The sequence below is a fragment of the Suncus etruscus genome, chromosome 2 (genome assembly GCF_024139225.1).
Source record: "Suncus etruscus isolate mSunEtr1 chromosome 2, mSunEtr1.pri.cur, whole genome shotgun sequence".
Lineage (NCBI taxonomy): Eukaryota > Metazoa > Chordata > Mammalia > Eulipotyphla > Soricidae > Suncus > Suncus etruscus.
This window is the reverse complement of record NC_064849.1, coordinates 85,554,951-85,625,880: the sequence shown is the minus strand read 5'-3', so window position 1 is coordinate 85,625,880 and position 70,930 is coordinate 85,554,951. Positions and strand designations below refer to the sequence as shown.

At 48.8% G+C, this 70,930-nt stretch overlaps 2 protein-coding genes across 2 annotated transcripts in view; both read left to right on the top strand.

The window, feature by feature from the left end:
* The window catches only part of TRIO (trio Rho guanine nucleotide exchange factor), a 203,553-nt gene extending 191,036 nt beyond the window's left edge, over positions 1-12,517 (top strand). The window contains 9 exon segments of the mRNA XM_049768364.1: positions 1,570-1,814; positions 4,169-4,307; positions 4,918-4,945; positions 5,061-5,223; positions 5,667-5,788; positions 6,990-7,068; positions 8,038-8,238; positions 10,670-10,808; positions 11,119-12,517. Of these exon segments, the coding sequence (XP_049624321.1) occupies positions 1,570-1,814; positions 4,169-4,307; positions 4,918-4,945; positions 5,061-5,223; positions 5,667-5,788; positions 6,990-7,068; positions 8,038-8,238; positions 10,670-10,808; positions 11,119-11,661 (1,659 nt within the window). The 3' untranslated portion in view covers positions 11,662-12,517.
* A 24,904-nt stretch (positions 12,518-37,421) lies between these two features.
* Positions 37,422-68,189, top strand: OTULINL (OTU deubiquitinase with linear linkage specificity like). Its single transcript, XM_049768398.1, has 8 exons — positions 37,422-37,581; positions 57,330-57,489; positions 57,688-57,719; positions 57,939-58,030; positions 59,433-59,582; positions 63,165-63,293; positions 65,261-65,530; positions 67,709-68,189. The coding sequence occupies exons 1-8, from the start codon at positions 37,521-37,523 to the stop codon at positions 67,880-67,882; spliced, it is 1,068 nt and encodes a 355-aa protein (XP_049624355.1). The 5' UTR covers positions 37,422-37,520; the 3' UTR covers positions 67,883-68,189.
* The last annotated feature ends 2,741 nt before the right edge of the window (positions 68,190-70,930 follow it).

Sequence of the window (70,930 nt, the reverse complement as noted above, 5' to 3'; positions counted from 1 at the left end):
CACATACACTCAAACACACAGACTAACACACACACTCATTCACTCACACATGCACTGGCATGCATATACAGTGACCTGCACACACATACATTTACACATATACTCACGTACATATAGAGACAAGTGCATGCGCGCGCGCACACACACACACACACACACACACACACACACACACACACCTCTGGCCCCCACAGCTGTGTCACCCTCCTCCCCAGCCCCTCTCCCTCCTACCATGGACACCATCCACAGAGGTTTTGCCAGTGCAGCGTCTCTTGTCTCGAGAGTGGCCACATGAACCCCTTGCTCCCTCCTGTGCTTCCTCCTGGGAGGCTAAGATGCCGGGACCCCTGTTGGGTGGGCTGGTGTGAGGTGCACTTGGAATGCCTGGCCACAAGTGGGGCAAGTCCAGAGCCAGGAGCCCTGTTGCTGTGATTGCTTTGGTAATAAAGCCCAAGGTGCGGCCAGCTGGGCTCTGCCCCCTTAAGGCCAGTTTGTGGCCTGTGGGCAGGTGTCACATCATGTGCCGGTGCTGAAGTTACCCTGGGATGAGGGGGAGAGGGTAGAGACCAGCCCGCCCCACCCAGGGCCTCTACTGCTGGTCTCCACCACTTCTCGGCGCAAAAGGAAAACTCGAGTCAGTGCCCCCAGAAACTTGCCTTCTTGAAGCAAAGAGACAGTGACTCCCCATTGCACCTAAGACAGCTCTGGCCCTGCCTGCCCTCCATGGGGGAGTTCACTAGTCCCCACTTTGGGAAAGGCTGCCTCACGGCTTCGTGTCCACAGAGCACTGCTTGCCACGGGTGCACTAGGCCTGTCCATGAGCCGAGCTGCACCAGCCTCTCATCCAGCCCTGGCGTGGCTCCCCTGAGCATCGGCCTGGCCGCAGCACATCTCTGAGTTAGAGCTGCTACCTGCCACCACTGCCTGCCAGCCACCACCTGCAGAGGGCAAAGGGGACCCACCCGTCCACTCGTCTACCTCCTTCGCCCCGGCACAAGTGACAGCTTGGGACAGAAAAAATAAACACCAAGGTTGCCGCTAGCATTAATGTCTTCTGCCAAAGGGAGCTGGCCTTCAGAAAGCATCTCAGTTTGGGTTTGGAAATGGAATGGACTGAATTCCAGGAGACTGAGAACCAGAAGCAGGCCAGAGGCCCAGGTGGGCGACCATCCCTGTTACATCCAGACCTGGGGATGCCTGCACTGGGCCACCCACCCAGAGACCTTCAGGGGCGGCAGAGGGACTGTCAGGCACCTTACACTCTCCTGTCAAAGGACAAAGAGGAGGAGCTGAATGGTGGGACACACACACACCGACAGATACTGGACCCAGAGCTGGCCCATGCCAGGGGGCTTCGCATGACAGAGCCTTTCCCCTCAGAGCAGCACAATCAAGGCCACAATGTCATCAGCTCTGGCCCAAGCCAGCCAAAGGGAGGCCCTCAGGGGGCTGCGGCCTTGCCAGGCATCCAGCATCTCCTCTCTGTAAAGCTGGTGGGCACCGACGGGCACGGGACTCAGCAACGGGGTGGCGGGCTGGGCTCACACGCCCGCCTTGTGTCGCCCGCAGAGTGAAAGCAGCAGCAACGGCATCTCCGCCATGTTGGTGACGCACGATTACACGGCAGTGAAGGAGGATGAGATTAACGTCTGCCAGGGAGAGGTCGTTCAAGTTCTGGCCAGCAACCAGCAGAACATGTTCCTGGTGTTCCGCGCCGCCACTGACCAGTGCCCCGCCGCCGAGGGCTGGATCCCGGGCATGGTCCTGGGCCACACCAGCGCCGGCAGCATGGAGAACCCCGATGGGACCCTCAAGTGAGTGTGGCCTTATGGGAGCTGCAGCATTTTGGTGGTGTGGGGGGTGTGTGTGTGAAGGGCCGCCAGCCCCCAGACTCGTCCAGACCTGGACTTCCCTCGGCTGCCTGGTGGGCACCAGCACAGGGCATGTTAGGAAAAGGGGGCGTGGCCAGAGATCACGGGTCATGTCACATGTCAGGACAGAGCCCAGAAGCTGTAGGTCAGGACCGCAGGCAGGTTTTCGATGTAAAATAAATCATATAAGTTGTGAGATTACCCCATATACGTAATTCCACCCTCATTGCATGGGTCTGAAGAAGCTGGGTAGTATCAGAGGATTAATAAACGAAGCCACTGAGGAGAGAATTATGGAGCCAGTAGCTTCCCCCCACCCCTTCCTGGTCCCTCTGCCTAGACAGCAGCCATAGCTGCCTCTTCGTTAAACCAATACACATCCAACCAGGGTGAGAGAGCAGGGTGGGGTAAGAGCCAGGTGTGCTTTTACATTTCTAAGGAAAGGTTTAAAGAAAAGAGGAAGATGGGAGACCACCTTTGTTTTGGGGGTTAATAGCCGCGTGTCACCTTATATTGCAAAGTTAAGAAGAGTCCACAGTGCCATGACCTGGGTGACTCCAGCCCTGTCACTTAGGATGAAGGTCTCTCTGTAATGAGCTTGAGACTTCTCTCTGCCTTTCAGGACTGAGTCGGCTCCAGTGAGGAGGAAGGTGTCCAGCCCTCCAGAAGCCTCAACACCAACAGTTCCCACATCTTGGGGTCTTGCCCTAGGCTGGGAGGGAACTGGGGTGTAGGCCTCACTCATTTTCTGTCCCCAGCCAAACCCATCTGCTGCTCCCTCTGTAGACTTGACTCCCAGACCTTGAAGTTCCAGGGTCTCTCTTTGATTCCAAAAGTCAAACATCCTTAGGGCCTGTGTATGTTAGAGTGAAGGGCACACGCTCTATGCATGCATGGACATGTGAGAGCATGTATGAGTATGTTCATAGAACATGTTTGAGCCCACGTTTGAACACTTAGTGTGTGAGAGTACCCATGTGTCTATAAACGCATGCATACACGTGTGTTCCTGTATGAAAGAAACCATGTGGGTGATTGCACCTGTTGAAACATGTAGATGCCATACACATATGTCTGGTGTATTCGTGTGGATGTTTGCATGTGTGTCTGTATGAAGGAAAGTGCAGGTCATGAGTCCAAAAGTCTGGGTGTGTGTACATGTGTGTTTGTGTGTGAAAGTGCCCGCTTACATTTTAGGTGCTCTCATGAGACCTGTGGTGTAGTCATGGAGGAGGACTGGACACAGTCCCGATCATCCACTGCTCCCCATTCTCTGCCAGCCACCCCGACCACCCACTGAGGGTGTTGGCTTTCTGCAATTCAGATGTCTGGGGACGTTGTGGCCAGCCCATTAAATTCCCATTATTGGCACCTTTATTTGAGGGGAATTGGTTTTGGGCCACACCTGGCAGAGTTAAGGGGTTTGTCCTGGCTAAATTCTCAACAGTCATCCCTGACATTGCTTGGGGGACCCTGCTGTGCAGGGGATCAAACTCAGGGCTCCTGCAGGCAAGCATGCACTCTAGCCTCTTGTGTTCTCTGGGCCCAACTCTTGTTTGCTTGTTTTGGAGATTTTTTTGTTTTTGTTTTTCATTTTGGGGGAGACATACCTGTCAGAGCTTGGTGCTGACACCTGGTTTTGTGCTTAGGGCTAACTCCTGAAGGGGCTCAGGATACCATGTGCAGTGCCGGGCGTCTAACTTACTGTAGGATAGATAGCTCAGGCCCAGACCTCATCCTTTATAGCCAAATCTAGCACATCTGGAGTTTTTTCTTTGGGCCACACCTGGCTCTTCTCAGGGCTTCCTTCTGGCTTAAAGGCCCACATGCAATGCTGGGGATTGAAACCCAGGTCAGCCATGTTACAAAGTAAGCACCCATTTGCTGTGCTTTGTCTGTTTAGAAACTAGCAAGTTGCTGTCCTGATGGGGGAATCCCAGGAAAGAACTGGCCAGAGGTGGCTGTTCCTGAGACCATCTAAGTTAACCTCTGCAGGCCAGTTAGTGAGACAACGAGGAATTTTAGCAGATTCAACCCCCATGCCACTGCCTAGCCGCACTGTTGCTGTCCGAAGTGTGAATCAACCACAGGCCCCCCAAAAATCAGCCCGGCTGCTTGTGCTTGTGGAGCCAGAAGCCATGTCCCCATGACTACTAGTCATTCTGACCATCCCGTATCATCCACTCCATCCTCGTGGTCTTGTGGGAAAAGCCTCCCATGCGGGCCAGGTTAAAGGTTAACCTGGGGTGGGGAGGAAAGGGGTGTCACTAGGACTAATACCGTTTCCTCCTACCTAGGAAGTCAACATCTTGGCACACAGCACTCCGTTTAAGGAAAAAATCTGAGAAAAAAGATAAAGACGGCAAACGGGAAGGCAAGTTAGAGAACGGATATCGGAAATCCCGGGAAGGACTCAGTAACAAGGTATCGGTGAAGGTGAGTCTCTGGGGAGGCCAGGCTGAGAGGAGGCAGCCTGGGACCTGCCTTCTGTGGCAGTGCCAAGCTCCAGGCTCAGAGACTGAACCCCACAGTAGCCAGAGCCCAAGGTTCTGAGACTCCAATTTATCTGTCACCTCAGCCACAACAGAAGCACCCAATATCCAGATTCCTGCTTCTAGCTAATTCCCCTATCCATTGGGTCTTCAAACTGTGGGCCAGGGGTGGCTGAAGAATAAGGAAGTGTCTCCCACAGAGTGCAAGGAGATGGTCCCCCAGCCCTGATCCAGGACTGATGCCTGAGTACCCAGCAGGTGTCAGCACAGTGACCCAGGGAAGTTGGGGGGTCTGGGTATTCTACCAGAACTGGTAGCGCTGGCCTTACCCACCTCTAACTGGAAACTGAGAAATATATGCCCCTTGAGTTGGAGTCAGGGAAGGAAAAAATGGGTGGGTGAGAAGGCCATGGGGGGGGGGGGCGGGGATGGGGGGGCGGGGATGGGGGGGGCGGGGAACAGCTTCACAAATGCCCTGAGAGTTGGGGATAAGTGTCCCCTTTCTGGACTGGGACAGCTGCACGCAGTAATGCCTGCCCTCCCTTCCCTTTCAGCTTCTCAACCCCAGCTACATTTATGACGGTAAGTTCCAGTCTGTCATGCCCATCAGGATGGGGGTGTCTGGCCATATTGCGGGGAGGGGGGTGGGGAATGGGCAGCCTATGCACCCACTCACCTCCACCCTCTGCACACACAGTTCCCCCAGATTTCGTCGTTCCCTTGAGTGAGGTCACGTGTGAGACAGGAGAGACCGCTGTTCTTCGATGTCGTGTTTGCGGCCGCCCCACAGCCTCGATCACCTGGAAGGGCCCCGAACACAATACCTTGAACAGCGACGGCCACTACAGCATCTCCTACAGGTGAGGGCCTGGGCTAAGCACCACCTCCTCTCACCACCCTCGGCAGCTTTGGGCCTCTGTTCTGGGGGGATAGTTGAGACCTGGGTGTACAGCTTATATTAACATTTCACATACATTACCTTGTCGCCCTAATGCTAGAGTCCCTCTCTTCCTACAGTTCTCCTGCTAAAAAGCCCCTCACCTTGTGTGGCACTCATACTAGAGCCTCTCACCTTCTGGGCACTTATCTGGAGCTCCTCACATCCTGTGGACCTCATGCTAGAGCCCCTCACTTTCTATAACCTTATGCTCAAGCCCCTCACTTCCTGCGACCCTCATGCTCAGCCCCTCACTTCCTGTGACCCGTGCTGGAGCTCCTCACTTCCAGGGGTGAGAGGTTGGGACCAGGCTAGGCATGATTGGTCCCCAGAAGTGTTCCTGACATGGTGTTTCTGCTGTGGCAGTGACTTCGGAGAGGCCGCTCTGAAGATCGTGGGAGTGACCACGGACGATGACGGCATCTACACGTGCATTGCGGTGAACGACATGGGCTCCGCCTCGTCCTCGGCCAGTCTTAGGGTGCTAGGTAAGTAGGGACCCCAAGTCAAGAGTTTACCCCCCATGGGGCCAGAGAGATAGCATGGAGGGTAAGGCGTTTGTCTTTCATGCAGAAGGTCATCGGTTCGAATCCCGGCGTCCCATATGGTCCCCCCGAGCCTGCCAGGAGCGATTTCTGAGCATAGAGCCAGGAGTAACCCCTGAGCGATGCCGGGTGTGACCCAAAAACCAAAAAAAAAAAAAAAAGTTCACCCCCTCACTCACCCTTGACACAGTCTGACCGAGGTGGCTCCTCTTGGGAGTTCAGGTGCCTTCACGGTCTCTGGGTCAGTTGGTCCCCTGGAGGTGCACAGGGAAGGGACCCCAGACAGTTGCCACATTTTCTGCTCTCAGTGCTAAAAACCTCATTCCAGCACCCACTGTAACTCACTCAGGAGGGGAGTGTGACCTAGGTTGGTCATACCTGTCCACCCAGCTCTTCTCAGGGCAAGCTGCATCCTTGCCAGCTCTAGTAACCAACAAGGCCAGTGTTCTCACTTCCACTGAGCTGATTGCTGCCAGGTGCAGAGCCCCATCCCAGGCCCCTTCAAATGTCTTATATTTGCACATAACCCAAGTGAGCTGCTTGGAGAGTGACAGGGCTTAGGGCGGCAGTGTAGCTTTTATTGGTCCTGTCCTGCAGATCAGACCAGGCCACTGACATCTTCCCTTGGGCCTGCAACCACTCCAAATGGGGGTTTCTAAAAGCAAGAAGAAAATGTGGGTGGAAAAGTGAATTATACAGGGATGGGACAGGGATCCCTGGCACTGCCAAAGGCAAAAATAACAAAGATCAGCAGAGTGAGCACCCAGGAACTGTTCCAACCTGGGGCGGTCACAGTGCCAGAAAGGTGAGGGAAAAGAAGCTCAGAAATGGCGCGGGCACGAGGCAGGTTGGGTCCTTTGAGCGCTCAGGTCAAGGGAATATTTGGGGAAAGGGCAGGGGTGGCGAACTGACTCTCTCTCTCCCCCCTCCCTCTATCTCCCTCTCTCTTTCTCCCTCTCCCTCTCTCTCTCTCCCTCTCTCTCTCCCCCCTCCCCTCCCTCTCCACACACATACCAAAGCTCCTGTCTCCTTTGAGTGACAACACAACACACATCTACTTATGCTAATACTTAAACACACATTCACACAAACACACACACACATATACCTCAAGCTCAAGAGAGACCCCACTCTCTTCCCACAGGTCCAGGGCGTGATGGCATCGTGGTGACCTGGAAGGACAACTTTGACGCCTTATACAGCGAAGTGGCCGAGCTTGGCAGGTCTGAATTACACCAGCGCCAGGGCTGGGGCTGGGGGCAGATGGGCCAGTCCCCACTCAGATTCCAGGAACTGACTGACCATGGCGTGATGCTCACATGCCACCGCTGCCATCAGACAGCCACTACTGTGCTCGGGACAGTCCCTGAGAATGTGCTTTCTTTTAGCCACTCAGGAAAGTGGGGTGGGGTCTCAGGCTTATGAATAGGACAGGGAGAGGAGCAGCCAGATGGGGTCAATCCCTTTAGCCCCCAGTTCCCCTGAGCCTACATGGCACTCGGCCAGCTCAGCCCTCATGTCCTTGGTGGCTCAAAGTCTGAGGTGAGCAGCAGTGTCACTGCTGCCCAGGGCAGCCTTGCTGCTCGGGCTGTCCTGGGCCGCGTCTCCATGGCTGCACACGGACCTGCCCAGACCTGCCTGCACCACCCCACCCACCCCAGCCCAGCTCATCCTTCAGCTGCAGGGCGAGGCCGTGAGCTCTGCTTCCTGGGGCACCAGTGGCCAGGCGCTTGGTGTGTGGCTGATGGGACAGCATCCCCAGGGCAGAGTCTTTCACAGCTGTCAGCTGGCTCTACTACACCCTCATATCTGCCCCCAATTGCATGAGACACGAGCCCCTCCCCACGCAAACAGACCAGCTCCCAACCACACTAACTACTCGGCTGCTGTGGGCAGGGCGTAGTATCAAGTAGTGAGGTATCGAGGTGGGACCTGGTCTGCCCAGGCATTGCCATCCCCCACCCAGGTCGTCCTCTGAGGCCATGCCAAGGTGAGGTGCAGCCTCAGAGACCTGGGATGACTCGTGCTGTCCCTCCATTCTCCAAGAGCGAGGAGCTTTCCAGGGTTGCAGGGCACAGGCATCAAGAGGGTCTGCCCAGGAGAGAGGCTGGGGCCCCGGGGGAGAGGGGTTGTCCTGATGCCGGCCCCTTCCCTCAGCCTCTGAAAATTCCCTTTTCTCATCTGACTCCCAGGGGCAGGTTCTCTGTCGTCAAGAAATGTGATCAGAAGGGAACCAAGCGAGCAGTGGCCACCAAGTTTGTGAACAAGAAGTTGATGAAACGCGACCAGGTCACCCACGAGCTGGGAATCCTGCAGAACCTCCAGCACCCGCTGCTGGTGGGCCTCCTGGATACCTTCGAGACATCCACCAGTTATGTCCTAGTGTTGGAAATGTAAGTAGGCCCTGCCCTGTTTGGCCACACCCATTTGCCCCAGTGTTTCTCTCCTGGCTACACCCACCAGACCACGCCCATTTATTTGTCCCTGTTTCTCTGCAAGTCACACCTGCCCAGGCTATGCCCATTTCTCATGTTTCTGCGGGTTACGCTCATTTTCCCATGTTTCTTTGCAAGCCACACCTGCCCAGGCCACACCCATTTGCCCCATGTTTCTCTGTAGATCATGCCCAGTCTCACCTAGCCACGCCCATTGCCCTGCCTAGCTTTTCTGCAGGCCACACCCAAGTCTCTTTTTTTTGTTTTGTTTTGTTTTGTTTTGTTTTGTTTTGTGGTTTTTGGGTCACACCTGGCAGTGCTCAGGGGTTATTTCTGGCTCCAGGCTCAGAAATTGCTCCTGGCAGGCACAGGGGACCATATGGGGCGCCAGGATTCGAATTGATGACCTCCTGCATGAAAGGCAAACGCCTTACCTCCATGCTATCTCTCCGGCCCCACACCCAAGTCTCTTGAGCCATGCCTATCGCCATGCCCAGTCTCACCCAGCCACACCCACCAGCCCTGGCGTCTCCTGCACTGAGATTGAGCCCAGTGTCCTGAGCTGCTCAGAAGGTCTCAGAGCTAGATTTCTGTGACCCTCAGTTTAGAGCTTCTCAGGAAGACAGCCCCGAGCGTGGTTCCCACCACTATGAAAGAATTATCTGGTCCCCAGGTGCCACGTAGGGGCCACAAGGCTCCGGCTGGGCATTTCAAGCCTACGTGTCCTCAAGGCTCGCCCTTAGACGTTTGGAGATGTGGCTGCACAGGCAGCCCCTCCCTCCCCCTGCTGGGGCAGCAAGTGGAAGGAAGGGGTCTCCCAAAGACCCAGCACAAGGCCTGATCCCCGGGGTGCACAGAAATGCCCCCGGGTCTCCTGGGAAGAGTGCCCTGATGCAGCTCCGAAGGCGTCGACTCTCCTGGGCTTTCCCCAGAGGCTCTCGAGCCAACTCAGAAACCCTCAAGTCTCCAGATTTTGCTGTTGTCACTGGCTCGCCATGGCTGCTGTTGTCCCCAATACCACTGGATTTATTTTTGTCGAGGTGCAGGTTTTTTCCTCCTACTCCTAATGAATGTTCCCTGAGCTCACTGGGGTAGAACGTGGTCTTTCCAAACAGCTCCATTTTGCAAGTAAGGGCAGTATTAGCATACACTCCATGGGTTACCTGGTGACTCCAGCCTTGTAGTTATATACTATGTGACCTAGGTTGCCTGCTCTGAGCCTTACCTGTTCACTAGGCCAGGCATTTGTCTTGCATGTGGCCAACCCAGGTATGGTCCAGCATCCCCCACAAAATAATTTTTGTTTGTTTTTGTTTGGGGCCACACTCAGTGGTGCTCAAGGGTTACTCCTGGCTCTGTGCTCAGAAATAACTCCTGGCAAGCTCAGGAAACCATATGAGATGCCAGAGGTCGAACTCAGGTCAGCCAGATCAGCTGCATGCAAGAAAACCTCCTTGCTATGCTATCTTTCCAGACCCCCCCAAATTTGGGGGGGTGTCATATCCGGCAACGCTTAAGGGTTAGTCCTGGCTCTGCAGTCAGAAATTGCTCCTGGCAGGCGCAGGGGACCATAAAGGATGCCGGGAATTGAATCAGGGTCTGTCCAGAGTTGGCCACGTGCAAGGCAAACCCCCATTTCTCTGGCCCCCCAAAATAATTTTTATAGAATTTTGCAGCCATGAAACTAGCAGATTCGACCCGAAGACTCCCTTCTACCCTGCACCTGCCTCTCCATCAGCTGGTCCTCACAGGGCACTGCTGTGTGCCAGGCCCCTGTGCCAGCTCACATGCCCAGGGTCCCTGCTCACATCCAAAAGGCTGGGTCTCAGTGTAGACTGTCCAAGTGCCACGCCTGCCCACCCCATCTCCTAGGGAGCTGAAAATGCTTCCGTAAGGTGGGGCTATCACTTAGAGGATGGAGCATATGCTGTGCCTCCCCTCTATATGAACTATATACACACACAAACACTCTCTCTCTCTCTCTCTCTCTCTCTCTCTCTCTCTCTCTCTCTATATATATATATATATATATATATATATATATATATATATATATATATATATATATATGAGCACTATAGAGGTTGGGCCCACACTCTCTCTCTCTCTCTCTCTCTCTCTCTCTCTCTCTCTATATATATATATATATATATATATATATATATATATATATATATTTTGTGAGCACTATTGGGGTTGGGCCCCAAAAGATGGGCCTAAGCATGTCCTAAGGCCATCAGATAACCCTAGGAGTGTCCAGCTTCAGGGGGATAGAGTGCAGCCCTGGGACATCCACCCACCCCCTAAGCCATTCTGCCCCATGCATAGCTCATGCAGAACCCAGAGACCCCCAGACTGATGAGCCCCCACATCCCTCTCCCTTGTGCAGGGCGGACCAGGGGCGTCTCCTGGACTGTGTGGTGCGCTGGGGGAACCTCACGGAAGGGAAGATCAGGGCGTACCTGGGGGAAGTGCTGGAAGCCGTGAGATACCTTCACAACTGCAGGATCGCGCACCTGGACCTGAAGGTCAGTGGGGGTGCAGAGGAGGGAGTGCTCCCAACTGTGTGCAAGCATGAGCCCAGGCTGAGGGTGGGAATGTCGGCTTCTGACCTGCCTTAATTGAGAAGACTGGGTTCATCAGACCCTAAAAAGACATTAGAAGCCATAAAGGTCCCACTGGGCTGGCCCAGCACTGGCTCACTGAGAGCATAAGGGAGGTAGGTGAGCACTAAAGCAGGGTTCCTTCATCTATCTCCCCATAAGAGCCACTTCATAATGGGGCCACCCCCAAAAGGGGCCCAGAATAACCCCACGCACCCTCCTCCTCCTGCCACAGCCCGAAAACATCCTGGTGGATCAGAGTGCAGCCAAGCCCACCGTCAAGCTGGCCGACTTCGGCGACGCCGTGCAGCTCGGCACCACCTACCACATCCACCAGCTGCTGGGGAGCCCCGAGTTCGCCGCCCCCGAGATCATCCTGGGCAACCCCGTCTCACTGACCTCGGACACGTGGAGCGTGGGGGTGCTCACCTATGTGCTGCTGAGCGGCGTGTCCCCCTTCCTGGACGACAGCACGGAAGAGACGTGCCTAAACATTTGCCGGCTGGACTTCAGCTTCCCAGATGATTACTTCCACGGCGTGAGCCACAAGGCCAAGGAGTTCGTGTGTCTCCTCCTGCAGGAGGACCCGGCCCTACGGCCCTCGGCGGCGTTGGCCCTGCAGGAGCCGTGGCTGCAAGCGGGCCACGGCCATGGCACGGGGGTCCTGGACACGGCCAGGCTGACTTCGTTCATTGAGCGGCGCAAACACCAGAACGACGTTCGACCCATCCGGAGCATGAAAAACTTCCTACAGAGCAGGCTCGGGCCTCGAGTCTGAGCGGAGCTTGCAGTTTTGTCTCTCATTCTCTTTCACCTGCCAAAAAAATCAGCTGTTAATCTGAACTCTGAGGAGAAAACCACCAACCATCCGACTGAGAACTGCCGTCTATTGATCGTGTGACAGGGCTGATCCCAGAGAGCCCGGGAGGGGCTCGGCCACCCCGCTGCGGGGTGGACAGGCCTCCTCCTCTCTCGCTGTGTCAGTCTTTGATTCAGGTTTCTGCAAAAAAAATAAATAAATAAATAAGATTTTAAAAAATTAAAAAAAAAAACTTTTTTAAAGGAACACAAATAGGATTTTGCAAATTTACCATTTTTTTTCCAAGATGAATTCAAGGAAACGCAATGCCTATGTTCAACCACTGATGTTCACGAAGTGAACCAAGGGCCCTCTGTCTCTGGGATGGACCCACCCTCCAAAGGGCCCAGAGCAAAGGGGTGGGGGGGCCAGGAGAAGCTTCTGGAACGTGCATCCAACCTCAGACTTCTGCATAGGAACAGAATGAATGGTTTTTGCTCTGATGAAATGTAGGCCTTACTTGTAAATAGACTGGCCCTGCCTTCCATCTTTTATCACCCCTTCTAGCCTCCCTCCCCACCGCGGTGGGGGGGAAGGGGTGACCTGGGAGGGAGGAGGTGCCGGGCTCAGAGGGCCCCACCTCCCCCCTCCCTCCAAGCCGTCAATCAGATTTTTTTTGTGCAGTACCGTCAAACGGAAGTACTGTAAACGCACTCCTTGGGGAGTTTTTTGGGGGGTTTTATTTCCTATCATGTGCAATGTTGTGGCTTTAACATTTTATGCAACTATTTATGAAGACCTCTGTTGTACCTGTAATAAATACATAGAAAAAGCACATTCTTCGTCCGGTGAGCTTTATGGTTTTGTGTGTGTGTGTGAGTGTGTGTATGTTGGGGGGTAGGGAGGAGGTGGGGGTGGCTTTGTACGAGCGTGTGCTGGGTGGGGGGGTGGCCATCTGCTCCGGGAGAGTTACCTCTTCATAAAATGGGTCAGTTTTGAGGACTGTTAAGAAAATAAATAAAAACTATTTCATACTTGGAATATAAAACTGGATAATAGGGTAATGTTTTCCAGTCGATTATGCTATTATTCCAAATGCCAAAGTATTATTACTTTCCCCCTCCCCCAAAATCAGTCTGGAGATCTACTACTTTTTAGACCTTTTTGATGCTCAACTTTCTGTATACAAAAGTTGGTTGGGTTTTGAGCTTTTGGTAAGAAATAATAAAAACCAATTAATTAAGCCACAGCCATCTGTAGGCTGGTTTGGGGGTTCTGTTGGCCAGGCACAGGGCATTGCCCCGGAGCTTCGGGTCTTTGGGGGGATACCCGGCTTTCCGGGGCGTCTTTGTCCTTGTGGGAAAGACACTCAGGAAACCAATAGTTCTTCCCCCCCACTCCTGCCCCAGAAACCCACACTCCTGGGTCATGATCTGGCATTGCTCTGCTTCGCAGCTTCTGAGGCATTTTATTTATTCTTTACTTGGGCTTTTCCTTTGATTCTTGTAAAATTGTACAGAAACTTTATTAAAAAAAAAAGAAAGAAAAAGAAACTGGATTCAGAACTGGATGTGTATCCCTAACCTCACACTTGTTTGTGTATCGTTTTTTTATGATTTCACTTTGACTTTCCCATTATTTTGCATGTACAGTTCTTTGTATAGAGACCCGACATGTTTACACAGTATGACGTGATGTAAATATTTTATTTTGCCATCAGTTATTTTTTAAAAATTAAACATAATTTGCCTGATGTTTGCGTGAGACCTTCTTTTTCGTTGGTTGCAGTAAGCAACAAAAACAAGATGTTGGGGATATTTGGTGTCCAGGGATGTATTTGGGGTTTGGGACCTGCCACACACAGCCAGGCTGCTGAGATTGGACTCCGAGGCACAGGCTTCTGACCCCGTTGTTTACACCACTTGTTCCCCAGTTAGAATCATAGTGAACATGGAAATAAGCCAAAGTGCCAATGCTAATGAATAGGCCAAGAAGTTGTGGTCTTTGTGCATGGAGGAAGACTATGCAGCTCTAAGGAAGGCCAGAAGGGTGCACGTTGCCACTAGATGGATGGAAGTGAGGATACCTCTCTATGCAGAGTGAAGTCGGAAAGGGGATGCCACAGAATGATCTTGTGTATGGGACGTGGAGATACGCAGCAAGGTAGCCAACAAGGAACAAAGTCACAGTCGCAAAGTTTAAAAAACATAATAAAGTGGTTATTTCTGGGGTGGAGGCCCACCGGTCTCTACACTTAAGCAGGGCTGAGAGAAGAGCTGGAGCTGGCCTGATGCAGAAAGCGGTTGTGGTAGGGACAGATGTCAGGTCCCACTGCAAAGCTCCAGGGGTCTGAGTGCAGAACCAGGAGCGATCCCTGAGTGCCACCGGGTTGGCTGAACGCAAAGTAAATACCCACTACTGTGCTATCTCATTCTGGCCCCAAGGTGGTGACTTTTACATCTTGGCCCCTTCCTGCAGAAGCAGAACAGCAGATGCAGAGGAGAGGGAGAGGCTAGAAGAGTGAAGTCCTGAGAGCCAGTCAGTCCAATTTGGGCTCAGTCCAATGTAGGCAGGCATGGTGGGGACGAGGAGGTAAGTTCTTGAAGAGGAGAGGGAGCAGGCCACATAGCACTCAGGTGTTTTGGCTGAACTGGAGGTGGTGATCTGCAGTATCAGGTTGGCTGGCTGGGGCTCATTTCCCAGGCAAAATCCCTAGGCTCATCTTTCCCGGAACTACTCCTCCTCTCACCCACCCCCAGCCCTAGTTGGGGGGCTGAGCAACGCCTTTCACCACTTCCTTCTCATGAGAAGGCCTTTTCAAGGCTCTTCAGGGCCCAGTCTCCTAGACTATGAAAGCACAGTATGTGCCTGCAGTACTCAGGAGCTTGGTCCAAGGACTGATGAGAAGAGCTGTCTCTTTGGTTCTTATTCTGGGTGTTTCAGTGCAGTGTTGCTGCCCCACCCCAAAGTACCCAGGGGCTTCTAGGCTTCTACCTTGGTGTGAGACCCTGGATTTGGTGTAGATACCTAAGACCCACCCATTTCTGGGAGGGGTCTTGGGAACCGGATATTAGGTGTGACCTTACCTGCAAGACCCGGCCCATTCCTGGGAGGGGTCTTGGAAAAGTTAGATAAGCCTTGGACCGAGGGAATTCGGCCCTTTTGACCCTGCTGAGCTCGCTGGCTTTGGGGTCTCTGTTTCTGGTCTTGGACCAGGATGGAGGCCAAAGGGAAGATGGCTGAAAGGGTTAAGACGCAGGGTAGCCTAGAATGGCTGAATGCTTAAAAGGTTATGAGATAGGCCACACACATGTGGTGAATAGGGCATGAATAAAGTTAATGCTTCCTGAAGCCCGCCAGTGAGTGAGTGATTTCGCCTTTCACCTGGGCCTGGGACTCGCGGCTGGATGGGGTTGTGGAGCCACGTGGTCTGGGATGGCAAAGAGAAATCCACCTCCATCCATCTCCATCCAGCCCCATCCTTAATTATCTAATACAACACTACCTAACCATGCCAGGTTACCCTGCAGTTCTGGGCCTCAAAGCTGTATCAGGGCCTCTGTCTTGTCCCCCTCGTTCTCTCTGTCTCCATCCCATCCTCACTCATCCCATCCTCTCCCTTTCTCTTTTTCTCTCCTTTCCACTCTTTTTCTCTTTTGTTTTTTTGTTGTTGTTTTTTGTTTTTGGGGCACACCTGGTGATGCTCAGGGGTTACTCCTGGCTATGTGCTCAGAAGTCACTCCTGGCTTAGGGGACCATATGGGACGCCGGGGATTGAACCGCGGTCCATCCTAGGCTAGCACAGGCAAGCTAGAGATGTGGAGCTTCTGATTCCTGGGTGTGTGAATGGGACTGAGAGAGAAGGAAGGTTTTCAGGACAGGGAGCATCATCTGAAGGGTGCCATGGGCTAGTCTAAAGGTCACTGTGTCTCCTTACAAGGAGAAGGGGAGGTGGCAAAAGTCTTGGCTCTTTTTCTCTATCCTTCTCCCTCTCTTTTTATTCCTGCCTCTCTCCCTCTTTCCCTCTCTGTCTCTCTTTTTCTCTCTTTCTCCTCTCTCCCTCTCTCTCCACCCTTATTGTTTCCTCTGTCTCCACCCCTGTCCTCTCCATCCTTGAATTTGGGCTGTCAGTCAGAACAGGAGACCAGGAAGCAGAGGCTGTACACCCCACACTGGAACTTGGAGAGCTGGGAAGCATGGCTCTGGGCCTGTTTCCATAGGGATTTAAACCCTGGCGCTGCAGGAGCAGGGAAGCATAGCGCTATTGGTGCCAGCACAAAGATCACCACTGGGCCAACTGATTCCACAGCCTTGCCTGAGACAGGCCAGATGTCTATATGGCTTCTCTCCCTTCCCTGCTGTGTGACTCCCGTTGCCAGTGAGACCTCAAGACCGAAGCTGACATTGATATTCACTCTCTGGAGCACCCTTGTCTCCCCAGGACCTGCCTCTTCCTCCTCTTCCTGGACTTTTTCAGATGCCCAGTGGGAACCTCCTCTAAGGCTCTACTGAGGTCACTGCTCTGCACCCCATTACTTGAGCCCACTCTGATTCCTGCTTGAGCACTTCGGGATCAGGGCCTTGCTTGGGGCACATATTCCCCAACTCTCCCCAAAGGCTGGAAACTGGAGAAAAGTCCATCTTTCCTCACCAGGTGCCATGAGCCCTGAACCAACAACCAGGAACATGGAGGCTGAAGATGCACGCAGAGCCCCTCCCAGTTCTGGAGGCCCTGAAAATTCGTACTTTGGGGTTCAGATTTGAAGGGAGTCAGGTCTTTCACACGCCCAGGAAAACCTTTGCTATCCTCCAGAGCACTAATTTCTGGCCTTCCTTGGTTTGGGATGCATCCATCCCATCTCCAAAGCCAAGACTTTTGCCACCTCCCCTTCTCTGGGGTGCGTGCCCCCCCCCAACCCGCTTGTAAGGAGACACAGTGACCTTTAGACTAGCCCATGTGCACCCTTCAAGAGATGATGCTCCCTGTCCTGAAAACCTTCCTTCTCTCTCAGTCCCATTTACACACCCAGGAATCGGGACCTCCATATCTCTAGAGTGTATGTCATTTATGTATTTATTTATTTTATTTTAATCATCATTAGATAGAGGTGTTTTTTGTTTGGTTGGTTGGGGTTTTGTTTTGTTTTTGCTTTTTGGGTCACAAAGGTGGCACTCAGGTTACCCTTGGCACTGAGTTCAGAAATCTCTCCTGGCAGTCTCCAGTCAGTCCATATGGGATGCCAGGATTCAAACCACCATCCATTCTGAATTGGCTGCATGCAAGGGAGATGCCCTACAACTGCACTATCTCTCCCACCACAGCCCATTAGATAGAGTTAAGAAGCTGTTGTTGGTTGAGTTTCAGACATACACTTTTCTAACACCCAACCCTTCACCACTGCTCATTTCCTGTCACCAATATCCCCAATTTCCCTCCTGTCATCCAACCCCCAGCCACACTCCAGCCTTCCTCTGGCAGATACTTTTCTTCTCTCTTCTTTTTTAGACACAATGATTTGCATTGTTGTTACTGAAGAGGCATCCTGCATATCACTTTATTCCTTTCAGCACAAAGTTCTTGTCCAGAGTGATCATTTCCAACTAATACTGTCATAGTACTCCCTTCTCTGTCTTACCTGGCCTTGCCACCCATTATTTCAATTATCTTGGATTATTATATCAGACTTAGGGTTTATTTTCTAATGTTCTGCAGGTGAATGCCATCACTCTATATGTATCCCTCTCCCTTTGACTCATTTCTCTCAGCATAATACAAGTAACTTTCATAACTTCGTTTTTCCTTTATTTTTTCCTCATGCAATTTAATAAATTTTTTTGTATTTTTTACTTTATTTAAGCACCATGATGGCAAACATTTGTTGGGTTTCAGTTATTAAAAAAGAAACACGGGGGGTGGGGGTGGGGGGTGAAGAACACCCCTCTTCACCAGTGCAGTATTCCCATCACTAATGCCCTCCATCTCTTTCCTCCCACACCCCCCATGTTCAAGACAGGCCTTCTATTTCTCTCATTCACTACCATTGTCATATAGTAGTTAGTGTAGTTATTTCTCTAGCTACACTTACCATTCTTTGTGGTAAGCTTCATATCATGATTGGTCCTTCCATCCTCATCTCTTGTCTCTGGATGTTATTACAATAATGTCTTTTATTTTTCTTAAATTCCAAAAATGAGTGAAACTATATTGTGTGTGTCTCTCTCCCTCTGACTTATTTCATTTAGCATAATAGTTTCCATGTCCATTTATGTATAGGAAAATTTCATGAATTCATTTTTCCTGACAGATGTATAGTATTCCATTGTGTATGTGTACCACAGTTTCTTTAGCCACTCACCTATTGTTGGGCATCTGGGTTCTTCCATTGTGCAGATGGGCCACAATTTCTTTTTTTTTTTTTTTTTTGGTTTTTGGGCCACACCCTGTGATGCTCAGGGGTTACTTCTGGCTATGCGCTCAGAAGTTGCTCCTGGCTTCTTGGGGGACCATATGGGACGCCGGGGGATCGAACCGCGGTCCGTCCTAGGCTAGCGCAGGCAAGGCAGGCACCTTACCTCCAGCGCCACCGCCCGGCCCCCACAATTTCTTTAGCCACTTTATCATTCTTGGTGAGCCACAGTTTCTAACTCTGTCTCCAGCAGTTTCTGACTTTGCCCTGAGAGGGCAGTGTACCACTCCCAGACCCTTTAGGTATCCCCTTTGTCATAAATTGGGCCAAAGGTCCTCCCAGCCTGGCTTCCATGAAAGCAATCCTTTCCAAAGACCTTCCTTCCTTCCCTCTCTCCAGGAAAGAGACACATTCATCACCTGGAGCAACTTCTCTGGAGTCTGTACCAGAAGAATCTATAGGAACTTGTACTACATAGCTTTGACCTTGGCTCTTGGGTCTCTACAGCCATCCTCTTCCCCCATTCACAGACATACTGTCTTTGTGGCAGTATGTGGCAAGCCTGAGCTCTAAATTTTTGGTCCCTTGATTCTCCAGGCTCAGCCCTGCCTGGAGCCAGAATCAGCTCAGGCTTCAGAACCTTGAATTCTGCTCCCAATGCCACATTGGCAGGTTCACAGGAGCACCTAACTCACCCTGACACTGGGGGGAATCCCAGGGCTTTGATGGCTTTGGGCAGCCATGGGCTGCCCTGGAATGAGCTGAATATGCCCCTCTATACCAGACTTTTGCTCCCGACCTACTTCCTTTCTGGACACAGCCCAGGCCTACCGTTGGGATGGACCACGTTGGATTGAGATAGAAAATCCAGTTGTGCTGACCCTTATGAACCCCAGGAGCTGATCTCTCACCGACTCTGCCAAGGTCCGCAGCCACATGTTGATTCTCTGGGCCGGGGGCTCCATGGGCAGTGTTTCCTGAGCCACATTCATCTTCCTATTTGTACTTGCCAGGCAGCATATGTCTATAGATCATCTAAAATTCTGACCAGATACTGAAAAACTTAACTGTTAGGAAAACAAAAGTCCAGCACACCCAAGCACAAACCCAAGCCAGTCATCAGTTTTCAGGAAAGTAGGACATGGGCTGGGCCAGAGCCATAGCAGAGCAGGGAGGGCACTTGCCTTCCATGTGACCAACCCAGATTTCATCCTGGGCATCCCATATGATGCCAGAGCCTGCCAGGAGTGACCTGAGTGCAGAGCCCAGGAGTAAGCCCTGAGCATCGCCAAGTGTGACCCAAAAACAAAACCCAAATGGAAAAAAGGGGGGCATAGGTTTATTCATTTGAAACCAAGAAGATCTGTGAGAGCCCATGGAGGGAAGGACTGTGGGTGCAAAGCTGGGATGCATGTGGATCCTCCTGGCCAGCTAATGACTTGCTAAAGGCGGGTCTACGCTGGCAATAGAGGACTCCTGCCTGTGCCCAGGTGACTGAGGATGCCCATAGTCCCTGGAGAAAAGAAAATCCAGGTAGCAGTCTGGCTCTCAGAAGGCCTTGCTGCAGGCTGGGACTCCTCGGAGAGACTCACACAGAGGAAGGTAGAGGGAGCAGAGGCCCCCAGTCCCCCACACAAAGAGAGTCTGCTCTACAGATCTTCTAGCCAGGTGCACCCCAAACCCCAAATCAGCTGCAGCCACCTGCTTCGAGCTGCACCTATGGATGGTAAGTGGAGGCCAAGGAACTATTTCAACTTGAAAAAAGTCATAAGGAAAGAAATGCCAATACCAGGACACATCAAATGCAAAGCCAGAAGCCACCTTTTAGTGGCCATTCTCCTTGTCCCACCTCTCCCCATCTCATCCATCAGGGCAGGTCCCCTGAGGGGACTGAGATGTTTGATGCTCTGTGGCATCAGAATACAGGGCAGGTTGTGTTCATGGAAAGCACACAGAGAATGAAAGCAAACTCTGGGAGACAATGAGGAGCAGGGTGGGGTGTCATCTGGAGCACACAATCAGCCTGGGTGTCAGTATTGTAAGATCAATAGTTGGGTACTGGGTGAGCAGGCTGAGGCGTGGAACAAAGTCAGAGCAGAGTAGCCCCAAGTCTGGCCCCCTTTGTCCAGGCACAGGTCCCACTGAAATAAACATGCCGGGCTCTGTCCAGCTTGCAAAATAAACAACAATGAGCACTTGTGTGTGGCACAGCAGACAGTGTCCTACAGGGGAAGAATGTTTTATCCATAAATTACTGCAACAGCTTGGAAGGAGACCAAGGTCTTTGGCCAGGGATAAGAAATATGTCAGCAGAATATATAGCCAGAAAGGAACCAGGGAGTTGTAAAATGCGTCCATCGCTCCAAAGCCTACAAACCTCAGTATGAAACGCTCAGGCTGGACTAATCTGCCTGTCTTTTTTTGAGAATCAAAAGCATTTTAGAGGCCTTAGCCACCCACTCTCCCCTGGCAGTCTGGTCCAGGCTGATTACTCTGGGCTCTTCTTGGAATCGGGATGGGCCCGAACCACAGCAAACTGCAGCCACACCCTACACCCTCCGAGGTAGAAATGACCCAGCTCTGCGACAACGGAACCTTATCAAACTGCCAAGCCACCAAACTGGTTCCAGAACTATAGAGTCTGGACCGCACAGCCTCAAGTAGTGGCTCAACACCTCAAAATGTCACAGTTGTGTCAGCCCAGTAGGATCTCAGCTAATGTGATAGGAAAGATGCATAGAAGACCACCAAGCTCAGGGAGCCCAAACAGTGACACAGAAGCTCAATGGGCACCAACCACAGCCCAGTGATTCCTTAGACACTAGCTTCAGCAACACCATGGAGAGACAGAACAATCATTTCAAACTGACCCTTGTGAATCTAAGTTTTGGTGGTTCCATTTGCCTTTGCATTGTGTTCCAGTAGAGTTGGGGTACATGATCTTCCTGGTGCCAAAGTGGACACCCACCTGGAAGCTTCTTGAACCCCCCACTTTTATAGATGTTATAGAAGCTTCCTCTGTGTACACAGTGACCGACACTGCTTTCTCTGGAGAATGGGGGACTGAAAGTTCCACGTTTCCCATCCTGGTTTGGTCTTTCTGTTGACTGACCATCCTAGCTTCCAAAGATTCCAGACATCCACCAATTATAGAGAAATGCCACCTGCCAATTCTAAAAAAGTGCCACCCACCAATCATAGACATGCCACCCACTAATCCCAGACAACTGCCACCCACCAACGCCAGATAAGCAAGAGTGGTCACAAACTCTAAAGCCAGGCTCAGAGAAGGGGTCGAGGGCATCTGGCTTTGTGCAGGATGGTCAGGATAACATGACATGAACTTAGGCGTTTGTACGGAAAACTGGCATCTTTGTGGGCAAGAATTCCAGGCTAGGATCGGGAGTGATAGCACAGTAGGAAGGGCACCTCGCCTTGCATGCCACATCCATCTGGTTTGATCCCCAGTATCCTATGGACCTATATGGTCCCACAAGTCCACCAGCAGTGATCTCTGAATACCACTGAGGTATGTCCCAAAATAAAATAAAATAAAATGCAAAGAAGAACTGTGGCAGGCACAGTTAAGGAGCCTGCAGTGAGCAAAAGTATGTGCACAGAAGGTGGCAGGACAGCGCTGGGTGAGGGATAAGGAGCAAGAAGGGACTGCCAGGCAGCGCTGCTTAGACAGGTGTCTATGCCTTATCACACAGAGCTCTGCCCCTGCAGTCAGCGCTGGAAGGTCATGGCAGGGCAGTTCCCTGGAAATCCTTGTCACATTTTCCAAGCCATAAATCTTTGGCCAGTTTTGTTTGGCTTCCTTAATCCTGGAGAATCCAGCTCTCAGCGAGGGGGAGGAAAGAGAGCAGAGCCCGTGCTGGGAGCAAAGGTTGGAGCGTCAGGGGACACACCCAGAGTCTCCTCTGGAACAGGACACCCTTGCCTCAGACAGTTCCCAGGGGAAGAGCACCCTCGGCTGGATCCAAGAAAAGGTCAAGACCAGAGTGATAGCACAGCAGTAGGGTGTTTGCCTCTCATGTGGCCAACCCAGGACAGATCTGGGTTCAATCCCCGGCATCCTATATGGTCCCCGAGCCTGCCAGGAGTAATTTCTGAGCACAGAGCCAGGAGTAACCTCTGAATGCAGCCACTGGGTGTGGCCCAAAAACCAAAAAAAGGAAAAAAAAAAAAAAAGACCAAATGGTAGATCAGCAGCAGAAAGACTGTCCCAAGTCCTAGAGGGTTCCACTGTGACTCAGCCAGGAACCTCTAAGACCTGCATCCTAGGAGTTTCTCAGCACCCAAGTTAGGAACCTCAAGATCTCCTCTATGAATTTGCACTCCCGTGCCCCCGGGAGCCCGTGTTTCCTCACTGTGTTGTATTTGCTGCTCAGTGACAACATCCAATTCAGCAACCTCTGGAGTCTGAATGGTTCTGTTCAGAGAGTGCCAGGTAAGTTTTCATAGGACATTTCTCAGTAGGTTCTTTAGGAGCAAAATGCAGAAGTGTAACACATGCACACCCACACGGCATGCTCAAACACGCACGTATGCTCACACACATGCCTGAGCACGTAAGCATGCACACACATACACCCATTCACGCACATGCAAGCATGTGTACACACAAGTATACATGCAATTCATATATATGCACACAACATGAATACATATATGCATATGCAGACACTCCCACATGCACACACAAACATGCACACGCTCAAGCACACAAATCCTCACACATGCAGTTGGTTAAGAGCGTGGAACTTTTTCTGTCTATAGGGGAGGACAGTGCCCCCACTGCTAGCAGGACTTGGAGGACCCTCAGAGGTGCCAAGGATCCAACCAGGGTGGGCCGCATGCAAAACTCGCACCTTCCTGTTGGCCTCTCTCTGGCCTCTCCTGGAATCTCCAGCAGGTGCTCCTAGGGCCCATGTCTCTCTTCTCCACACCCTTCTCCACAGGAAAGATGCTGCTCTCTGACGAGGGGAGGGAGCCGGAGAGCCAAGCGTGAGTGGAAGCTCAGAGTTAGCAGGGCTTTGGTCTTTTGGGGCCCTGAAAGACCCCTTCAGGAAGGGCAGAGGAGGCCCAGACTCTAGCTGTTTCTATCTCTGCGCAGCCACAGGCTCTGAGGAGGGTCCCAGTCCTTGTTCCCGCAGGAAGACCCTTGGCAGGTGGGCTGGGAATGCCTTGAAATTACTGGAGGGACCATTTGTGGGAAATGAGGCAGCCAGGTGTGTTTGAATGTGAGTGTATGTGGATGGATATGTGCTTGAATGTGTCGTGTGAGTGTGTGTGCATATCTGTGTGAGTGTATGTGTGTATGATTGTGAATGTGTGTGCGATGTATGTATGTGAGAGCATGCTTAGATGAGTATCTGTGTATGTGAGAGTTTGTGAGCGTGTTTGTGTGTGTGCGTATGTGTGTGTAATCCTGAGAAGGAGCACATCCAAGTAATAATTCTTGACTCTGTGAAAGTTTCCACCAAAATCTCCTTTTGCCCCCAGCCTGGGGGATAAGATCAGGATCAAGCCTCCCCTTCCTCCTCACACACAACGTTGCGTGTTCTGTTTGAATTCACTTCTCCTTTCCAGACTCAGCTGACTTGGTGGGGATGGCATGGTGTGGATGGGGAGAGGGTGTTGCCCTGTGGTATGGAGTGAAGGGAGATGGGCAGTCAAGTGTTCAGAGCCAGCCAAGCCCTGTGGGGTGCAGGAGAGGCCAAGGCTCTCCCCAAATTTCCCGATTCCTCTGGAAATTTCAGTCCTGGTCCTGGAAGGCAAAGCTGCTCCTTGGACGCTGCAAATCTTTCCTGTCTTCTACTTCTCTTTCATTCTCCTCCATCCTTGCAGAAACAGAGACTATTTGTGTGGGTAGGTCTGTATCTGAACCCCCATTTTAATCATATAAAATTTTTTGTTTGTTTATTTGTTTGGGGGCCATACCTGGTGGTGCTCAGGGTTACTCCTGGCTCTGCACTCAGGAATCACTCCTGGCAGGCTTCGGGGACAATATAGGAATTGAACTCAGGGATTGAACTCAGGTCAGCCGCATGCAAGGCAAGCATACAATCCTACCTCCTGTGCTATCATTCCAGCCCTCAAGTACAATGTTTTTGCCCTTGTGATTCAATATTATGCTGTATTACCTAATAATTTTATATGTGTAAAGGACTTCAAGTTGAGTACACGATGTAGACCCAGGAAAGTGGAAATTAGACACAAAATCCATCTCCAAAGTTAACTTGTCGGGTGTAACCTCCTGTCCACTTTCACTAAAGTTCTGTAGTGTTATCATCATCACCTTGCTTGTCATTTTCATTCATGTAACTTACTTTAAAACTAGATGCTGGGACCTCAAAATAATGTGGAAATTTAAATAATTGATTCTTAGCAAGCAAAAATAGCTTCTTTTCTAAAGAAATCCTGATGGGAAATCTAGAAAAATAATACAGTATGGAAGGCGTTTTGCCTTACACGCAGATGACCCAGTTCCATCCTCAGCATCCAATATGATGTCCCATGTAATTCCTGAGTACAGGAATAAACCCTAAGCACTGCTGGGTGTGACCTAAACAAAGAAACACAAAAAGAAAAAGAAAACAAAAGAAACAAAAACAAAACACAAAAAGAATGAACAGTCTGAATGTGTGTACTGAACACCCAGACCAAAGCCAGATCTAACTTTATTTGCTTTGGAGCCACTCCTGGCAGTGCTCAGTGGTTATTCCTGACTCTACACTCAGGAGTAACACCCAGGGCTACTGAGGAAACAACAGGAGGGGTTGGGGCCAAACCCAGATCGGCAGCAGACAAGACATATACTTATCTCCTTTGACCAGTTCTCAGGCTCCTAAACCAAATTTTAGTTGGTGGACAATGAGAAAGAAGAAATGTGGATGGTCGAGAAGAAATAAGGCCAAGGTTAGCAGTAACTGAGCGGGGTGGTGCAGGAGAGGCAGATGGGGTGTAGACCCCATACTTAAGAACTGATGAGGCCAAAGTGATAATATAATAGGGAGGGCACTTGTCTTGCACACGACTGACCCAGGTTTGATCCCAGCATCCCATAGGGTCATCAAGCACCACCAGGAGTGATTCAAGTGCAGAGCCAGGAGTAAGCCTTGAGTGCAGCTAGGTGTGGTCCCAAAAGGAATAAACAAGAATCACAAGAGTGATTCTGGGTGTGTGTGGAGAGGGCATGAGGGACTCCATGGAGTGTGAGATGGTCCTTGGGTGGTGGATCTGAAAAAGAGAAATGAGAGATATGAAGAGCGAATGATAGTCCAAATGCTGGACCTCAGGTCTTGTGGAGTCAGATAGGTCTCAACTTCCAAGAGACAATGAAGGAATTTCTTCAGGGACTGCAGGCCAAGTGACTTGGCCTCTCTGCCAACAGCAGGCCCTGCCCTGCAACATCCCTGGATAACACCGACCCACATTTCTCTGCCAGGCCGTTGCCTTATTCCTCCCTTGGTAGGGAGTGAGGAAGGGAGCCCCAGGGAGGTCAGAGGAGGTGACCCAAATGGGGATTGTCTAGAAATCAGAGCTGGAGGCCCATGAAGTTCAGCAGAGAAGAAAGAACTGTACCAGCCACCGCATCATATAATGGGGTGTTCTCCTGGATTTTGGAAGAATCTGAGAGCATCTCAAAAACCCTGTGTGAAGAGCAGGAATTTGTGAGGGTTTTTTGTTTTGTTCTTTTGTTTGGGGGTCCATACCCAGTGGTGCTCAAGGCTTATTATAAGCTTATATTACTCCTGGCAGTGCTCTGGGGACCATCAAGGGTACTGGGATTGAACCTGAGCTTGTCATGAGTAAAGCAGACCCCACTATGTGAGGCTTTTTTTGAGGGGTGGGGCCATACCCGGTGATGCTCTGCATTCAGAAATTGCTCCTGGCTTGGGGGGACCACATGGAACGCCGGGAGATGGAACTGCTGTTCGTCCTAGGCACAGTCATGTGCAAGGCAAACGCCCTAGTGCTTCACCACTGCTCTGGCCCCGAGGTGGAACTTTTTGATAGATGTTATTTCAGGGAAACCAAAGGGTCACAGTTCCTCTGAATTCTAGCAAGGCAGCTGGAGAAAACCAAGTTCCTGGGAAATGAACAGCTGGTTCACCGCCCTCAGGCTTGGAATGCTGTACATATTGTTAGCCAGGGGTTCCAGATGTTGCAGCAGGTGCTCAGAGCTCTGTGGGGATCCCCTCTCCTGGCATCATTTCATTCTTATGAGGTTGCTTTTTGGGGTTTTGTTTTGGGGCCACATCTGACAGCACTCAGAGTTTATTCCTAGCTCTATGCTCAGAAATTACTCCTGGCAGGCTCAGGATTACCCTGGTTGGTAAACCCTGGAGGGCAGATGCCCTCCCTGCTGTGCTATCTCTCCAGACTCCAGAGGTTGCTTTTAATCTACACTCTTCTTTCCCATATTTTCTTCCCTCTTCATCATCATGATCTTTCACTGCATTTGCAGACACTGGTATGTGAAGAAGCAGTAAGTTGCGTTTCATTTCTTGGTTTCCCGACAGTCATTCTAAATGGAATAACGTAAGTGATTTATTTATTCAGGGGATGGGGTTGAGGCACACCCATTGGTGCTTAGGGGCTACTCCGGGCTCTGCACTCAAGAATCACTCCTGGTAGTGCTTGAGGGACCATATGGGATTCCAGGGACCAAACCCATGCAAATGTTTTTCCTGCTATACTCCTGCCCCAAGATAAGTGATTTTTTTAATACATTTTTTTCCTTTTTTTTTTTTTTGGGGGGTGTTTGGGCCACACCCAGCGGTGCTCAAGGGTTACTCCTGGCTGTCTGCTCAGAAATAGCTCCTGGCAGGCACGGGGGACCATATGGGACACCGGGATTCGAACCAACCACCTTTGGTCCTGGATCGGCTGCTTGCAAGGCAAACGCCGCTGTGCTATCTCTCTGGGCCCAATTTTTTTGGCCACCTTCAGCGATGCTCACGGCTTACTCCTGACTCTTCACTTGGGAATTATTCCTGGCAGTGCGTGGGGGACCATATGGGTGGGTTAGTGGGGATCAAATCTTGGTCGGCCTTATGCAAGGCAAACACCCTCCCTGCTCTACTATATCACTCTGGCCCCAAGTGATTTATTTTTCAGGTCATGACAAGGGCTCTATTGGAAATCCCAGGGGGATTGGGAAGCATGAGTCTGGAAGCAACAGTGACACAGCAATTAATCCACACAAGGTTGAAGAAACTTCCACCACAAGCTTTCCGCTCACTAGCAAAAGATAGCAGCAGGCAGATAGACTAGCTGTGGAACTGAAACCGCAAGCAGCTTCTCCCAGAGACCCAAAGTCTTTATTGGGAAGAGAAAAACCACCCCCTTGGGTGGAGAACAGGTAGGGTAAGGGACCAATCCAGAGGTGCTTCTGGTGCATGAGTGACAAGCACTGCAAAGAGGGTTTTTCTGAATAAAGTGGAAACGGGTTACTCCAACAAAGGGCCATCTTGAGGACTTCTCAGTAACTTCTATTCTGTTTTTCTCCAGAGACTTCTTTGAAGTGTATTAAACTATTATTTTAATATAAAATATGTATTAAATGCTTATTATTTATATAAAGCAATAGCATATATGGTTATATATAAACATGCACTACCAAATATTTCTCACATATACTATATTCTATAAAACCGTAAGTCAATATAAAATTAAACACATGGTTTTTGTTTTTTGCTGAAAGGGGTCAGAGTTGATGGTGCTCAGGGGTTACATATGGCTCTGTACTTAGGGCTCACTCCTGACAGACTCGGGACAATGTAGGATGTGGGGGATTATACCTGGGTCAGCATCCCGCAAAACAAGGACCCTCCCTACTGTGGTATTTCTCCAGCCCTACAAACAGACTTATTTTTTTTTTAAGTAAGGGAGAGTTTTCCCCCTCTAAACACCTTCTCCAACAAATATCCCTCAATAACCTTCAGCCTGGACTTGCCTACTACTTCATCCTTTTTTTCATTCTGATTCTTTTAGGGTAGATGGAATGACTAAGGCTTTCACACAAACTGACTAAAACACTGCCAGACTTGGGCTTTTAGTCACTCAAATTCTCTTTTATATTGTTTCTTTAACCTGCAACATTTTTTTTTTTTTGGTTTTTGGGTCACACCCATTTGACGCTCAGGGGTTACTCCTGGCTATGCTCTCAGAAATTGCCCCTGGCTTGGGGGACCATATGGGACGCCGGGGGATCGAACTGTGGTCCGTCCTACACTAGCACTTGCAAGGCAGACACCTTACCTCTAGCGCCACCTTCCTGGCTCCCCCCTTTTTTTTTTTTTTTTGCTTTTGGGCCACACCCTGTGATGCTCAGGGTTACTCCTAGCTATGTGCTCAGAAATCGCTCCTGGCTCAGGGGACCATATGGGACACCGGGGATCGAAGCAAGGTCTGTCCTGGATTGGCTGCGTGTAAGGTAAATGCCTTACCATTGTGCTATCGCTCCAGCCCCTAACCTGCAACATTTCTAAGTGGTTGAAATTTCATGGAACTTTGCCTTTCTCAGCAATGGAGTCTGGAATCTATCTCATTATTTTAATTTTAATTTGGATTTCTGGTTCTAAGTAGCCACTGAATAAGCTTCGGCAAAATAGGTGAAAGCAATTTATTGCCTCTCATAAGGAAAGACATCAGCAAAATCAAGGAATTAAAAAGTATTTTTAGGGACCAAGATGGTGGCGCAAGCAGTAGGGCATTTGCCTTGCACGCACTAACCTAGGACAGACAGCGGTTCAATCCCCCAGCATCCCATATTGTCCCCCAAGCCAGGAGCGATTTATGAGTGCATAGCCAGGAGTAACCCCTGAGCAGGAGTAACCCCTGAGCATCATCGGTGTGGCCCAAAAACCAATATATATATATTTAATTAAGTTACCGTGAGTTATAGGTTAAAAAGTTGTTGATAGTTGAGTTTCAGTCACTCAATGTTGCAATACCCAACCCCTCATCAATGTTCATTTCCTTCCACCAATGTTCCCAGTTTTCCTCCCGCCCTCCTGTCCCCATTCCTGGCCTGCCTCTATGAAAGATACTTCTCTCTACCTCTCTACCTCTACCTCTACCTCTCTCTCTCTCTCTCTCTCTCTCTCTCTCTCTCTCTCTCTCTCTCTCTCTCTCTCTCTCTCTCTCTCCCCTCTCTCTCTCTCCCCTCCTTTTTTCCTTTTAGGCACTGTGGTTTGCAATACTGTTACTGAATGCATAACACTTCTCTTCCTTTCAATTTCCAACATTATTCTTAATTCATGCATAGGATTTCAGCAGGGTCTATGCTGAGGACAGACAGTAGACAGGGATATGGATGAACTCCCCTGTTTTAGGGTAAAGCTTTGAATAATGGGTGAAGACCAGAGGCTTTAAATGAACCAAAGAATTCTCTGATGGCATGCTGTCCAAAACCTATGAGATCAACATGTTTCAAAGAATTATTTTTTAATTAGATAATATATTTATTTAAGCACTATGAGTACAAACATGTTTTTAGTTGGTTTTAAGTTATAAAAAAGAACATTCCCCTTCACCAGTGCAACCTGTCCACCACCATGTCCCCTATCTCCCTCCTCCCCTATGCCCTGCCTGTATTTGAGACAGGCATTCTATCTGTCTTACTCACTACCCTTGTCATGATTAGTTGTCAGTGTAGTTATTTCTCTAACTGCACTCACCATTCTTTGTGGTAAGCTTCATATCATGGTCTGATTCTTCCAGCCCTCATTTCTACTGTCTCTGGATGTTATTACAATAGTGTATTTTATTTATCTTAAATCCCACAGATGAGTGAGACTATTCTGTCTCTATCTCTTTCCCTCTGACTTATTTCACTCAGCATAATAGTTTCCATGTTCATCCATGTATTGGAAAATTTCATGAGTTTATTTCTCCTGATGGCTGCATAATATTCCATTGTGTATATGTACCATAGTTTCTTCAGCCATTCATCTGTTGAAGGGCATCTTGGTTGTTTCCAGATTCTGGCTATTGTAAATAAAGCTGCAATGAATATAGGTGTGAGGAAGGCATTTTTTGCATTGCATTTTTGTGTTCCTAGGGTATATCCCTAGGAGTGGTATAGCTGGATCATATGGAATTCTTGTCATCAGATCATTCACTTGTTTAGCAAATACTTAGTCATTGCAATGTGTTGGGACAGACAGATGAAATCTTCTGCAAAAAGGACTTTCTTGAGTGACTTCGATGGAGCCCAAGTCAGCTGCATTCGATCCCCAGGACCCCATATGGCACCCTAATCATTCTGGAATGACCCTTGAGCACCGAGCCAGTAGTAAGATTGAGCCACTGATATGAGGCCCCAAAACTGCATGTGTCTTGCTCAGCTTCCCCTTCTCCTCTCTAGATAGAATAGTGTTTAATTCAGGAAGCAGGAAGCCAATACATTTTTTTCTCAAAAGCTGGCTACATAAATTATTATGTATTACACATATTGAATATACAATATTATTTTTTAAGATTATTTTTCCCATGGAAGGTTGTAGTTGGCTATTTAAGAGCTTTTAGCTTTAATTAGCTTAAGCTAAAATACAGTAGGGGAAATGGGGGAGTTGCTTGTTCCTGCAAATGCAAGAAAGAGGATATTACTGTTGTGAAACAGTGATGATTGAATTCCAACATGGCTGAATCCAGCAGACCTAAAAATTGCCAGAGCCTCTCTTTCTCCATCTCTTGGTTTGAGTCCTCCAGATATGTCACCATATTCTAATATCTTTCCTTCTAGTTACAAGTAGGCTGCCAAGTCCTCATTCATCTCTGATACGCCTAGCAGCAATACTATCTGGAAATAAGAAAAAGCCTTTTCTCCCTCAAATGACACAATTATGAGGCTTTCCAGTGTTGGTCAGTACTCTTGACTGTAAATAATTTTTACTTAGTTACATCATAACATTTATAAATCAATCTGTTTGATGACTTTTTTATTTTTCTTCTTTTTTTATAGTTTTGGGACCACACCCAGCTGTTCTCAGGGCTGCTTACTCCTGGCAGGCTTGGGAGGTATTCTTTCGGGTGCTGGGGATTAAACTTGGCTCAGCTGCATGCAAGACAAGCACCTTACCCACTGGACTATCACTATACACACACACACACACATGCACTCGCGCACACACACACACACACACACACACACACACTGATATTTTGATATTTTATCTATGGATCACAATAAGAAGATAAAGACATCTGCAAAGTCATCCCAAACATTCCATTTCCTTTTACAGTAAAGGAAATGGAGACCCCAAAAGAGAAGTGATTTTTCATTATCAGTGAAGAAGACTGACAGTGGGGAGCCAGATCTAGAAGATTCTAAGAGTCACGCTGTACTGTTGACTCATTCATCAGTGTCAACCCCACAGCAATGCAGTTAGCTCAGCGCCTGCTGCAGAGTCTGGAAAAGCCAAACCAAGAGAATCTGATTGCCGCCCCCGCTCCATATCTGCTGAAACACCAGCCTGATGGGGTCACCAGGACACATGTCTGCGGTCCGTTTGTTCCTCTTTAGCTCAATAGGGGGAAAAAAAAGGCTTTGTTAAATGATCAGAGCTACAAGCTCAGTCAAGTCTTAAGCGTCTTTGAACTTGTTCTTCCTCTATTTTCAGTCATCAGAATATTCAGCAAAAGGATCATTTCCTTTGTACATTTTGTGGGGCAAGGCCCTATAGGCTTCAAAAAGTCAGGCAGGAAGTATAAAGTATCCTGGGTGGGCTTGGGAGGCCTTGGAGAGGACAGCAGAAGCCTCCAGCAGGAGGAAGAGAAGAAATAGGCAGACTCAGAAAGAGAAGGGGAAGGAAGTGATGGTGAGCCATAGAGGGAGTCTCCATGGCTGTGTTTAGCCAGTGCTCAAACTTTGCTCATCAGACACTAGACAGGAGTCCTAGGGGCTGAGACCTATTCCTTGGCCTCAGGAAGCTCACAGCCAAATGAGAGATAAGGCAAGATTTTGGGGGAAGTTCGCTTTTAGCACCTTGGAAGCAGTGGTGATACTGATAGTGTGGCTGACCTGGAATGCTAACTCAGCTAGGTATACAGAACTACTCTGGGGCCAGAGAGATAGCACAGCAAGGCATTTGCCTTCCATGCGGCCTATCTGGAAGGGACCCGGTTCAATTCCCAGCATCCCATATGGTCCCCAAATTGTCAGGGGCAATTTCTGAGCGCTGAACCAGGAGTGACCCCTGAGCACCGCTGGATGTGGCCCAAAAACCAATCAATCAATAAGTAAATAAATTTAAAAAAATAAAGAACTACTTCCAGGGCACAAAAGATGCGTATGAGTATGAGTAAGCATCAGCCTCATGTTAAGAAAGCACCCCTGGGGCCGGAGAGATAGCATGCAGGTAAGGCGTTTGCCTTTCATGCAGAAGGTCATCGGTTCGAATCCTGGCATCCCATATGGTCCCCCAAACCTGCCAGGAGCAATTTCTGAGCATAGAGCTAGGAGTAACACCTGAGCGCTGCTGGGTGTGACCCCACACACACACCAAATAAAAGATAATAAGTATTTAATACATATTTATATTAAAATAATGAATGGTTTAATACATTTTAAAGAAGTCTCCGGAGAAAAACAGAATAGAAGTTACTGAGAAGTCCTCAAGATGGCCCTTTGTTGGAGTAACCGGTTTCCACTTTATTCAGAAAAGCCCTCTTTGCAGTGCTTGTCACTCATGCACCAGAAGCACCTCTGGATTGGTCACTTACCCTACCTGTTCTCCACCCAAGGGGATGGTTCTTCTCTTCCCAATAAAGACTTTGGGTCTCTGGGAGAAGCTGCTTGCGGTTTCAGTTCCACAGCTAGTCTATCTGCCTACCACTAAACAAAAAAATAAATAAATAAATAAAAGAAAAAAAGAAAAGAAGAAAAGAAAAAGAAAAAGAAAGAAAGAAAGCAGGCCTGGGAGTGCAAACACTGCCAGGGAAGAATCAGCATCCCCTTACTTTCTGTGGACAGAAAGACAGGAGCGAATTTTGGGAAAGAAGAAAGTCATCGGGGTCGGAGAGATAGCATGGAGGAAGGTGTTTGCCTTTCATGCAGAAGGACAGTGGTACGAATCCCGGCATCCCATATGGACCCCTGTGCTTGCCAGGGGTGATTTCTGAGCATAGAGCAATGAGTGACCCCTGAGCACTGCCAGGTGTAACCCAAAAACCAAAAAAAAGAAGAAGAAAGCCATCTCCAAAGGGAAAAGGAAGTGAAGGAAATGCTAAGTTCTCATCTGGACTGCCACAAAATCGCGAAGTCACACATACACAGACACACACACACACACCCCAATCCTTCACACACACCACCCCCACATATTTCAGTTCCTTATACAGGTTCACAGCTGACCACCATCAACACGTGGCCTTCAAGCTCTTTTGTTTGGCATCCTTGAACCTACAGAGACTCTTAGAACACCCAAGACTCATATACTCAAATGGGGTAATGTGCAGTGATTTGGTTGATGGATACTGTTTGGGCAGGGGACAGGATCTCAGACTCAGGAGCACATTCTGAGCTGCTCTCTAGTGAATGAGTGTATAAACAAGGAATATGCCCTACAGACAATGGTATGTTCTTGACCCTTACAGAGAAAAGACCTTTGGATAATGCACGCATGAAGGTCGAAGCTAAGATTAACCAACATGAAAAGTTGTCATGGAGTCACCAGGACACACATCTGGGGTCACAAAAGGTGATTAATCCCAGTTTTATGCAGAATCAAATTCAGAAAACAACCAGAGACAGGAGGTAGGATGATGGCAGGGGTGCTGGCAGAAAAGGGAGAGAAGGGCAGAGAGCTATGGTTTGAGTGGGAGAAGTTTCAACTTAAGAGGAAAATTGGTCTGAGAGAGCCCAGGATGGTAGAACTCCTGAGGCTGAAGTGAATTCTAGGCATTGGCTCATGTGTCAAGTGTGATGCCAGAGGCACAGCCATGCTCATCATTGGAGCCTTACAAAGGTGAAGTATCTTTGACTTATTGCAACCAGGTGAGAGTAGGCACCCAAGTTGAAGTGTTGAAGACCAGCAAGCACCACAGCCGATGAAAGTCTCATGAGGTATGAAGATAGAAAACATCTTTGGAAAACATCCAAAGAGTCCATGGCTTCCAGTGGCCCAGAAGGAAGAGAATTCATCCCAGCCTGAGGTGGATCTGAATATGAACGAGTGACCCTTGCAGAAGATGAAAGCTTTGTCACACCAATGGAAAAGACATTTTGCAATGTTTTCATTGAATTTGAATGGTCACATTCCTTTTCCAGAGTTCAAATGGTCAAGAAAACTTTATGAAAAAACTTCAAAGAATATACAGACCTTATTGAATTTCCTTCCTTCCCTCCTTCTTTTCTTCCTTCCTTCCTTTTTTCCTTCCTTCCTTCCCTCCTTCTTTTCTTCCTTCCTTCCTTCCTTCCTTCCTCCCTCCCTCCCTCTCTCTCTTTCTTTCTTTCTTTCTTTCTTTCTTTCTTTCTTTCTTTCTTTCTTTCTTTCTTTCTTTCTTTCTTTCTTTCTTTCTTCCCAACTTTCTTTTGTCCTTCTTACTCTCATTCTTCCTTCCTTCCTCCTTCTCTTCCTTCTTTCCTTCCTTCCTGGAAACATCTCAAATGACTCTAGACAAACTGGAGCACTCATTGCCTCTGCCCACTCATTATTCCTCTGGATCAAATCTCTAGCAGTAAAGAAACACCCAGGGCTGATGCACAGCATTGCCTTTGTCTGGAAGCTGTTTTAAGGTCCATTTTAAGGTCAGTGCAGCTATTTCTGCCAACATTCCAGCTGAGATTTCTGCTCTGGAGTGTTTTTTGATAAGTAAAATCTTGAAATGACCTCGCCAACCACACTCAAAATACCTGTCCATAAATATTCTATCTGAGAGCTAGTTACTAGGAATAGCAGGTTGGATTTCTGTCCTCAAAGAGTTAACAACCTAGAACTTTTTTAAGTCTAACATCATAATTGTCAAGACATATAAACACATACACACACACAACAGTAGACCATAAAGCTGATCAGAAATATCTATGTTGAGGGCTGGGTGACTAGCATGAAGGGTTGGAACACTTGTTTTGCATGTGGGAGACCCATATTTTATGAAGTGCCAGAACTTCATGGTCTGAGCACCACCAAGAGCAACCCCTAAGCATAGAGCTGGGTTGTACCCCAAACACTAAAAGGAAAATGAGAGACACATCTACCCGTTTTCATGCTTTTCATTGGAGTCATTTTATCATAGAGCTTCCTATGTGGAAGCATTACTCTAAGAGTTTTCTGAATGTTTAATCACTTAACCATATAATAATAATAATAATAACAACAACAACAACATATATAGGGGCTGGAGCAAAAGCACAGTGGTAGGGCATTTGCCTTGCATGTGGCTGCCTAGGACAGACCTTGGTTCGATCTTTGGCATTCAATATGGTCCCCCAAAGCCAGGAGCAATTTCCGAGCACATAGCCAGGAGTAACCCTTGAGCATCATCAGGTGTGGCCCAAAATCCAAAAAATAAAAAACAAACAAATAAAAAATATATATAATAAAACTCCATGTAAAGATGATTTTATGAATCCCATTTTATAGATGAGAAACTGAGGTGTAAAGAAGCTGAGCAACGAGTCAAAAAACCATGTGGAGAGCAGACCACAGTCTCACTCCATGCACCACCCCATGAAGTCTATAACTCACAGATCTTTAGAGTAAGCATGAATATTACAGCAAACCACAGTCATCCCTAACATGAGTAAATGGAAAGGATGTAGGCTGGTTTAAGCCACTGTGGTTATAAACATTATCTTATGAGAGAAGACTGCTGACTCACTGGTTTTGTGGGGAAAGGACTTAAGCAAATTTTTCTTTATTATTATACCACAAGAAAAATTAGTCCCGGTATTTTCCGCTCCGAGAAGAGACAATTTGTACTCCTGGTTGCTTGTAATCTTGTTTTGGTTTTATGAGGCACTGTCATTTCAAGATATTTATTTTGTAAGTAAATATCTCAAAACGTGCAAGGCATGGTTTTATAGCTGGAGAAAAACGACCTGTCCAAATTCCAATTTGGATAAAAGGAATAGTTTCCAAACATGCACCCGAGTTGGGGGAAACATTCTTCTTTGATCTTCTGTGAGTCACCGAGTGGCAAGAAGAGAGAGGACTGGAAGGAATGAGAAATAGGTACAAATTCTAACTGCTATGACTGAACCTCACCTGGAAATAATAATACTCCGCCACCAGTAGACAGTAATAATGAGAGAATGAAATTCTATTTGTTAAGATTTACCAGGGCACCTGATCTCAGGCCAGTGATCAGCAAACATCCGGCACTTAATTGTTTGCTCTTGCTCTGGAGTTCCCAAGATCTGTGATCCCCATTTACTCCGAGACTCCAACGTGGGGTGGTGATTTAATTGAGCGTTCACGTTGTTCTGTGTTTATTCCTAGCGCCTCCCGAATTCCAGGGTGCTTTCCACATCTTTCTGGACTTAATAGGATTTCTGTTTCCAAGGTGCCAAACTCTTCCCACACAAGCCCACTGGGTCTGGAATTGTGTATTTTGGAGAAAGAGGAACTGTTCACCAGAATTTTCGTTTTGTTCCTTTTTCTTCTGAAAAGAAAAAAAAATAATTAAGCGGTGGGGGTTTGGGGGAGAACTTTTGTCCCTTCTGGGAGTTTAGGGCTCTCGCCTTTCTGTTGTCGGACTGCATACTTGGACTCCCACATTTTTCCCCCTTTGATAAACCATTTTATCAGCGGGCTCATTTTGCCCATGACGTGGAAGCTGGGGTTCCCGAAGTTAACTGTGAGTCCCCCGGTGAGCACCAGTGCAGTAGACCCCTGGGGGTGAAGTGGGGGAAGTGGTGAAATGCAGATCCTAAAATGCTCGCAATCCAGTGCTCAGAGCCGGGTGGGCTGTGACAGCTGCATCCCGCCTGTGATGGACTGAGCTGCACGGATGGGAACCTCCTCCCGGGACCCTAGCGGTACCCTATGGGGGAGGGGGGAAAAGCAGCCGCCTCCTGCATCCCGGAGGAGCATCCCACACCGCAGGACAACCAGGAGGCTCCGCCCACACGCAGGTCACGCCCCTCTCCAGGCCACGCCTCCACCTTAAGTCTCTCATTGGCGTGCTAGTGCGTCAATCGGGCTGCTGGGCGGGAGCCCACGCCGCAGGGCAACCCGAGAGGCTCCGCCCACCACAAGACCACGCCCCTCTCAAGACCACGCCCGCTGTATCTCTGCTCTCATTGGCGAGAGGGTGCGTCAATCCAACTGCTGGGCGGGAGCATCGTCCGCCGTCCCCGCCCCGTGGCCGCGCGCCGGCGGGCTGGAAGCGAGTTGGGGCGCCGGCGGGTCCTCGGACTGTGCCACGCCTCGAGGGTCTGCAGCACCCACACTCCGGCAGCGAAGAGTCGGCATGGCAGCACCCAGGAACCCCCCGACGGCTCGGGAGCGGCCTCGAGCTGCAGTTGCTGCAGGTGGGCTTAGTTAGCTGCGCCTGGCTGCGGAGGGCTGGGCTGGGTTTGGGGGATCCCCAAAACACACGAGTTCCTCCGAGGGGCCGTGGGCTCAGCCTCGGGTAATCGAGGGTTGCAGAACCGAAGGGTGGAAGAGCCTGGCACCCCTGGAGCTCGGCTTCACCCTTCCCCGCGCCTGCAGTGCCCGGGCATGGCTTGTGCGCTCCTGGGTACGTGACTCCTTCCTGGAGGCGCACAGAGAGCACTTGGGGTTCGGGAAGACAGGAGCCTAGAAAGCAAGTCCGGCTGGTCGTGTGGGGTCGGGAGCAGTCCGGCCCCTGTAGGATGAAGGGTCAGCTCCCCCGAGTGCCCACCTTTGTGTCCAGCTTGCAAAGTTTGCGCTTTTGCTGGTACTGGACGCGCCGCATCCCTGGGTCCGCTCGGACCCGCCGGACCAGAGGGAAAGGGACTAACGCGTTAGCAGGACGAGCTGAGCGCGACTGGGCAGGTGGCACCGGGCGGGGTGTGGTCCGGGTGGGGAGCGAGCGAGCTTGGGCCCCGCCTGTGCGCCCGCCCTGCCTGGGGCCTTCTGTTCGCGGGGAGGGAGGTGGGTGGCAGGGATTTTTTTCTTCCTTCCTTCCCTTCTGCACTGCGCCCTGGTCGCCAGCCAGCCAGCCGGAGAGGATGAGTTTGCTTGTTTGTCCTGCGTGGAGCAAAGTTCTGTTTCTTGCATCTCTCGGTGGTGATGGTGGAGGGCAGGACCCACTGGGTGATTTGGGGGTACATGCAAATAAAGCCCAAAGTTTGCGATCCAGACTGATAGGAACTTGGAAGGTGCTTGGAGGTCTTGGTCATCAACTTATGCAGGCCCAGAGGAACTTTTTTTTTTTTTTTTGAGGGAGGGGGAATTTTCTCAGTAGGAGATAATGGGAAACAGGGCTTTCTGCAAGGTCGGTCGTGAGGCCCACACACGCCCAGTTCACTCACGCTACTTCCCACACCCCTGCACCCAGGAAGAATTGCACGGTTGAATTTTTCCTCCACTCCTGGAGAGGTTTGGAGAAGGGACTCACTTTGCGAGCTTTCTGCACTTTGGGTTGTATAGAATCAGCCAGATATTTCCTGTGGGCGTGGACATTTGAAGCATTTTTATTTTTCTGATGTTATTTTCTTCCCTCCTTGCTCGCCTTCTTCTGTTGGCCCAGAAAGGAATTGTTGGAAACGGAGCAGGGGCCCAGCTGGGAAGAGTTGAGTTGGTTTGGGAAGGCAGAACGGTACCCAGTCTGGGAGTCACGTCATGGCCTGGAATTTTCCCTGACTCAAGTTCAAGGTGTGCCAGTTGGCATTCTTTCCTCCCTGATTGCCTGCCGGTGGGGTCTATCTACACTTAGCGTTTTGGTAGTGGAAGAATGTGGTTCCAGGATCAAGTTATGGAAAACACACACACACACACACACACACACACACACACACACACACATGTTCCAATGCTTAGGGGAACACTTAGCGTTTTGGTAGTGGAAGAATGTGGTTCCAGGATCAAGTTATGGAATACACACACACACACACACACACACACACACACACATACACACACACAGTTCCAGGATCAAGTTATGGAAAACACACACACACACACACACACACACACAGTTCCAGGATCAAGTTATGGAAAACACACACACACACACACACACACACACACACACACACACGTTCCAATGCTTAGGGGAACATGTGGTTCCAGGATCAAGTTATGGAAAACACACACACACACACACACACACACACACACACACACGTTCCAGTGCTTAGGGGAACATACTTTCCCTTCGTGATTTTTGAATGTGGGGGCAAGGAGGGGGTTGGGAAGCTTAAAATTAGTGGCCAAAGTTAGGATGGGGACAGCTTTTTTTAACGAACTCCTAATTTTGGGGAATTCTTCCTTTCCATTGTTGCAATGTGTGGGGGTTCTATTCAGATTGAGGTGTTGGGGATTGAATTCATGCCTTCATACATGCAAAGCAGCCCTCTTCCCCCTCCCCCAGAGATGCATTCTGGCACCCACAATTTGCTTCTCAGGCAAGAGAGAAGGCTAACCAATAACACTGAAGCAGAATCACAGAGAGAGAAGGGTGGGGAGGGTGGAGGTGCATGGCTCATTTTTGGAAGATCTGGAAGTTGGAGAATCACAAGATACACATCTGGACTCAAGATGGGCAGACAGAATCTCACAGCTGCAGGGCAGAGACCAGGAAGTCAGTGCCATGCCGAAGCCTGGAGAATTGAGGGGTAGAGACCTTGGACTCAGAGTTCTCAACTTTCACCAGCACCCCGAGTTTGAGCAAGGGGGTCTACCTCTTGACCCTCTTGCTTCTTTGCAGCCTATAAGTCAGGAGTGATTTGATCCCTTCAAAACTCAATGATCCTTCTTTCTTCTTCATAAAGCCAACAACCCTTTGTGGGCTCAGAAATAAGGGGAGATGGGGCTGGAGCCATAGCACAGCAGAGAAGGCGTTTGCCTTGCATGCAGCTGGCTGGGTTCGATCCTCGGCATCCTATGTGGTCCCCCAATCCTGCCAAGAATAATTCCTGAGTGCAGAGCTAGGAGTGACCCCCGAGCACTGCTGAAAGTGGCCCCCCAAAAAATTTAAAAAATGAAGAGAGACAGTTTTCATCCCTGACCTCAGCTGCTTCCTAGTGGCCTCAGAGGCTGGCCTGGGGAAGGGGTAGGCATACCCAGGATGGAGGGTAGCACCCACCAGCCAAGGTCACCCACTTCAGCGTGGTCCTCAACAACTCTGTTTTTTCCCTTTTTCTTTAATTTGGAGTGGGGTGGGGGAGATAGACCTAGCAGTGCTTGGAACTTACTTCTGACTCTGTGTCCAGGACAGGACCGTGGCAGGACCGGGGAGACCATATATAGTGCTGGAGGGTCCAACTAAAGCCAGCCAAGTGCAAGACAAGTACCCTGCCCACTGTCCTCTGTCCTCAACTCCCAGCTATGCCTTTTTTTTTTCCTTTCCAGTTTTTTTCTGCTTTTCTGGACAAGATTTAGGTGGTTTGGGGGAAGTTAAGCTCAAAGCAAAGTTTGAAAGTAGCAGTTGCAGCTGAGCTTTTTGAAGGGTCTCCAGTGTCTTAGCTTGCACTGGCCAAGATCTAGAACCCTGTGTGGTCCATTGTACGTGCCAAACTGTCTGTGTTTTCTTTTTTTTCGTTTTTTTTAAACTATATTTATTGATTGATTGGTTATTGGACCACACCCAGCAGTGCTCAGGGGTTACTCCTGGCTCTGTGCTCAGAAATCACCCCTGGTAGGCTGGGGGGACCATATGGTATGCCCGAAATCGAACTGGGTCTCTCCCAGGTCAGCCTCATGCAAGGCAAACACCCTACCACTGTGCCATCTCTCCAGCCCTTAATTTCTTAATTTGTTTTTAATTTATCTTTTTATGGGGTAGTTTCGGTGCCACACCCAGTATAGAGACTCGGAGACTTCTCCTAGATCTTTGCTCAGGGGTCACTTGGGACATACTTGGGACCAGCACATTAAGTCTGGTGGTATTTCTCTGTCCCATTCAGCTGCCTTATTACTCTCATTTTTCCTCTACATGAGGAGACAATTGAGTTTTTTTGTTTTTTGTTTTTTTTTTTGTTTTTATTTTGGTTTGGGGCCACACCTGGTGATGCTCAGGCATTGCTCCTGGTTCTGCTCTCAGAAATTACTCCTGGCAGGCTTGAGGAACTACATAGGATGTTGGGAATTGAACTTAGGTTGGCAATGTGCAAAGAAAACACCTTCCCCACTGTGCTATTGCTCCAGCCCTGATAATAGAGTTTTGTGGGGTCGTTGTGGTCACCATACCTGTAAGCTAGGTTCCTTACGGGACAAACTCTCTTCCTCAGAACATGAATTATTGTCTTTTGCAGCTGTGTCCCCATAGCCAGTTTCCAAGTATGGCCTAGTGGCTGTAGGGAGCAACCCCTTTTTTGTTTTTGGGCCACACCAGTGATGCTCTGGGTTCCTCCTGACTCTGTGCTCAGGAATCACTCCTGGTAGTATATGGGGGACCATATGGGATTGAATCCAGGTCAGCCAAGTGCAAGGCAAGCACCCTCCCTTCTGTACTATCGCTCTAGTCCCAAGCACACATTTCTGCTGCCACTTATGACCCTTATCCCAGTGATCCCATACCCACTGGGCATGGTTGTGCCATGCTGGATGGGAAAAAGACTAAATAATTGACTTGCTCACCTGACTGCTGGCCAGTGACAAGTGGGCTGTAGAGAGGATGGGCTACAGCATTCCCTCAATGTGGGTGGCCAAAGTGGCCTGAGAATTGGACTTTGCCCAGATCTGGGTCCCTCTAAGTCTGAGCAGACGTCTGGGTCATGTGTTCTGGGGAGCAGAGCTCTCTCCTTCTCCCAGTTGGGATCCCTCCCTGCTGGCCATCACCTAAAGAGAAATTTTTCCTTTTTTTAAATTAAAGTTTGAGGCCAGGAAAACACATGCTGGGGTTAAGACTCTGGACCCACAACAGAGCAGTTCAAATCCGAGATGTTTCATCGAGCCCAATGGCATGCAGCGACCACGTGTGCTGGCTAAGTTGGAAATGATTTGAGGGGGAATTTGGAGCTAGGCCCTACGGTGCTCAGAGTTTTCTTCTGGCTCTTTGCTCAGGGATCACTCTTGGTGATCCTACAAGGTCAGCCACATTCTGGGCCAGTGCATTCATCTTGGTGATTTCAATTAGAGATGCCTGGTGGTAAGGGTACAGGGCCTTTCCATGCTCTCTGCAGGAGTGGGTGCTCGCCCCAGTGCTAGGCTCCCCTGGGCCATCCCTGCTGCCCTCACCATAAAGAGTTCCCCTCTCAGGGCTGGAAGGTCCAGCTCACAACATGAAACTTACCAAAAAGAGTGGTGATGAGTACAGTGAGAGAAATAATGAATTGAGAACTATCATAACAATGTGAATAAATGAGGGAAGTAGAAGCCTGTCTCGAGTGCAGGTGGGGATGGGGTTGGGAGGAGGGAGATTTGGGACTTTGGTGATGGGAATGTTGCACTGGTGAAGGGGGGTGCTCTTTACATAACTCTCTTTACATAACTGAAACCCAACCACAATCATGTTTGTAATCAAAATGTTTAAATAAAGATATTATAAACAAAAAAAAGAGTTCTCCTCTCACCAGTGTGGACACGCACGGGGCAAAGCTGACTAGCCTTAGTAATACTGCCCTGATGCTCCGGGTTCCCAGCCCAATTTTCGCCACTTCTATCTCTGGAGCAACCCGAGCTGAAACCCAGTTGCACCTCTAAAGGTCTCTCAGCCCATCATGTCAGCTGGTTTCTGTCTCTCTGGACTATCACTTTCGACCCTCATCGCCATCCCCAGGGCTGATACAGAGACCAGAGCCAGGATGATGAAGGTCTCATGGAGCCAAAGTGCTTGTCCCAGCTATTAAAGGGTCCTTTTCATGGCCACTGTATCCCACTTGCTGTTCTAAGGTACAGAGGAAGTCTCGGGGTCCCCATGTCTGTGCCCCTGGATATTTTCCTCTTACTGGGTTAATCCTCAGAGAGGTTGCTTGTCTGCAAAGAGTTAACATAGTCAGGGCAGTACATTGAGATGTCCTGTCACAGTAAACCCACAGGGAAATATTTCTTTTTGTCAAACCCAGCTCCAGTTTTCTGTTTTGTCATACAGTTGGTGTTTGAAAGGGCCTGCGGCCTTATTTTTTAATGAAAAGGATGGAAAAATGTTGAGGCTTTTTTCTAGGAGAGAGGGACTGTGTTTAGTTGATATAGTTGCTGGGATTCCTGACTAATAAGCAAATATTCCCCAAGTTTTGGGGGTTTTTGTTGTTGTTGTTTTGGAACCACCCCCAGCAGTGCTCAGAGATGACTCCTGGCTCTGTCCTCAGGAATTATTCCTGGAGGTGCTCCAGGGACCAAATGGGATGGTGAGGATCAAATCCAGGCCAGTTGTTACCTGTTGTACATCTCACCAGCCCATGATTGACCGTGTGTGTGTGTGTGTGTGTGTGTGTGTGTGTGTGTGTGTGTGTGTGTGTGTGTGTGTGTGTGCACGTATGCCACACCCAGTGGCACTCAAGGGTTAGTCCTGGCTCTTTATTCAGGAGTCATTCCTGGCAGTGCTTGGGAGACCATATGAGATGCTGGAGATCAAACTCGGACAGGCTACATGCAAGACAAATGTTCTCCTTCTCGGCCCATCCCCAAAGCTAGTTAATAAACAAAGTCCCCCTTCTTCCACTCCCCCCAATAGTAAGTCAGGTTCTGTTCTGGACACATTATTGAATATATCAGCAAGTCATTGTTTTTGTTTTTTTTTGGGGGGGGGGTACACTCAGAGATGCTCAGGGGTTACTCCTGGTTCCAGAAAATTCCTGGTACAGGAATTTTTCCTGGTGGAATCTGGAGACCATATAGGATGCTGGGGGTGGAACCAGCAACACTTTTTATTTTTTGGTTTTTGGGCCACAAAAGTACTGCTCAGGGGTTATTCCTGGCTCTGCTCTCAGGAGTCACTCCTGGCAGGCTTGGGGGACCATATGGGATGCCGAGGATCAAACCTGGGTAAACACCCTACCCGCTATGCTATTATTCCAGCCCCAAAGCAAGGCTTTAACCAGCTGACTGTGTTGTGCCCCGCGCCTTTGAGTTGATACATTCAGGGAATCTGGAGTGCCCCGTCACCTCTTTCTATATGCCTCATTCTGCTTCGATGACTGCTAGGGCTAGTCTTCTGGCAGAGGGAGTGCTGGTTTGCCCAAGCCAGGACTCCTGCCATTTAGGAATGAGGGTTCTGATCAGAGACACCCCAATCTTCGTTCACACAGGAACCTCAGAGCAGGTCACAGTGGTTCAGGAATGAAGGGGTAGAAGCTGACTGTGTGCTTGGAGTAATCTCTCTTCCATCCCTGCCACCAGAGGGGTGTTCCACTCCCCAGTGCAGGAGAAGTGAGTAATCCGACCTTCCAGCTCAGCAGAGCCAGGGACAATTAGAGGCTCGTCCTATGTCTTGTGGGTATCTGTTCCCACAAGACTCCACTTCACTTTCTCTCAGCTTCCTGGAACCCAGTGGTGGGCACGGGGATGACAGTGAGGAGGAAGCAGGATGGCCAATTGGAAAGGGGAAGTGGAGCTGCTGCAGTTGGGTCACCCCCACTGCCACTGTCTGGCTGGGAGGGGCCCATGGACTGCCCTGTGCCTTGCTATGCAACACCTGCCACTGGAATACAAACTGGACTCAAGGAACAAACTGGGGAGCGATAGCACAGTGTGCCTTGCACGTAGCCAACCCAGATTTAATCCCTGGCATTTTATTTGGTCCCCCAATCCAAGCCAGGAGTGATCCCTGAATGCAGATCCAGGAGTAAACCCTGGCTTACTGAGTGTAAGCGCCACTGAGTGTGGCCCCCAAACCAAAAATACCATTATTGTTATTATTATTATTATTATTATTTTGGTTTATGGGCCAGCAACACTCAGGGGTTACTCCTGGCTCTGCACTCAGAAATTGCTCCTAGCAGGCTGGGGGACCATATAGGATTCCGGGAATCAAATCAGGCTCTGTTCCAGGTTGGCCGCTTGTAAGGCAAACTCCCTACTGCTGTGCTATCTCTCTGCCCCCGCCCCCACTATTTTTATTTTTAAAAGAAAATGAGGAGCCTAGAGATAGCATGGCAGTAATGTGTTTGCCTTGCATGCAGAAGGACAGTGGTTCAAATCCTGGCATCCCATAAGGTCTCCTGAGCCTTCCAGGAGCAATTTCTGAGCGTAGAACCAGGAGTAACCCCTGGGCACTGCTGGGTGTGACACAAAACAAACCAACTAAAACAAAAGAAAAAAAGAAAAAAAAAAAAACATAAAAAAAGGGGCCGGGCGGTGGCGCTAAAGGTAAGGTGCCTGCCTTGCCGGCGCTAGCCTTGGACAGACTGCGGTTCGATTCCCCGGTGTCCCATATGGTCCCCCAAGCCAGGTGCAACTTCTGAGCACATAGCCAGGAGTAACCCCTGAGCGTCACCGGGTGTGGCCCAAAAACAAAAAAAAACAAAAAAAAAAAAATGAATTAGAGCTCAGTTTGGTGCCATGAGTGAAAAAGGAACCTTGAAACTCTGGTCTGGCCAAGGGCCAAGGGAACTGTCAGCCTGGATGTGGGGCCCTTCCCTGCTTCCCTTCCCAAGAAGGACCCTTCTCATCTTTTACAAATGCTGGAGTCGCAAATGCCTTAGCAGAAGGGCGCTGGCCGGCAGACATCTTCCCTGCTCCTTTTTGCCTCTGTTTTCTTCTCTTCCCTTCTTGTTCCTGAGATGTGGCTGCTGGGAGTCACATACCTTTCTGGTGCTCCTTGGGGTCCCACTCTTGGGCTTTACAAGCATCTCAGTAGCAGCTTCCAAAAAACTGAAAGGGCCATGAAGGGTTCAATGCCCCACTGGTATGTGAGCAGGCCTGAGCACCCAACTTGAGGCTTTGGGCAGACGGGGTGTGTTGCCACCCCTGAGCCATCCTTAGGCTTGTCTTGTTTTCAGAATGTGTCTTAAACTCAGATGGGGTGCAGAAGAACCCAGTGGGGTTCTCTGCTGCTCCTCACCCCTCATTCCATCTGCTATCGGGGTTCTTGCTGTCTCTCATCAGAATGACACATTCTGGTTACCAGCTAGAGCCACATCCCAGAACTGAGCAAGGACTTCTGGGGCAGGGTAGGGGGTATGGCTGGTTTGGGTCACCATCTTTCCAGGGCGTCTTTCCAGCCAGGTGGGGGTTATTTTTTTTCTTGTTCCGCCCCATCCCCAGCCATGTAGATTTTAATTTATTTCGAGTATTTTTGGGGGTGGGGGCCTCTAACACGGTGATCTGGTGACCCAGGGGCCACTTAAGGATATGGTGCTGCTCAAGGCCTCCAGGTTAGGGAGCATTTTGGGGGCTACACTGATTGATATGGGGGTTCCCAGGCTATTTCCAGCTTGTTCAGGACACCTGGTGCTAGGAATTGAACACAAGGTGTGCACATGGGGCTGGGCCATGGAAAGTTGGTTTTTGTTTGTTTTGTTTGTTTGGGGTCACACCTGACTGCGAGCAGGGGTTACTTCTAGCTCTATGCTCAGAAATCTCCTGGTAGGCTCAGGAGACTATATGGGATGCTGGGGATTAAACCTGGGTTCGTTCTGGGTCATCCACGTGCAAGGCAAATGCCCTACCACTTTGCTCTGGCCCCAGGAAAGTTGTTATTTTGTGGGGGCTATACCCGGTGGATCTCAGGGTTACTCCTGGTTCTGAATTCCAAAATCACTCTTGGCAGGCTCCTGTCAGGCTCTTGGCAGGCTCTGCAGACCTTATGAGATGCTGAGGATTGAACCCAGGTCAGCCATGTGCAAGGCAAGCGCCCTACTCGCTGCGCTATTGCTCAGGCCCTGCTGTGCTAGTGTTGACTAAGGTCATGAGCTGAGTTGAAGGTGAGCTGTGTCCTGGGACCTGGTGTCCCACAGGATCCATCTCCTGTCATCACTCAGACTCCCTGTCACCTGATGAGGCCTTTGGAGCATGACAGTGTTCAGCCCACCCAACCTGGAAGGGAAGAGGAAGTTTCTGTTCCTGACCCCCCTCCACCCCATGTCTGCTCATCCCAATACCTCGAGCCAGCCAGCTAGGTACTGCGTCTGTCTCTGTCACCTTCTCACTTCCCACTTTGTCTCTCTGTGGGTGTCACTAGGGAAGAGAAAACTCACCACACCAGGCTGGGGCCAGCACTTATGCTCAGCAGAGCCCAAGAACAACAAAAGCATCCCCAAATGCGTGATTCAAGTGTCTTTCATGTTAAAAGCTCAGAGGACACTTCCCAGAGCTGGGACAGACCCCACAATATTTGGGACTGTTGGTGCATTCTGTCTGCCCACTGTGTGTGGCGCCATTCGTGTTGACAGCTACCTCCTTAGCCCAAGATGGCTGTTGGGCACCAGCCATTACACTGACATTAAGTGTAAGTAACTTACACTTACTTGCATCATAGGGAGGAAACCAGCCATCCCATCTAAAGGGTGCCTCTCTCTTTCTTGTGTCCAGGAGTCACCCAGAGGGCATGAGCTGGCTCCTAGGGAGATGGGAACTTGGGTTTTATTCCGAGGGTGTATCCAAGTGATCATTAGGATTGTCCCTCTGTGGGAGAGGAAAGAACAGATTAGAGGGAAGCTGGGAATCCCCTGTGGGCTGGATCCTGAGCACCCACGATTAGTTTCACGATTGCAACAAATACTTCTGAACCTGGGTCTAGGAAGCAGGAGAGCAGGAGAAAGCAGAACAGGGGGTGGGGGGATGGAGTGGGCAGGATGTTTGCTTTACACATAGTCAACCCGGGTTTGATCCCCAGCATCCCATATGGTTCCCCCCCCCCCAGCCTGCCAGGAGTGATTTCTGAGTGCAGAGCCAGGAGTAATTCCTGAGTGCTGCTGGGGTGTACCCCCCCCCCCATTAAAGCAGACCCAGTCCTGATCCTTCAGGTCATATCAGAACATGGTTGTGTGGACTTGGATGAGAGGCTCTGTGGGGTACAGGGGAAGCAGGGAGCAGGGATTTGGTGAAGCCTGACATTGGGGATCAGCAAGTCAGCTTTGCTTAGGGAAGTGCAGTTAGACATTTAAGCAGAGCCAGAGAGTGATTCTGGGTGTCCCAGGGGGCCTGAGTGATAGCACAGCCATATAGCATGCAATGATAACACTGACCCAGGTTTGATTCCCAGCATCTTTATGGTCCTGCAAGTACTACCTGGAATAATTCCTGAGCACAGAACCAGGAGTAAACCCTGAGCACAGTTGATGTCCCTCCCCACTCCCCCCACCAAAAAAATGAGGAAAGAAAAACAACTGTTAGTTGGCCAGGGGAAGGAGGCGCAGAGCCCAGACCATCCTCGGGTGCCCGTGACTTGATAAGTGAGATTTTTCCTCTCTGGCAAGTTTTTTCCACTTGGTGGTTCAGAATATGAGTTGGCACTTGTGCCAGCTGAGGACATATTTGAGATAACGGGCAGGCCCAGGGCAGAATTTCCCAGCTCCTCTCCCCTGTGCTATCTCTTGGCCCTGGGCATAGGGAGATTTTTTAAAATTTTTTTTTAATTTAAACAATTTTCCCAAAACACAGGAACCAGAGCTATAATACAGCAGGGAGGGCACTTGCCTTGCATGTGGCTAACCTGGGTTCAATCTCTGGCATTCCTTTTGGTCCCCCAAGTACTGCCAGGAGTGAGTCCTGATTACAGAATCAGAAGTCAGCCTTGAGCACCTAAAAAATAAAGCAAGGACCGGAGCCATAGTACAAAGAAGAGGACATTTGCCTAGCACATGGCTGACCATATCCCTATCATCCCATATTGCTCTCTGAGCCTGCCAGGAGTGATTTCTGAGCTCAGATTTGACAGTAACCCCTAAGTACCACAGGGTGTGGCCTAAAACCCCAAACCAACCAACCAAACAAACAAAAACAGAGGCCATGGTCTACAACTTGTTTACATTAGTTTTAGGTGAAGTACTGTCCTCTGGTAACCCCAGTGCTCCCCATGCCCCCACCCCTAACCTGACTCTTCACCATACATTTTCTAACTGTGGTTATGGTGCTCTGAGACCCTCATTTTTAGCAGTGTGGGTTCCCCGATCTAGCTCTCAACAAGAACTGGCACCCCAAACAAGCCCAGGGCCAGTCTTTTGCCTCAAAGGCCCTCAGATGTTCTTAAAAAGCTGCCTTTTCTTTCTTTTCTTTTCTAGGGCTTTTTCATTTATGTATTATTAATTGAGTCACCATGAATTACAAAGTTATTCATGGCTGCGTTTCAGGCCTACAATGTTCCAACACAGACTTATCAGCAGTATCTAATCCCTTCACCAATGTCCCTAATAGGAAGTTGTTTCTTTTACTTTTTGGGTGGGGTAGAGTGAGGTGGAGGCAAGGCTTATACCTGGCTCTGTGCTCAAGAATCACTCCTGAGGGCTGGAGCAATAGCACAGCAGCAGGGTGTTTGTCTTGCATGCAGCCAATCCAGAATGGACCTAGGTTTGATCCTCAGCATCCCATATGGTCCTGGAGCCTGTAAGGAGAAACTTCTGAGCTCTGCCAGGAGTAACCCCTGAGCACCTCTGGGTGTGACCCAAAAACAAAACAAAACAAAAAAGAATCAGTCCTGGCTGGTTCGGGTAACCATATTGGGTACCAAGGATGGAACCCACATTTACCGTGTGCAAGGTAATTGCCCTTCCCACTGTACTATCACTCCGGTCCTAGAAAGCTGTTTTGTTTTGTTTTAATTTTTATTTTATTACAGAACCATGGTATACAAAGTTATTGCTAGTTGAGTTTTATGCCTATAATATTTCTTTTTTGGGGGGGGGCACACCCGGCATTGCTCAGGGGTTACTCCTGGCTGTCTGCTCAGAAATAGCTCCTGGCAGGCACGGGGGACCATATGGGACTTCGGGATTCGAACCAACCACCTTAGGTCCTGGTTCGGCTGCTTGCACAGCAAACGCTGCTGTGCTATCTCTCTGGGCCCTGCCTATAATATTTCAACACCAGTTCCACTGCCATGTCTAGTCCGTCATCTCCCCCCAACCATCAACCTTTTTTTTTGTTTTGTTTTTTTGGGTCACACCTGGTGGCGCTCAAAGGTTACTCCTGGCTCTATGCTCAGAAATCGCTCCTGGGAGGCTCAGGGGACCATATGGGATGCTGGGATTTGAACCACTGACCTTCTGCATGAAAGGCAAACACCTTACCTCCATACTATCTTTCCAGGCCCCCATCAACCTCTTAACCTGTTCCCTTGGCAGATGTATCCAAGTTCCACGGTTAGTTGCAGCTTGGATCTCATGCTCTCAGTGCTGTGGAGTCTGTGAAGCTATTTCTTTCTTTTTTTGCTTTGGGGATTTGGGGTCACGCCGAGCAGCGATCAGGGGTTACTCTATCTCTTCACTCAGAATCTTTCCTGGAAGGTTCCAGGGACCATATGGGATGCTGAAGATCAAACCCAGGTCCGTCCCCAGTTGGCAGCATGCAAGGCAAGTCCCTACCACTGTGCTATCCCTCTGGCCCCAAAAGAATTGTCCGAGGATTTGTTTTGTTTTGTTTTGTTTATAGGACACAGTCGGCAGTGCTCAGGGGGGCTACTCCTGCTTCTGTGCTCAGAAATTGCTACTGGCAGGCTCAGGGGACCATAAAGGATGCCAGGGATCGAACCCAGGCTGGCCACGTGCAGCATGCAAGGCAAATGCCCTACCTGAGGAGCTCTCACTCCCGCAGAAGCTATTTCTTAACTGAGCAGAATCTAACCCCAAAACACACTAGCACTGGATGCCTGGCCCTGCCCTGTGTCAGAGTTGCTAGGTGCTAGTTTCAGGCCCCCCTAAAACCTCTGGCTGTTTCTGCCTCTCCAATGAAAAGCCAGCCTGGAACAGCCCCCATAGACCACCCTCAGAGGGACTGTTAGACTGAATCACAACTAGTCGACCTGTAGTGTAGATAGAGGCAGAGTTCTTCGAGGTCCTGGTGTAAACCCGGCCTCGGACGACATCCTGTGATGCTGTGAAGAGTCATCACTTGGCAGAGGAACCTGTCATGGGGTCGAAACCTGATATGGCAATGGCATTGGTCACCGTCACATATCTGACCACACCTGCCTTGATGGTGCAGAACTTCCCAGCTTTCTCGGCTATTCCAGAAGCATCTAAAACCCTGGCCTGTCTCGGCTTCCCCAACCTGGTGGAGCTCGGATTCCCATGCTTGCTCTGCTGACTAGTTCCCCTGGCCAGGGTCCCAGCATTCGAGTTAGGCCCAGCTGGGACCAGATGCCAACAGAGGCTCCAAGCTGTGGGATGACGTCACCAGTTGGCCTGGTGATGGGCCCAGGGGGTTGGGGTGGGGAGACTTAAAACCATGCTCACAGAATCATGCTAGATTTGGACCCATAAAGCAAGGCTGCAGAGAGAAAATGGGTTCCCACAAGAGGGGTGAGTTTGTACCTGAGAGGCCCATAAGGTCTGGGTGGCAGTTAGTTAGTGGGGAGGCTGAGAGAGAGAGAGAGAGAGAGAGAGAGATAGAGAGAGAGAGAGAGAGAGAGAGAAGAGAGAGAGAGAGAGAGAGAGATCCCTATAGCACTGCCAAGAGTAACCCCTAAACTAGGAGTAATTATGCTCAGATCTGGGTTCCAAACTCAAATTCAAAATTTCAGAGGCAATGGTGGGAGGTCACCTGCTCTTGTTCTTAACCATCCTCTGGTGTATCCCATTGTGTTATAGTTGTCTCAACTCTCCATGGTCTCTCTTGGACTCTGCCTTTGGGGTTTTTTTGAGGGTAGTCATGGAGGCTAAGTGATTGACAGATGGTGGAAGCCTGGAGTGTATCTTTTTTCTTTTTTACATTTTCTGTTTTTCCTACAAAAATAATTTGAAGTTTCTATAATTTCAGTTTTAGATGCCACTCTATTACTGAGTTGTAAGATCTCGACAAAATCAAACTTTAGTCTTTAAGTTGCTTCCATTCTACTATTCTGTACCAAAGCTTTCAAAACCATTATGCCAAAAGCATAGAATGACCCCCTACTAAAAAACCATCCTCAATTTAGTCACTAAGTCGAAGAATGCAGAATGTATTTAACAGAGATCCTATACATGGATTTGTAAAACCTTGCGCCTTAGTGACCAGATTACACAGCCTATGTATTGAGAAACTGCCTATGTAACAGGAATCCAGACAAAATGAAGGGGGGAATGGGACAGTTAAAAAGTTTACATGTTTGGGCCCGGAGAGATAGCACAGCGGCGTTTGCCTTGCAAGCAACCGATCCAGGACCAAAGGTGGTTGGTTCGAATCCCGGTGTCCCATATGGTCCCCCGTGCCTGCCAGGAGCTATTTCTGAGCAGCCAGCCAGGAGTAACCCCTGAGCACCGCCGGGTGTGACCCAAAAACCAAAAAAAAAAAAAAAAAGTTTACATGTTCCTTTGTACCTTCAGAGAAACATCTCACACTCCAACACTCAATACCTATTTAGAAGGAGCAAGGAGACACATAAAACAGGTTAAGTTTTCTTTTTAAAAGAGAAATTCCGGGGCCGGTGAGGTGGCGCTAGAGGTAAGGTGTCTGCCTTGTAAGTGCTAGCCAAGGAAAGATCGCAACTGCGGTTCAATCCCATATGGTCCCACCAAGCCAGGGGCAATTTCTGAGCACTTAGACAGGAGTAACTCCTGAGCATCAAACGGGTGTGGCCTGAAAAAAACAAAAGAAAAAAAAAGAGAAATTCCCTTTCCTTAAAATTACTCCACTGACATACTACCAAATTCTTATCAGGGATGAGATATAACTAAAACTTACAATTTCTCAGTTAGACCAAGTTTTTATAATTTTAGCAATGGGAAACCTGTAGTGTATTTATTTCAGTCTGGGTCCTTCCTCACTAGCAGGCCTGGTGCTACACTCAGCTCTTCCGGGAAGGATCCAACCACTGAAGCCACTTACTGTTACACTGAGAGCATTTGATTGTATTTATTTAGGTGGTGGTTTTCTTTTATAATTAATATATTTATTTAAGCACCATGATTACGTCATCTCACTCATCTGTATGTGGTTTTGGGGGGAGGGGCATCATACCTGGAAGTGCTTCAGGCTTACTCCTGGTTCTGCACTCAGGGACCACTCCTGATGTTTGGGAAATTATAGCGGATGCCAGAGATTGAATCTACGTTGCTTCATGCAGGGCAAGTGCCCTACATGTTGTCCTGGTGCTTCTGGTGCATTTGTTTGTTTTTGTTTGGGCCACACCTGGCAGCACTTGGGTTACTCCTGGTTCTGTGCTCAGAAATCACTCCTGGCAGACTTAGGGACTGTATGGGATGCCTGTGATTGAACCTGGGTCCATTCTGGATTGGCTGCATGCAAGGCAGTGCCTTACCACTGTGTTATTGACCTGGCCCCTTCTGGTACATTTTAAACCTCCTCATCCAACTCCAATTTGGAAGCGAAATTGGCCTTTGCTGGAGATGGTGCAAGCAGAGGGGACTGTGCTTTGAAAACTCCAGGTCCTGGAGTTGATCTCCTGAGCACAAGCTACCACACATCCCCCATCCCCTCTTCTACAACAAGGAAAGGGCAAGTGAGATGGAGTATGAACTTTCGTGCCGAGGCCCAGCCCTATCCCTGGCACTGCAGGGAATCGGAGCTGAGAACCCTCTCCAAAGACTTAGCTGGAAGTAACCCCAGCACTACCAGTATTGCCTCAAAACAAACTCCAAAATGAAACTTCTCATGCACGCAAATGCAAACAGTGGTCAGCTGGGATGGCCATCTCGCTGACAAATGCCCGGATTCACTACCCCAGTACAAGCCTGGACGTAGGCACGCACCCATATGCACACCCCTGGCGGTGTCAGACTCTGAGTGTCTGGCTCTCAGGCCTCTCAGCCCCCTGTGCCGACACCGGCATGCCCGGTCCTATGTCTGCAGGAAGCAGCAGGTTGGGCCCTGCCCAGTCTCTCTCTTAGCTCACAACTTTCCAGATAACAACCCTTGCTTGGGGCTGCCCTTCCCTGTGACTGGATCGGGCTGCTATGGGTTTCAGGACTTCACAGAGTGGAGAACCAGTGGGGTGGGACAGAATTTACTCCCACCCTGCCCAACACTCCTGAGAATGGGTGATAGATCCTTCCGGGTCTCTCTTGTGTTGCAGACACATACAAGTAGTCATGCCTGGCACCCGTGGGTGTGTGCGGACCCTCCCCCATTCTTAGACCCGTCCCTCCTTGTGGTCTCTGTGAGTTCCACATTGTCCGCTATGCCCAGCGGCCCAGCTGGGACACCCACAGGGACCAATGAGAGTTTTATGTTCCAGAACTAACCCTGTCCCCAGCTATGAGGGTTCCTCACTGTGGGAGACCCAGTTACCCAGTCATGCTAGGTGGGGGTCAGGCTTGGGGGCTGGTCACGTAGGGGGCATGGTGCTAATGTTTCCTGGCCCCTGAGGTGGTGCATACTCAGGAACAGTGTCCCCCAAAGGACAAGAAGCTCCCATGCCCCTGTCAGGCTGGTCCCTCCTGGCTTCAGCCTGAACCTCATGTGGAGTGTCCAGCCCTGAGTTCTTAGGATCTTGAGTGGAGGGAGGTTCTCCCCAGCAGTGCCCAGGAGACCTGGGGGTTCCTCTTGCAGTTTTCAGTCATCTGGACCTGCAGATCACCATGAGGACCCCAACTTAGCCTCTTCTCAGGCCTTGAGGTATGAGGTGCCCTGGCCTCACCCAGCACTTCTAGGGACCATATGGTTTTGGGTCCAGCGTTTCCCTGGTGCAGCCCTGCCAGCTCGAGCAGAGGGCACCAGGGACCAGCTGGCTCACCCCGGGGATCCCCGGAGTTTTCTTCGGAGACGGTTGGGTCAGGGCTGAGCTACCGTGGGGCCCCCAGTCCCCATCAGCATAGCCACATGGTTTCCGGTATTGCAGTATCTTTTAGTTTTGTTTTCAAGTGTTTTTTTTTTTTTTTTTCTTTCTCTCCTTTCTTTTTCAGGTTTCCTGTTTGAATGTTTGCATTCTTTCAACTCTGGCAGAATTTCGGGGAGTGGAACAAATTTCTGAGTAGAATTTCAGCAAACATGCAAAATAGTGGCTTTCTGTTTGGGTGGTTTCTGTCTGTGGTTACATCTGGAGGCCTGGTGGGAGGATTGCGGAGAGGATTGTCAAGTGTATGTGTGTGTGTAGGAGGTTGGGGTTCTGGGAACATCATTCAGGGAGTCCTGAGCCCTGTAAGCCTTGAAAGAGGAGGGGGCTCAGCTCTGGAGGCCCCTGAGACAACCCACCGGTATCCACTTTGCTGTGTAACAGCAACACATGGAACATTGCTTCGTACATAAACTCATTCCTGGCACTGTCAAAGAAACTTGACTTTTGGGGTTGTGGGAGATGGGGGTATAGGCCACACTCAACTGTGCTCAGGGCTCACGCCTGGCTGTTTTCAGGGATTCCTCCTGGTGTTAAGCAGTGCTGGGACCATCCCAGGGTCAGCTGCGTGCAAAACAAGCACCTTAATCCTTGTCCTATCTCTCATAATTACCAGTCATTTCCTTTCTGAGGGGGGGGGGGTGGACACACCTGGTGGCTTTGCTCCTGGGCCTGCACTCAGGAATCACTCCTGACAGGCTCTGAGGACCATATGGGATGCCAGGGATTGAACCTGTGTTGGCTGTGTGTAAGGCAAATGTTCTCCCTGCTGTGCTATCGCTCCAGCCCCTACCTATCTCTGACTCTTCTCACTCTTGAGTCTTGGGGGCTGGAGCCTTCTCACAGGCCTCTGGGCAGGTTAGTGTCTCCCAATGTGGGGGATACCCTGGGTTGGGGAGATACTGGAGCAATCTCAGGAGGTCATGTTCCCTCAGGTACAATCAGGGGCCACATCCTGTTTGCTTGAAGAGTGTAGATTTCCAGAGAGGCGCTGAGTAATCCTCATTCTGAGAACGGGCAGTAAACCAAGTGATGTGGGCCATCACTCTCGTCTCCAAGGCCTCTGATGGGGGATGGGGGATGTTGATTTCGGGGCTTCAGAGCTGTGGATGTGATGCTGGGTGAACCACGCCCCTCTCTCAGGTCTTTTTTTCTGCCTCAGTGGTTCTGGGCTCACTGGAAGAGAGGTAGCAGTTCCAGGAGGCCCTGTGTAGAGGGATAGAATCTGGGTCCTGTGCATGCAGCATTGCTTCGGTCTTGGTCCTGTGAGCCAGTTCCCAGACTTCCTTCTCTTTTCATAAGAGCCAATGCATTGAGGGGGAGAGTGGTGGGGGATACTCATATTCTTGGCTTAGAAGAATCAGTGGTCTCAAAAACATCATCCAACCGAAATGCCTCTTTAGAGGCAGCAGAGCCCAGTCCACATCTGATGACATTCTTCAAGGACATTCTTCTAAGTCCCTAAGAAAGTTGTTGGGTGCTGGAATAGCACTGCAAGGAGGGTGTTTGCCTTGCACGCAGCCAACTGGGGTTCAATCTTCAGCATCCCATATGGTTCCCCAAGCCTGCCAGGAGTGATTTCTGAGCCCAGAGCCAGGAGTCATTCCTGAGCACCGCCAGGTATGCCCCCCACACACCCAAAAACAAGATAGTTGGTTGGTTTTGTTTTGGTGCTACACCTGGCGTGCTCAGGACTTCCTCCTGGCTCTGAGCTCAAAAATCACACTTGGCAGTGCTTGGGGGACCATATGGGATGCTGGGGATTGAATCCAGATTGGCCACTTCCAAAGCAAGTATCTCCTCCTATACTGCCTCTCCTACCCAACAGTCAAGTTTATATGGAACCATGAAACACTCCACAGAGCCAAGTGAGAAATCAGAAATGGGAAGGCATGCCATTACCTAACGTGAAGCTATGCTGTAAAGCTAGAATGATCTAAATAGGGAGCCACAGGGGGCTGAGAATTTGGGTTCAAGAGCGAGGGACCCATTCAGGCATGTTGTTGGCTGTTACACTTGCCCTTGCCAGTAGTGTCCATGTACATATGGACTCACAATTCCATATATGTAGAAAGGCTTTGAAAATCTTTGTGTTGGCTGAAGAGATAGCACAGCAGGTAAGATGTTTGCCTTGCATGTGGCTGATCCAGACTTGATTCCTGGGGCTCCTGACGATCCCCCAAGCCTGCCAGGATTGATTCCTTAGTATAGATGCCAGTGATTCTCCCCAAATAGACCGAGGACTCATGCAGTCATGTTAAGCTTCTTTATCACTAACGTTTGCAGGCAGCGGCCCAATTCACTCCTGGATTCTGGTTGCCAGGCAAGCCTTGGACACTGCCTGGAGAACAGCCACAGGGCCTGTGGGCCTGGTGACCTCCTTCCTGGTGGCCTCTCTCTGCTACTTGAGGAGACTGCAGCTGTATTTCGGGCACCAGCTGAAATGGTGGGTACTGGATTGGACCTTAGGTGTGTCTGTTGAAGTGGCCTGAAGGAAGCTGGCTTGGGGGCCTGGTTGGCTTGGCAGAGGTCTTGGATTTCATCCCATATCACCAAAAACATGAAAAAAGGATTAAATTTCAGTATTTCCAATAGCCTTGATATTCAAAGTAGAATTTTTAACACCAATCCCTTTCTCTTCCAGGTGGATTGGCTACCTGCAGAGAAAATTCAAAAGTAAATATCTCCATGCAAATGTTTCCTGACTGGGTAGGGGCAGGAAGGGCAGGCAGCGGGAAGGGAAACTTGATGCCCCTCTGCTTCCTGTTTGGCCCAGTGGGAAGGGAACCCTTTGATTTCTCAGTGGCCTAGTAGAGAAAAACTTGATGCCCCTTTGCTTTCCAATTGGCCCAGTAGAAAGAAATCTGATGCCACTTTGCTTTCTGATTGGTCCAGGGAACCTGAGCGTGGAGGCGGAAGTGGATTTGCTCAGTTACTGCAGCAGAGAATGGAAAAGAGACACGCCCCAGGCCATGCTGATGAGGAAGGTGCATGCTTCTGTGTGTGTGTGTGTGTGTGTGTGTGTGTGTGTGTGTGTGTGTGTGTGTGTGTGTGTGTGTAAAGCATTCAGGGTGGTGTGTTGAGCAGTGTGTTGCTGGGAATGTAGATGGAGGTATGTGTGTTTCTGAAGATGTGTGTGTGTATGTGTGTCTGTATGTTTGTGGTGTATCTGTATGTTATAGGAAATATGTGTATGGGGGTTGTGTGTTGCAGGGAATGTGTGTGTTTAGTATGTGGTGTGTTGGTGTGTGTATATATTACAGGGAATGTATGTGTTTGGTATGTGGTATGTGTTACTAGGAATGTGCATGTATATATAAAATGTTGGGGACCAAGCCCCAGGGTTACATACATGGTCCACGTGTGCTGTCCCACTAGCTCCAGTCCTGACCCAATTATAAATATTCCTAGCAGTGCTGTCTCACCTTGTCACTCATAAAAAAAAAGAAAAGAATCAAATGCTTTTTGGCCTAGTCTCAGGAGAACAAAGGTGGTGGGCTGGACTGAGCCCGGCGTGCTCTGGACTCAGGGTCACTCAGTGACCTGAAGTGTTGGCAGCCATCCTGGTAACCCCCCCCCCAGCACTTCTGCTTGCCACCCTGGTGTTCCCAACTCCTAGGACCCAAGTAACACCACAGCCATTAATGCAGAAGCTGAGCTTTCATGCCTGATTGGCTGAATATCCCCAGGAAGGACTCTCAGGTCTCTTTAGCATCTCTTGGGGGGAACCCCCTAATATGAAAGTATAGAATATTTGGGGGCCATAACTAACAGTGCTCAGGGCTTCCTTACTCCTGGCTCTGCACTTGGGTATACTCCTGGCAGCATCCAGGGGAACCTAGGTAGTGCCAGGGATTGAACCTAGGTCAGCCGCCTATAAGGCAAGAGCCCTCCCTGCTGTGCATTCTTCTGACCCCCAGATTTTTCATTGTGGCCTCGTTGTGTTCAGGCACCTCCATTTGTAGTGGAAGTCTCATGCCCCAGTCTCCAGGGATTGGGCAGTTCGGGTTTGGAAGCGACATCGACGCAGCAAATAATCCACAAAAGGTTAGGGGGCTAAAACAAGTTCAGGAGCTTTCACCACAAGCTCTCTGCCAGCAGGCCAAGGGTACTGGCAGGCAGACAGGCTAGCTGTGGGCCAAAAGAGGAAGAAGTCTCTCTGACCCTCTCGGGGTCTTTATTGGGAAGAGCAGGACCAACCCTGTGTGTAAAGAATAGATTGGGGTAGAGTGCAAAGCGGGACAAGCAGCAGCAAAGGAGAATTATCCTGAATAGTGTAAGAACCGGTTACTCCAACATTGGTGGGTATCTCATTGTTCCTGTTTGTGGGTCCCATCAGAAGTAACACCCCTTCCCTGCTTTCTTCTTCTGGTCACCCCCCTCCTAAAGGCATATGAAGAGCTATTTTGGAGGCACCATGTCAAATGCATTCGGCAGGTCAAGAGTGACCACTATGCAGCACTGAGATCCGTGCTGTTCCAGGTTCTCAGCCAGGGCCTCCCTTTCCCATCGTGGATGAAGGAAAAGGACATCGTTAAGGTAAGAATTGGGGTCCCCGAGCCAGGGAGCACCTGTGGATGAGGGGTGCATCCCTGCCCAATGCTCTGGGTATTTTCTGGGTGCCCAGGCATAAAGGGCAGCAGGGTGAGCCGGAGGGGTCCTTGAGCCCCCATTTCTACATGCAGCACCCTCATCCCAGGAAGAAGACACCAACCTCAGTTCTGTGCAGGGGCTTGTAACGCTGCTTTCCTTATGAACTCCATGACCCGTTCAGTTTTTCCCATCTCCTCTGCCTGAACAGGAGCCTTGGCAAATGCATATAGCGGCAACCAGGCCTTTCTCCACCTTCTCTGGGGCCAGAGAGGCAGGACTGGGGTTGAGATGATTGCCTTCCTGAGTTCCAATCCCAGCATCCCATATGGTCCTCTGAGCCTGCAGGAAGTGATCTCTGAGTGTAGAGCCAGGAGTAAGCCCTGTGCATCACTGGATGTGTCCCCCAAATAACAAAGAACCCTAAGTTGGTGACTTTTCTTGACTCTGGCCACCCTTTCAGCCTTCCCATGTGCCTTGATTCTAACAGCTGGTCCCAATAGAATATCCTGGGAGGTCCAGAGAACCATTTGGCTATGATTAAGAAATGCTGGTATATCCAAGCAACTAAAGCTCTTCTCCTACTTTCTAGAATTGGAAACAATTTGTTCACAGTTGGTTCTGTGAATTGGGCCCTTTTCCGACTCCTAAGCATGCTGTGGATTTAAAACTTCTCTTCTTATGAGTTCCTGAACCTGAGATCAAGCGCCTTGGTTTCTTTTCTTTCATTTTGCCTTTTGTCTGTGGTGAATGAAATGGTGAATAAATGACCCCTAAGGAGGAGTTTGAGGGATCCACAGTACTCTTCCTTTTGGTTAACTCCTGGAAGTGAGGTTTCAATGTCAGGTGTCTGTGGGATCTTGTAAGAACTTGCCACACTGTTTCCCAAAGGTTCAGCCAGTTTTTTCCCCAACACCAGGACCCTAAAATTGTTCCAGATCCCTTATTCTTGCAGTCATCAGCCTTGGTTTGAGTGTTTGTCTGTTGGTATTGTGTTTGCCTAACCTAAGGAATCCCTGCTGTTGGACTTATTGTTCATGGATTTATTAACCATCCTACTGAAATCCCAAAGTGTAAAAATGTTTTGCTCATTTTTTTCAAAATGGAATTGTTTGTGTTATGAATTAGTGATTAAGTTTTGAGGACTTTCCCATATTTTTGCTCAAATTTTATCACTTTATCACTTGTTGATAGGATTTGCAGCTATTTCTCTCTGTCTGTACCTTGTCTAGTTTTTACTTTTTAAATAGCATATTAAAAATTAGTATATTTTTGATGAAGAACATGATTTTTTTATTTGTTTTAGTTAGTTTTACTTTGGAGGCTAGACCTTGCACTGCTCAGGGCTTACTCCTGGCTCTGTCCTCGGGTCACTCCTTGGAGGCTTTGTGGACCATATGGAGTGCCATGCCAATGCCTGCCTGCTTTCCTGTCACTCCTGCTCCTGATTATTTATTTTTAATATAGTAGGTCTCATTTAGGTGGTGCGTTTAAAGATAGAAAAGCAGAGAACAGAAGGTACCAGATAAGTGTAGTGACACATGTTCAATTTCCGTAATGTTTTGTTTATTCAGAGTTGTTTTCATTAGTTATTATTTCCTCTGGCAAATCTAGTTAACCCCTAGTTAAGGCAGGGGTGTTACTTCCAGGAGATTAGACGAGCATATCCCATACCTAAAAGAGTTCTGTAAAACATATTGTAGTCTTTGATTTACAGTGGAATATTTGGTGTAACAGAGGTTAAATTCTCTATGTTGAGTACAAAATTGCTCAGCGGCATGTCCAAGCTAGGTTTAAAGTTCAAAGCAGGTCATCTAAAACCCAGGCACTGCCTGAATATGTGTGTGTGTGTGTGTGTGTGTGTGTGTGTGTGTGTGTGTGTGTATACTCTTGATTACAAATAATTTCTGGCATGCTGGGATGGATAATACAGTGGTGGATAGGGCATTTGCCTTGCATGAAGCCAACTTGGGTTTGATCCCTAACATCCCATATGGTTCCCTGAGCACTGTCAGGAGTAATTCCTGAGTGTAGAGCACTTCTGGATATGGTTCCCCAATTTCCTCCCAAAAATGAGTTGTTTCACCTTGCAAGATTGTTTCCATAGAGTTCAAACATAAAGCTTTCCTCAGTGGTAAAACTGAGGAATTAAGAGTACTATCCTTGAGGTTGGAGTGATAGCACAGTGGGTAGGGAGTTTGCCTTGCACATAGCTGTCCTAGATTTGATCCCCAGCATCCCATATGGTCCCCTGATCCTGCCAAGAGTAAGTTTTTGTTGTTGCTGTTTTTGAGCCACACCCAGTGATGCTAAACTCCTGGCTCTGCACTCAGAAATTACTCCTGGCTTGGGGGACCATATGGGATGCTGGGGATCCATCCCAGGCCCGTCCTGGGTTAGCTGCATGCAAGGCAAAAAATACCCTACTACTGCGCTATTGCTTCAGCCCCTGTAGGAGTAATTTCTGAGCACAGAGCCAGGAGTAACCCTGAGTGCCAATGGATGTGGTCCAAAAATTAAAAAAAAAATGAAAGAAAAGGGGCTAGAGCGATAGCACAGTGGTAGGGCATTTGCCTTGCACATGGCCAATCCAGGATGGACCTGGGTTTGATCCCTAGCATTCTATATTGTCCCCCAAGCCTGCCAGGAGAGATTTCTGAGTGCAGAACCAGGAGTAACTCCTGAGTGCTGTTGGGTATGATTCCCCCCCCCCCCCAAAAAAAAGAGGAAAAAAAATGACCCATACACTAGAGAAATAATTTTGGGGAGGAGGTGTTTACTTTGCATACAACCAAGCTCATTTGTATGCAAATTGTATCCAAATTATATGCAAATTTAAATGTCATTCCTAGCACTGCATATAGATCACGAATACCAGCAGGAATGACTTCTGAGCACAGAGCCAGGAGTATCCCTGAGCACTGACAGGTGTGCCTCAAACCAAATAAATATATATTTTTGTTTGTTTGTTTTGTTTTTTTGGGCCATACCCAGTGATGCTCAGGGATTACTCCAGGCTATGCGCTCAGAAATCGCTCCTGGCTTGGGGGAGCATATGGGACATAGAGGGATCAAGCCAAGGTCTGTCCTAGGTTAGCACATGCAAGGCAAATACCCTACCGCTTGTGCCACTGCTCTGGCCCCAATATATATATATATATATATATGTTTTCATTTAATCGCTATTACATATTTATATATACTTTTAACTCAATTAGTATTACTTTTTATTTGTTACTGCTGCTGTTAAATGAAGATTGCTAAATGAAATGAGATTTTTACGATGACCTCTAAGCTGATGTAATAAATGTTGAGAAACTGGGACCAGAGCTGAAGTACAGTGGGTAGGACATTTGCCTTGCACACCACCATCATGGGTTCAATACTTAGCACCCAACTACCAGCAGGAGTGATCCCTGAGTATAGAGCCAGGAATAAGCTCTGAACACTACCAGCAGTGGCTCGCAAATAAAACAAAAAATAGACAAAAGTTGAAAAACTAATCCAAGTCGGCATCACTTCCTTTTCAAGCTTCCTGAAAAGCTGCTCTTTTCACAAGGCTGCAATTGGATCCAACAGTACAGCTTCGGTCCTGAGAAGTACACAGGCTCGAATGTGTTTGGAAAATTACGGAAATGTGTGGAGTTGCTGAAAACCCAGGTGAGTGGGTGTAGAGTAATCATGGTGTCCTGGACATTTCAAGTTGCCCCTTTTCTGCTGTTTCAGGCTTATCTCCCTGAAAGGCAGGCAGGAAATGCAGCAGAAGCACCTCTTGTCTTAGTGGCTGATGTCTCCCTGCCCTGCCCTTCCCCAGTGATGCTGAGGACAGTTCAACAGACTTGAAGTCCTAGAAGGTGATGCGTTGATGTGGGTGCGTCCCACTGGTGGCTCACACTTGCAGGTAGCTTCATTAACACAAGTTGTTGTGCCAGCCTCAGTATTAAGGAGGCTTCTGGTGCCGGTCAGATATTTTTGTTTTCCCTAGAGAAAATATGGTATATTAGAACATGTCCTTTTCATAACGGAGGCAGCAAAATTTAATCATTTGAGGTGCCTGGAGCGATAGTACAGTAGGGAGGAAGTTTGCTTTGCACGAAGCTGATCTGGGTTCGATCCCCGGCATCCCATATATAGGTCCCCTGGGCCTACCAGAAGTAATTTCTGAGTGCAGATCCAGGAAGTAACCCCCAAGCACTGTCAGGTATAAACACTGCCTCCTCTCCAAAGAAGAAAAAGTTAAAAAAAGCATTAGTATCTGACTGAGAAGTTTTCCTGCCTTGGGATGGAGCAATAGCACAGTGGGTAAGGTACTTGCCTTATATGCAGCTAACTCAGGCAGACCCTGGTTCGAATCCTGGCATCCCATATGGTCCCCTGAGCCTGCCAGGAGCAATTTCTGAGTGCAGAGCCAGGAGTAACCCCTGAGCGCCGCTGGGTGTATCCCCAAACCCAAAACCCAAAACCCAAAAATAAATAAATAAAACACAAAGTTAAAAGAATTTGTTTGGGGCCAGAGAGATAGCACAGCAGTGAGGCGTTTGCCTTGAATACGGCCAAACCAGGATGGATGGTGATTTAAATCCTGACATTTCATATATATATGGTCCCCCGTGCCTGTCAGGAGCAATTTCTGAGTGTAGAGCCAGGAGTAACCCCCGAGCACTGCCTAGTGTGACCCAAAAACAAAAACAGGAAAAAAAAGCAAAAGCAAAACCAAGAATTCATCCTACTTATTAACAATGACATAGATTTTGGGATTATTGAAATGAATCTTCCTTGGAGGAAATAAAGAGCATAATTTTCCTTTGTGGTTGGGCCACTCTTGGTGTTATTCAGGGCTGACTCCTGGCTCTTCACTCAGAAGTTACTCCTGCAGTGCTCAGGGGACCATAAAATAGATGCTGGGGATTGAACCCAGTCAGTCATGTGCAATGCTGTTCCCCCCCCCCCCCCCCCGAGACTGACCTCTTACTCTGCAGCTTGGTCTTCTGAAGGTGTTTTAGAAAAGCGACTTGCTTATTCCTAATAAGTGGTACTATTGGGGTTGGGGGAGGCCTTAGAATTTTATATATGTAATTTTTTTTTTGTAAAAATAAGTCACTTGGGGCCAGAGTGATAGCACAGCCAGAAGAGCGCTTGCCTTGCACGCAGCCGATCTGGGTTCAATCCTTACATTCCTATAGTCCCTGAGCCTATCAGGAAAAATTTTAGAGCACAGAGCCAGGATTAACCCCTGAGCACCACTTGGCATGGTCCAAAAACAAAACAAAACAAAAGTAACATTTACTCATGGTTGAATAATACACCCAGAATCAGGGAATTGGAGGTATAAAACCCGAGGGTTCAATCCCTAGTGATTTCCTGAGCACTTCAAAGTGAGCCCTGAATGTATCACACACTGCTAAACCTGGACCAGTGGCACAAATAGCACCGGAAGTGGCTTCTGGTCTCCCCTGAGCACTGCTTGGGGAGCTCTGGGCAAAGCAACCGTCAGAAGATATGTGACGTACATGAAGTTAGAGTTTCTTGCCTGGTGGGTTCATCTCTGTCTTTTCTAGCTGCAGTGTCCTCTCTGCATTTGCCTTTTTCCCTCACCCAGCTTTTCCCTTTTCCACCTGCCTTTCCAGTGGACGGAATTTAGCGGGATCCGAGACCAGCACAAGCGAGGCAGTTTGTGCAACTGCCTCTTCTCGAATGCTCTTCTGGAACACAAGCTCTACGAAGCCGTGAAGTTCCTGATGCTCTACCAGGTCACAGACATGTACGAGCAGATGAAGACTAAGAAGCCAGTGCCTCCTCTCTTCCGACTCCTCTTCTCCAGAGAAACTTCCTCGGACCCACTGAGCTTCATGATGAACCACCTGAATTCTGTAGGAGACACTTGTGGGCTAGAGCAGGTAAATGGGGCAGAAGCTTCGTGTGTGTGTGTGTGTCTGTGTGTGTGTGTGTGTCTGTGTGTGTGTCTGTGTCTGTGTGTGTGTGTGTGTGTGTGTTTCGCAGGGAGGCATGTGGGGATGACTTTCAAGTGGTGAAAGCTGGGTAGTGGAGGGTCTCTTGTTTCCAACTCAGAGGTGGACAATAGTGATCAGGTTCTCCATTACAAGTGGCAGAGAAGCCTTGGACAAGCTCCTGAACCTCCCCTCACTTCACCCCTCTACCAGCTGGGAAAGTTTCCCCAGGGTGGACTTTGGCTGCTCAATAGCAGGTAGAAAGAAATCACTGGAGATTTTTAAATTCAGGAAATCCTTTCTTATCTCCATAGAGAATTTTGTTTTGCTGGACTTTGCTCCAAGGCACACATAGTTAGCTGGCATTATTTTTATTATGCGTTGATTTTTATTGATTGATTTTTGAAGTTACTTTATTTAAACAGCATGGTTTACAAGGTTGTTCATATTGCATGATATATAATACATGGTTTTTTAAAAGTTGCAAAGTTGTTCATGATTGAGTTTCAGTCATACAGTGAACAGCACCTTTCATCAGTGCACTTTTACTGCCACCAATGCCATCCAACAGTTTCCCTCCTGTCCTCTCCCTTGACTGCCACTGTGGCAGAACTTTTTCCTCCTCTCTTTCCCTCTCAGTTTTTCTATTTTTCTCTCTTCCGTTTTTTTGGTTTTTGGGTCACACCTGACAGCGCTCAGGGGTTACTCCTGGCTCTACACTCAGAAATCACTCCTGGCAGGCTCGGGGGACCATATGGGATGCCTGGATTTGAACCACCATCCTTCTACATGCAAGGCAAGCACCCTACCTCCATGCTATCTCTCCGACCCCTCTTTCTTCCTTTTTTACCCTTTTAGACACTGCGGTTTGCACATTGTTCATGAAGGGATATCATGCATATCACTTTATCCTCTTTCAACACCCAGTTTTGTCCAGAGTGATCAGTTCCAACTCTCATTGTCATAGTGGTCCTTTCTCTGCCCTAACTGCACTGCTTCACTCTTTGTGGCAAGCTTCCCATCATGGACTGGTGATCCTGACCCTCATCTCTATTATCTTTATTATCTATTATTACAATACTACCTTTTATTAATATATTCCACGAATGAATGCAATCATTCTATGTCTATACCTCTCCTTCACTTATTTCATTCAACATAATATTCTCCATATCCATCCATGTATAAGCAAATTTCTTGACTTAATTTTTCCTAATAGTTATTTATTTATTTATTTATTTTTTTTTTTTTTGGTTTTTGGGCCACACCCGGTAACGCTCAGGGGTTACTCCTGGCTATGCGCTCAGAAGTTGCTCCTGGCTTGGGGGACCATATGGGACACCGGGGGATCGAACCGCGGTCCGTCCAAGGCTAGTGCAGGCAAGGCAGGCACCTTACCTTTTAGCGCCACCGCCCGGCCCCCCTAATAGTTATTTTATATTCTACTCTGTATACACTGATTTTAAATGCTATATTTTTAAATCCTTGTTGGGGGACTGGAACAAGAGTACAGCAGGTAGGACACTTGTCTTGCACTTATCCAACCTGGCTTCACTTCTCAGCACCCCTTTTGGCCCCTGAGATTACCAGGAGTGATACCTGAGCTCCAAGTCAAGAGGAGCCCTGAGTACTTCTGAGTGTGGCTTCAAAAACAAAACAACTGGGCCCGGAGAGATAGCACAGTGGCGTTTGCCTTGCAAGCAGCCAATCCAGGACCAAAGGTGGTTGGTTCAAATCCCTGTGTCCCATATGGTCCCCCGTGCCTGCCAGGAGCTATTTCTGAGCAGACAGCCAGGAGTAACCCCTAAGCAACGCCGGGTGTGGCCCAAAAACAAAACAAAAAACAACCAAACAAAAACAAAAAAAACAACCAACCAAACAAAAAATATCCCTAGTTAGAAAAAAGGTGTGAGTTTCATAATGAGCTTTTATATTGGATTTCTTTGCTGGCTTTTTGTTTATTTGGGGACCATACTTTGGCATGTTCGGGCACTACGTCTGATAGAATAATTATGGGGGGTCACTGTAGTCATGCTCTGGGGATTGAACCTGTGATATTGGGGATTAAACCTGAGGGTCTCTGGCATCTGGACTATGCCTTGGTGACCTTTCTCTTCCCTTCCCCAGATCGATCTGTTCATACTTGGGCACTCCCTGGAAGTCAAGATTAAAATATTCCGACTGTTCAGGTTTAACTCTAGGGACTTTGAAGTTTGCTACCCAGAGGCGCCCCTCCGGGAATGGCCTCAGATCTCCCTGCTGACCGAGAATGACCGCCACTACCATGTGCCCGTCTTCTAAGCCTGCATGGACGGGCACTGGCTCTCTCGCCACCTCCATCAACAGTGCTCATCTGGGAGCAGAGAAGCATTTCTCAGAGACCAGAGCTCATGTTTTCGACCACCAAAGGTCCTTCTTCCTGGACCCCTGGACACTTAGCCAGCAGTGGGTGACACATGGTCTGGGGGCCTCTCCCCACAGCTGCCTTGTGAGATAGGCGGGGATCTGAGTGTGTTTAAGGGATCCCTGAGGATCTTACACACTTAGTGTAAGTGTGGAGAGCACTCGGTTTGGATGTTTCATCTGGACAAGAAGCTACAGCTGGGAAGAGGAGCTGTGAGAAGAGAGGAAAGAACCAACCTGGAGAGAATTTACCTCTCACGTTTCTGTTCTTTTATTGTTAGTTTTTGGGCCACACCCAGGTGGCACTCAAGGGTTACTGCTGGCTCTGCCCTCAGAAATTGCTCCTGGCAGGCTTAGGGGACTATATGCATGCCAGGGATCAAACCTAGGTCCATCCCAGGTTCGCCAGGTGCAAGGCAAACACCCTACCTCTGTTTTATCACTTCGGCCCCCAATGTTTTTATACTTTATTGAGAATCTTTTCTTTGGTGATGGAGTGAGAAAACGGTGAGAAGGTGCTTGTCTTGTGTGCAGCTGACCCGGGGTTGAGCCAAAACACCACAATCTGGTTCCCTGAGCAACACCAACAATGATCCCTGAGCATGGCCAATGTGCTTCTCCTCCTCCTCTGTCTCTTCTATCCTACCCCCAAATCTAGGGTTTGAGATTAGGGAGATGGTTCTAAATGCTGAAGCACATATTTTGCATCCACGAGGCTCTGGGTTCGGTCCTCAGCACTGCATGTATCCCCACATGACACCAGGAGTGTCCCCTCCCCTAAAAGCAGTCTTGCCCCTTGACTACATTGGGTTTTCCATGAACATGTACTTCGTCCCTGAGCATTACTTTCCTAGGAATCTTTGTAATATATTGATCGGTATGAAATTACCTAGAAAATAACTACTTGATTAAAACCAGGTGTGTATAAATCTGTACATAGACCCACATATACAGGATCAGTTTTATATCTATAGACATGCATAACCACTACTTTTGTAATGTTGTATAATTTTTCATCTTTCTATTTTTTGTTTTTGTTGGCCATGTTAATATGTTTTATATAGATTAAAAACATAAATCCTATAAATTAAGATAATTGAGGAATTATTGTTGAAGTGTCACCAAAATATTAAAAACTGGTGTGTTTAATATGGAGTGATGTGTATTCACTGTCTGGAATCTCATTGTGGAAGGAAGAATATTATCTCCTTGCTTGAATACTCTCTTTCTCTCACACATACACACACACATACATACATATACACATACATGTGTCTGGGCAGACTAGACCTGAACTTAAATTGAGAGTAGCAAACACAAGTTGACTAATTTTCCACATCTGTTTAAGATAATTGTTTTATCCATTTGACCTGTGGAACCTATTGTATAAATCTGTACCCCTGCAGTTGCATGACTGTCTTTTGGTGGAAGACATGGTTTGTTAAAATTTTACCCTTAAAACAGATAACCAGGGGCCGGGAAGGTGGCGCTAGAGGTAAGGTGTCTGCCTTGCAAGCGCTAGCGTAGGACGGACCACGGTTTGATCCCCCGGTGTCCCATATGGTCCCCCAAGCCAGGGGCGATTTCTGAGCGCATAGCCAGGAGTAACCCCTGAGCGTCAAAAATGGGTGTGGCCCAAAAACCAAAACCAAAACAAAACAAAACAAAAACAAACAAACAAACAAAAAAAACAGATAACCAATGCAGTTCTGTCAATCAGTGATATTTCAACAAAAAATTAATTCAACAACGAAATAAAATAAAACAGCAATGAAAGAACCACAAAAATCACCCTACCTTGATTCTTATCAGAGTGGTAAGTGTTAAGGAGGAAAACATGTAGAGATAGAACTTGAATTTGGGTTCTTGCCGAGTAGAGCAGGGATCGAGCAGTACCTAGAGCAGTACCTAGCACATACTCTGTCCACTAAACTATCTCTCAGGCCCACAAAAGACAGAAAAGAGTAATATTCCTATAGTCACTCCATATGCAAAGTGGCCAATCTGTGAGAGGATTTTATTCTAAAATCAGATAAGAACAAAGGCGTGCTTTTGTGTGTCTGGGATTATTTCATCACTTACAATGTTGGTCACAGAGACATCTAAATGTTGGCTTCACACAGGAAGTTCCTCTGGTGGGCTGAGTCTTGTTGGGACAGTATATCCTGACTTGGTAGAGGATATGTTAGCTCATCTCACATTTGTGATGGGATGAAACTTAAAATAACTTTTAGGTTTTTTTTTTAAACTTTCGGGGGGCTTTTGAGCCACCTCTGGCATTGTTCAGGAGTTACTCCTGCTTTGCGCTCAAAAATCACTCCTGGCAGTGCTCAGGGGACCATATGGAATGCTGGGGATTGAACCCATGTCAACCATGTGCAACCCACTATGCTGTCACTCTGGCCTCATATTTTTAGTATTTAATAATGAGAGATACAATAAAACCCATGGGAGCTGGAGTGATAGTTTAGCGGGCAGGGTATTTGCTTTGCATGTAAACAACCTGGGTTCAGTCCCCTGTATCCCATAAGCACTTCTAGCAGTTCAGGGCCTGAGTTCAGAGCCAGAAGTTCTGAACATTGCCTAAAAGCAATAAAATAAAAAAAGGAAAATTAATCAAATAATCCAAATGACTGAAAACAAAGCTCAGAGAGAACTCAATGGATTGGTGCACATCTCAGCATGTAAGAGGCTGAGTTGCATCCCTGGCCCCTGGCACAATGATCCCTTCCATGCTAGACATGGTTTGTGTGGTGAAATAGCTGGAGTGTGCCTGGTGTGGGTTGGAAGTACAGACCAGCTCCCTGCACTGCATCTGGTGGAGTGACATGGGTATAATTCTTGGTCCTCTAGCATTGCCTTTGCGGCCTGCAATGGCCTAGCTTGCCTGCACGTTTGAATTGTGTCCCGAAGTTGGACTCGGCCCTGCATGCTTCCTCTTGCTTC

Excerpts from the sequence above, each read along its gene's own strand:
- OTULINL (XM_049768398.1), top strand. The coding sequence starts at position 37,521 with ATGGCAGCACCCAGGAACCCCCCGACGGCTCGGGAGCGGCCTCGAGCT. Across the intron at positions 57,490-57,687 it reads TTCGGGCACCAGCTGAAATG|GTGGATTGGCTACCTGCAGA; the intron begins GTGGGTACTGGA and ends TTTCTCTTCCAG. Across the intron at positions 63,294-65,260 it reads TGGAGTTGCTGAAAACCCAG|TGGACGGAATTTAGCGGGAT; the intron begins GTGAGTGGGTGT and ends CTGCCTTTCCAG.